Consider the following 72,089-nt stretch of genomic DNA (forward strand, 5'->3'; position numbering starts at 1 on the left):
AAAGTGTGGCTAACTATTTTCTTCGGGTAGACGAGATTGTTAATTGCATGAAAACTTGGGTGAAGAAATGAAAGAGGCTATTGTGGTTGAAAAAGTTTTAAGATCATTGTCCCCCAAGTTTGAATCTAAAGTGTCTGCAATAGAAGAAAAGGAAAATCTACGAACTCTTACTATGTCTCAGCTACACGGAATTCTAACTGCTTATGAAATGAGAAAGGGAGGTCCATTAGACAGGAGAGAAGCTGCTTTCAAGGCTTCAGGCAAAGGAGACTACTATGAAGCAAGTCACGTGCCAGAAGAAGAAGAAGAATCAAATTTTGTCAGAAATCTTCAATGGGGTACTGGAAGGTTCAGAGGTAAGTTACCTTTTAAATGTTTTGTTTGTGGAAGAGTAGGTCATTATGCTGCGAAATGTCCGCATAAGGATAAGATTGAGAAAGGAAAGGAACCTGCTAGATGGAACAAGAAACAGAATGCAAATAAGAAAAGCTACCACACTCATGAAGATAGTGATGGTCTATCAAATAGTGATGAAGATGAACGAGGTAATGACTATAAACTTTTAATGGCATTTGAAGATGATGATTACATGGATGCTATAGATGTGGATAGCTTTTATGAAGAAATTTCTAGACTCAAGACATGTATAGAAGAAAAGAATATGATCATTGATACCCTACAATCTCAAATTGATGAAAAAGAAAAATATCTTGAAAAGTTAGAAGGTGAAATTGTTGGTCTTAGAAAAGAGATTGAGAAAACAAAGGCTATTAATATTAAGTTTGTCAAAGGATCTGAAACTCTAGATGAGATCATCAATGTACAGCGTTCTCCTCTGAACAAGACAGGTCTGGGCTATAATGGAGAAACTTCTCAACCATCCACCTCAAAGAGTTATCTTGATGCAGCAAGAAGGAATGAGCAAAAGCACAATGAAGATCACCAGGTAAAGCAGGGACGAATTACATCAAACAAAGACTATCAGGTAAACCAGGGGCAATCCGTCCTAAGGATGAACAAAAGCTACAACCAGCCACAGGTAAAATCCTCTCAATTTGCTTCAAGAATGGATGACAATAGAAATTACAATCATTTGGCCGGAAGATTTAATAACCGCAGAAGTTTCTTCAATGGACAATGCTTCTCTTGCCATAACTTTGGTCACAAAGCAGCTCAATGTGTTGCATATAAAACAATCATGACTAGAGAAGCTCAAAAACAAAGAAGTATGACCAGGATTACAAAAAGGACCTATAACAACTTCTCGGCTCTTGAAAATGAAGTTGAATGTTCTATTTGCAATAACTTTGGTCATGAAGATTCTGAATGCAGGAGCAGGTTTCAGCAGACAAAGGAACAAGCCTCAAGCACCAAAACATGGAGAATAAAGGAACCACAAACAGAAAGATGTGGGATAGCATTTTATGCAGAGGGACAGGAAAATCTATGGTACATTGACAGTGGATGTTCGAAGCATATGACAGGTGATAAAGAAAAACTTGAATCATATTCTGCTTTAGAAAAGGGAAAGAAAGTTTCTTTTGGAAATGATACTCCTGCAGCTATAAAAGGAAAAGGCATTGCTCAGTTAAAAGAAAAGGTCAAAGCTGGAAATGTTTTGTATGTTGATGGATTGAAGCATAATCTTCTGAGTGTCAGCCAGATGTGTGATCAAGGAACCGAGGTGATATTTAGATCAAATGGATGTCTTGTTCGTGATCTTGATACAGGTAAAATGGTGATCAAAGGTGAAAGAACTCCAAATAATCTATACATATTTGAAGAAGGACAACAACAATGCTATCTAAGAAAGGATGATGAACATTGGTTATGGCACCGGAGGTTGGGGCATCTAAGCTTTTCACAAATAAGGAAAGCATGCAAATATCAGGCAGTTCGCGGTCTTCCAGATATCAAAATTCCAAACAACACCATATGCAAATCATGTCAGTTTGGAAAGCAAACCAGAACTAACTTTCCAAAGAAGGAAGGATCAGCTAGCATGCCTCTTGAGCTTGTACATACAGATGTATGTGGACCATTCAGGAAAAGGACACCTCGAGGAGAAGAATACTTGATATTATTCATTGACGATTTCTCTAGGTTTGTCTGGTTAGGACTTATGAAGCACAAAGATGAAGCATTCAAAAAATTCAAATCCTTTAAAGCCTTGGTTGAAAATAAATCAGGATACAAAATTAAGTGCCTCAGATCCGACAAAGGTGGGGAGTTTACCTCAAATGAATTTTTTGATTTCTGTGAAGAACATGGGATAAGAAGAGAATTCTCTACAGCTAGAACTCCTCCGCAAAATGGAGTGGTGGAAAGAATGAACAGAACATTCCAACAAATGGCTCGTGCTATGCTTGATGAGTCTGGAACTCCCGCAACTTTCTGGGGTGAAGCTGCATATGCTGCGGTTGTTATTCTCAACAAAACAAATGTCCGGGTGAACAGCACTCAAACCCCTCATGAGCTCTGGTATGGTGAGACTCCTTCGGTAAAGCACTTCAAAATATTTGGGAGCAAATGCTATATTAAGAATACTGATGAGCAACTTGGCAAACTTGAACCTAGAGCAGATGAAGGCATTCTTCTTGGTTATTCTCCACACAGCAAAGCATACAAGTGCTACAATAAAAGACTTGGAAGAATTGTTGACAGCATTGATGTAGTGGTTGATGAGAAGGGATACATTCCTAGGCAAGTAAATCATGAAGATATCGAAGAAGATGAAGACTACCCTCAAAGACAGAATGATGAAGAAGAAGAACCTCAAGAAGAACCAGAGGAGCAGATAAGGATAGAAGAGAAGACTCCATCTAGATATGTTCAGAAGAATCATCCAGAATCTCAGATTTTGGGCAGAAAGAAGCAGGTGTACAAACAAGAAGAACAATTGTAGAAGCTTCAAGCTATTTGGCATTACTCTCTTCCACTGAACCACAAAATGTGAAAGAGGCATGCAAAGATGAATGTTGGGTCAAAGCAATGGATGAAGAACTTGAGCAGATCGAAAAGAACAACACTTGGGAGTTGGTTCCTAGACCAAAGGATAAGAATGTTATAGGGACAAAATGGGTCTTCAAAAATAAATTGAATGAAAATGGAGAAGTAATTAGAAACAAGGCCAGACTTGTTTCTAAAGGGTATGCACAGCAAGAAGGAATAGATTTTGAAGAAACTTTTGCTCCTGTTGCAAGACTTGAGGCCATCCGAATGTTCCTTGCTCTCTCAAGCTTTCAAAACTTCAAAGTATTTCAGATGGACTTGAAATCAGCCTTTCTGAATGGAGACTTGGAAGAAGAAGTATACATTGAGCAGCCAGATGGTTTCATTCTTGGAAACGATCCAAATCTCTTGTATGCGGATTGAAAAAGGCTCTCTATGGTCTCAAACAAGCTCCAAGGGCTTGGTACTATCGTTTGGACAAATATCTTCATCAACAAGGTTTTTCAAAAGGATCAGCAGATAGCAATCTTTATATAAAAGTTGAAAATGACAAATTGCTAATACTTGTTGTGTATGTAGATGACATTATCTTTGGCAGCAATGAAGAAGCTATGAGTCAAAGCTTTGCCTTGGTAATGCAGAAAGAATTCGAAATGTCCTTGCTGGGAGAACTGACATATTTTCTTGGGTTGCAAATCCAACAAAAATAAGGAGGGATCTTTTTGTCTCAAACCAAGTATCTCAAGCAGATTTTGAAGAAATATGGCATGGAAGATGCAAAAACAGTATGTACACCCATGGTCACAGGATGTAACCTCATTGCAAATGATGAATCAGCAGCAGTGCATCAACCAACCTACAGATCTATGATTGGAAGTCTACTTTATTTGACAGGTACCCGACCAGAGATAATGCATGCAGTAGGAATAGTTGGAAGATTTCAGGCAAATCCAAAGGAAACTCATCTTCAGGCAGTAAAGAGAATCTTCAAATATCTTCAAGGAACTCAAAACTATGGCTTATGGTATCCTAGAGATACAGATCTCACACTTCATGCTTATACAGATGCAGATTGGGCCGGAAGCGTGGATGACAGGAAGAGCACAAGTGGTGGTGCATTCTTTATGGGTTCCAGATTAGTATCTTGGTTCAGCAAGAAACAGAGTTCGATTGCCTTGTCTACAGCTGAAGCGGAATATGTTGTTGCTGCATCTTGCTGCACTCAACTCCTTTGGATGATGAAGACCTTGCAGGATTTTCAAATCACTTGTATACCACCCATCTCCATCTTATGTGATAATAAAAGTGCAATCAGCATTTCAAAGAACCCGATCATGCATTCAAAGACCAAGCACATACCGATCAAGTATCATTTTCTCTGGGAACAAGTACTTGAACAAAAGGTCAAGTTGGAATATGTTCCTTCTAAGGAACAAGTTGCTGATATACTCACCAAACCATTGCCCAGGGAGACCTTTGAACACCTCAGGCAAAAGCTGGGGGTTGTTGATGCATCATCCTATTGTTGAATCTCTTCTGATGGTTGGTTGTATGCAAGGCCCATCTGGGGCATATGCGTACATGTGCTGGGTTGCGAATTGGTCGAAGATCGAATGGCACAGGTTCAGGGGGAGCATATAATGCATTGTTGGCATTATGGAGGACGTACAGAAGGAGATCATGGATGCTGGTCTGAATATTGCTGCAATATGTCTCTATCTCTTTCATGGTCATTTATGGTGTTTGGTGGATTATGGTTCTTCTTTGCAGATCTGGTTTATAGTCAGGTGGAGCATGTTCTTAGGGGGAGCATAACCCTTTTCCCTTGATGTCAAAGGGGGAGAATGACGTTGAGGATCTTGAGGTTGCCATCAAGTCCAAAGGGGGAGATTGTTGGCATTATGATTCTGGTATGGCTCTATGTTACAGATGTTGTACTTGATGGCAACACCCTCAAGTGGCAATGCTATGATCAGGCTCTCAAAATGTTGGAAATTAAGAGGTACGCAGGTGAATGGTTCAAAAGGTGTGTACCCGCAGGTACGCCGGCCAGGAAGTGCGTTCATACCCGCAGGTTACCCGTTCATGAGGTGGGTACCCCCAGTTCACTCACTTCAAGGCAGAGAAGCGCGCTCATGTGGGGTTTCTTATGTTTGGCCCGTGGTATTTAGCCCGCCATTCTTGATTCTATGGTTTTGGCCCGTGGTATAGGATCTAATTTTGCCCCGGTTTGGATCCCTTGTATTGATTATTGATGGTTTTGTCCCATGGTGTGAATAAGGGCTTGACTATAAATAGGGAAGGAGATCACTTGGCTAATGTATCTTTTGCAAATTGAATATCTTAAGATCTGAAATATTAGGTTATCGGTTTAAAAGCTTGATCTATATAAAAGTAAAGTTGAAAGTGAATCTATGAAGTGTGATCTCTCGGGCGCATGATCAGATCTGGGCATCTGACTATCTGTGGCACACTGGGGGACTGCCAATTCGGCCCTAATAAGAGGTACGCAGGTGACTAACAGTGCAAGTGCATGGGTACGCACAGCAGAAGAAGGCGCAGTGCGTGGGTACGCAGAGCAGAAGAAGGCGCAGTGCGTGGGTACGTAGCGCGACAGAGGTTCAGGTGCGGAGGCACAGTGAAAGTACGCGGCGCTACAGAAGCCACAGGTGCATAGATACGCGGCACGATAGCATCTGAGAGTGCGTGGCCACGGTAGCAGTACGCGGCATGATAGAAGCAGTGGGTGCGTGGGCACGGTGAAGGTACGCGGCGCGTTTAAAGGAACAGTGCGTGGATATGCAGTGCAGCTCAAGGCTCTTTGCGGGGATACGCAGAGGTGCAGAAGGTGAAGTGCGTAGCAACGCATGCCAGATAAAGAAAAATTGCGTATATGTCTTAAGGCATTTATTTGACTGACTTTTCTCTGTTGATAAGGTGTTCTGGGTTTAGTTTACTGTTACTATTGATCTGGTTACTGCAGTTGACTGGGTGATTTACTTGTACTTGATGATCATTTGATGTTCATGGATCCAATTTGAAAATTTATGAAAAGTGGTCCTTGAAAAGAAGTAGGGGGTGTAGCTCCCTTCCAGGAAAGACTGGAAAACGAGAGAGAGTTGTGGCTCTCTGCAGGTTGCAGCCTGCGTACTGGTAAAGGACTGCAGCAGTACAAAATCATTGTAAAAGGAGTTTCTAATTGAAAGAAGATAGAGACATATTGCAGCAGGTGGTTTTCACCCACATTGGGTTTCCACCTTACATCTGGTGTTCTTTGGTGTGACTATCTATTTTTCTTGTTCATGCTCATTGTTTTATGGTACTGACATACAAGAATAATTCAAAGTATAAATAAGGAAGATTTATTAAAAAGAACTAGATAATACTGATTCACCCCCCCTCTCAGTATTATTTCCAACATTTAATTTTAGGAGAAATCATACAGTTTCAGAAAATGTAATTCGTCATTTTTATATGAGTGCTTATGTTATGGACTCCCTATGCCATAGTATGGATTTTTACTCCATAGGATGGAAATGGACTTTAGAGGATCCAACTCCTATTCATATATACCATAATATCCTCTAGGACTCTAAGTCCCAGCCTCATTTCCATAAAATCTACCAGGGTGTCATGCTATTGATTCATCAAATTATCTTTAACAAGAGAGCTCCTAGGATTTCCCCAGAAGCAAAGACAAATCTTCTCAGAGTTGGGAATTGGTTTGGTGAGGAGTGGTTTACCTACATTCAGGTCTTTGGTAGTCTTGCTAATCCACATGTTTTTCCCCTATATGTTCCTGATAAACTATTGGCTCATGAAATAGCCTACCAAACTGTATACATTAGATAATTTCAAACATGAAGCTATTGAGGTGAACTTATTTTAGAGTTAAAGTTTCCTACTATCCCTAACAGGTAGTACGATCCTCATGGAATTTCTAAAAAGGTTACTGCTCAATCAAGTGTAAAGAAATTATCTCACGAACCTGATCAGTTTGATGTTGTCTTTGAAAAATCTACTACCTATTCAATAGTTGTGAAATAGATTTCAGGGTGAATATATCCACAAAAAATCAATCAAATTGTCGAATACAAGGAAATGAGATTATTTCGTTTACCCTTAGATTCATTAGCACTTCCATAGGAAAACACGGCTCAATAGAAGGTCATAGATATTTCTTCTACACAGGTTATTGATATTCCTAACCCAAAAGATACAAGGGCTTCTTCTTCCACTTAGATTGAAGGATAGTTTCCAAGTTCTAAACTTGAATAAATATGGGAACAATGTAGTCATCCTTTGAAAGGAAATAAACCTGAGGTTTCAAAGACTCCCTCATAAGAAGAAGTCTTAGACATTTCTAAAATGTTTGTGAAGGATTCGATTACAATGGGGACCATATATCAACCTTTAGAGGTTGAAGATATTGAAAATATACCACCATTTCTGACCTCTGAGTTTGTGTTGAGGGTTGAAGAGATTCCTCCTCTTGACATATTCTACAGTCTCCAGCATAAGGCCATGGTGAAAAGACAAAGAAAGAAAAGAAATATTGACCAATCTCGGGCCTTAGTACCCGAAAATTCTTCTTTTGAACTATGGAAAGGTTCGCAGTCCACTCCTACAGAGGAACTTATAAGCATTACTCAGTTCATAGGAGCTTATGCTTCTATGACTATGGACAAATTCATAGAGATATAACAAGTTTTGAGAGAAAAATATGATAGGATTATGCAGTTGGAACAAGGCCTTGAGAATGAGAAGCAAAATATTTCTAATCAAGGGAAAGAGCAGCTTGTTGAACTCCAAAATAATTTCAATGCCCTTAAATTTCAACATGATTCTGATTTAAAGGTATGAGATGCTCAGATTCAAGAATTATAGTAGAGGATTGAACAATTGAAAGTCAATCTAGAATTGGCAGAGTTTAAATAGGAAGCAGGAGAATTAAATACTCTCCTTTCTCAACGACAAGTCATTTTCTGTCAGAAATTAGCTATCATTCACGATTTGTGTCAAACATCCAATACATTAGTAGACCAATTGTCTGATCTAAGGACATATTTTGATGATATTGAGGAGAAAACTATAGGCTACATAACATGGCAAGATAGTGTTTAAGGGATATCAACCAATCTCCCAAGAATAGAGGAATCGCATAAGGATATAGTCTTCAAAGAATGGGAAATTCTTCTAAAACATATAGAAACAATGATATTCAATGCAAGGGAAATCTCCAATGACCTCGTTGAAGCTATCAATGATAATTTGTTTCAGGCAAATCTTATTATAGTCTGCCCCAATGGAACTCTACCCAATATCAAATTCTTGACCAAGACGCGGCAGGAATTGTCCAAGAAAAAGGTTGTGAAGATTGAAAAGCTATCTTAGATTGACTTAAAATTCCATTGGCATTTCTTATGGAAAGCCTCACAGCCAATGGCTAATTCTTATATGCTTATCTAACACAACCACTCATATGCTGCTATCGCTCATGGATGCAATATTTACCAGTCAGATGTGGATTCAACCATGGTATCCACCTGAATTGAAGCCCATGACAAATATTTGTGAACTACAACAGCATATGGGAGGGAAGTATTCTTCAAAATCTTAGTCGGATTGTTATAAAAAAGTCTAAAACTGTCTTATGGTTTTATTTTAAGAGTTGTTTGCTAAAATTGTTTCAGACTTTTATTCTTCTTTGTTATATTTGCATTTTATTTTAAAACTATAAATCCCCTTCATTGGAATGGAGAAGGGGCTCTGAATTTTGGCGAGAAAGCTTTTTTTGACACTATTGTAACTTAAGTTATCTTAATAGAAAGTTAAACCATTGTTATTTTCTTATGAATAGAGTTACAATATATCGGGTACTATTATCTGTCTATTTTTCCTTTGCTTATGAGTTGAATGGTAATTTGATTAAGTTTCTCATATGTGTGTTGCAAGAATTCATACATATTTTCACTATTGATATGTGTGGTTGGAATTATATAGTATATGCATAAATGATGAAATCTTATATGTGTAATGAATTCATCAACTAATTTAATTAAATTAGTTATCATTATTTTCTTTAACCTCATATTGGCTTGATAATCTATATTTTCATGTTGTATGAGAGATCCTTTTAAAACACATATATACATAAGATTTATCGAGATAGATAGATATATAAATAGGTAGATAGTTAGCTTAAATACTCTTTATCGTCATCTTTATCACATCATAATTCTCACATCTATAACTTCATCCATTTTCTTATTTTATAATAAGGGAAACTGGTCCCATAATTTCCATTCGAAGCCACCATCCCAAATGGACAAGGATCCGCTCCAAAGTCCTGACCGGGTGGTTTTCCTTGATGTTGAGGTAGACATTTCGAGCCTGCAATAGATCCATGACTAACACCATTCATAAATCAATCCATATAACTAGCATGGAACCAAAAAACTAACATAGATAGAACAACTATCAAAACCGCATGTTAACAAGTACATTTACACATATGAAAAATCCAACCAATCCAAGGACTTCCATGTACCATTCTACCATAGATTGGGCTAAACCAAATATTTCTTTCAACCTATCACCATCATGCCATATTCCAAGCATGAATGTGGGACTCACAACAAAACCAACCAGGACTTCCTTAGACTTTATCGTATATCCCGCCAAGGGATTCCTAGGCCCAAATGATTAACATCCACTTTAGGATTTATAAAAATCCCTCCATATACCGTTCAAGGGATCAATAGGCCCTAAGAAAGCATGGATGCCTTTGGATCTCTCCATCTAAACCATGAGGAATTTTTCCGTCTCCACATCTAGGCTTTACTGTGTATCTCGCCATTACCGGTCAAGTGATTTCTAGGCCCAACGAGGTCTCCACCCTCTACACTTTTTCATGTATCCCGCTATTACTAGTCAAGGGATTCCTAGGCCCAACAAGGGTGTTCACAACCAATATTTACCATATATCCTACCAAGGAATTCCTAGACCGTATGATTCTTCCGGAGACCACGCCACTTAGTTTTGAAACCATATGACAATCTAGCTCAACCAAGTAAGAGAATCCCCTCACAACATTTTTATTCGGAGATGGAAAGCCAAGGTTGAAAACCATTGTCACACCTGGAAAAACCCATGCCAATGACAACAAGAGAACCAAAAACACACATGCATGTACCGTGCATGCCAAAACTAGTAAGGAAAACATACATTCAACTCGATACTCGCAAGTATCCCCATTGTAGCACTTGATACCTGCTCTTCCTAACTTGATCTTTTCTTCCCTTTAATTTCTTGTCCTTTCTTTACCTTCTTTCCTCCAATGCTAAAGTGCTCCAAGAATCCTGTAAGTGTCCAAGAGTATGAGAGAGAGAGAGAGAGGGAAAAGAGAGGGAGTTCCAAAACTAAATTGACAAAAGGTTGTGAAGTAATCCTCGAAAGCATTTTTATTAGTGAGGCCTCTAGTTTTTTCATTTTCCATTAGTTTTCATTCATTTTCCTCCTCATATGAAACCTGTGACCTTTCACCTTCCTTTTAACCTATTTTCCATTATTTTCATAAATAAAATGTCAATTAATGTGACTTTTCCTTTCCAAAGCCTTTGCCATCGCCTTTTCCAATTTCCTTAGCCATAATAAACCAAATGAACACCCACACTAGGATGTTTTTCCCAAAATTCAGCTTGGAATAAGTGTCCCATGACCTTAGTTATTATTTTTCCTTTATTAACTTTATTACATGGATTTTTTACCAAGGTTGTTACAGAACCCTCCCCCTTGGGGGAACACCGTCCTCAGTGTTCAATTACACCTACAACCAACAATATCAATAAAAGTCAAAACATAAAGCCCATGGAGCTTTATAACTTATCTCGATGTATTATTTACAATGATCAACCTATTAAATAGAAACCCAACATAACAAGCATGACAACATGACAACCATAATGACTTGACACCCATACCGCTTATTGGAGCTTTATAACACACCTCATTGTGGTATTTATGTCCATATACATATATACATATACCAAAACACCACACCAAAAGATATACCAAAAGGAATCCACTCAACCAATGAATAAAGAAGGATACATATCCCACATCTGATCAACGATCTCCAATGTAGCTTGATTGTTCCTAAAGTTCTTCCACTGCACTTTATCCTACTTGATTTCTTAGTTACAGAGCATGAAAATATTTCTATGCAAAATACACTGAGGTTCTAGCTAGAGTTCTCCTTCTGGACCCCCCTACAATACATACAATCCAATAACATGATCAACATCTTTAACATATTTCTTAAGTAATGACGCATGGAAAACATCATGGAATTTCATTGTCGAAGGTAGTGCAAATCGATAGGTCACTGGTCCAATCCTCTCAAGGATCTCGAAAGGCCCACAAAACCTAGGTGCCAACTTTGCACATAATCCAATCCTCAAGGAGCTCTTATTGGGCTTAATGCTCAAGTACACATGTGCCCCAACCTGAAACTCCTTAAACAACTAGTGTTGATCTACATAACTCTTTTTCATGTCATGTGATGCCTTCAGATTCTTCTTGATAACCTACATTTCATGTTCCATTTCTGGAAACATATCTGGTCTTATCAACACTGTATTCATTGGATCACTCTCGCTGATTGGGGTATAACAACTCTGCCCATACAGTGCCTCAAACATACTCATCCTTAATGATTCTTGATAACCATTGTTTTAAGAAAACTAAACCAATGGAAGGTACCCCTCCCATCTCCTCTAATGGTGCATGACATACATCCTCATCATATCCTCCATCGTCCTGTTGAACCTTAATATATGTTCATCTATCTGCAAATGATAAGTTGTGTTGAAGGCCAACTCTATACCCAAACCTGTGAATAACTCTTTCCAAAACTTGAAATTGAACTTAGAATCCTCGTATGACACAATCTTCCTTGGAACACCATGAAATATCACCACATCTCTGATGTACACTTGTGCTACATCATTAGCTGAACATTTAAACATTACTGGAGTAAAGTATGCTACCTTGATTAACCTGTCCACCACAACCATGATGGAATCATGTTGTCTAGATGTCCACGGGAAAATTATAATGAAATCCATGGAAATGACCTCCCATTTCCACTCTAGAATCAAAATTGGTTGTATTAATCCACCTGTATGTTTACACTCTGCTTTCACCTATTGAAAGTCCAAGCATATAGCCACAAACTCTACCACATCCTTCTTCAAATTTGTCCAATAGTAGAACTTATTCACTGTCATGAATGTCTTTTGGTATCCTGGGTGACTTGAATATGTCTTTGCATGAAATTATCTCAAGATAATCTTCTTGATCTCACTTTTGTCTGGCACATATATCTTGTCCCTAAATTTGACCAAACCATCCGCTGTGAGACAATAATCCAGATCCTGATCACCTATACCCTGTTGTAACTTGTGCATAAGATCCCTATACCTATCATCCTGTTGTCCTTCCTGTAAGCTCTGATCCTCTAGATATGTCCCATAAGAACTCATAGTTTCTATATGATTCACATTCACTCCTCCCTTAAGATCATCTGCAACCATGTTTTCATTTCCCTTAATGTATTTGATATCGAAATGAAACTCGTTGATCGTATCTAACCATCTAGCTTGCTTGGAATTCAAATTTGGTTGGTCAAATATATACCTCAATCCATTGTGATTGCTCATCAATAAAAACCTCCTGCCAAGAAGTTAGTGTCTCCACATCTCCAATGCACAAATGATCGCTGCCAACTCAAGATCATGTGTTGGATAATTTTTCTCATGCTCATTCATTTTTTGTGACTCATAGCATGCTACTTGTCCTTCCTGCATTAAGACTCCACTAATTTCTCTCTTGCACACATATATACACACCACAAACTCTTTGTCTGGATATGGAATCTTTAAAATTGGATCATTTGTCAACACCTGCATCAATTTCTCAAAACTAGCTGCACATTCCTTTGTTCATTCAAATTTCTTACATTTCCTATACAATGGCATAATAGGATATGGAATCTGAGAGAAGTTACTAATGAACCTCCTATAATAACCTGCTAGCCCCATAAATGATCTTACCTCATCCACATTTCTAGGAGCTGCCCATTCCTTGATAGCTCTTATATTTTCTGGGTCTACTGTTATGCCCTCCTTGGAAACCTCAAGCCCCAAGTAATGTACCTATGTCTAGAATAAATTTCATTTACTAAGCTTATCATGCAACTGATGTTGTATCATCAATCTCAATATTGTTGCTAAGTGTTCGATGTGTTCATCTTCATTCTTAGAATATATCAATATATCATTAATGAATACAATGAAAAACTTGTCTAGATAAGGACACAACATGCTATTCATCTAGCACATAAAATTAGTTGGATCATTATTCAAACCTAATGGAACTACAACAAACTCATAATTCCCATACCTGGTCCAGAAAGCAGTCTTGTGTATGTCCTCTTCTTTGTTGTGTACTTGATGATACTTGGATCTCAAATCAATCTTTGAGAACACTTTCACCGCCTTCAACTGATCAAACCAATCATCAATCCTCAACAATGGATACTTGTTCTTGATGATCACTTTGTTAACCTGCCTGTAATAAATGCATAACCCGAGAGTGCGATCCTTCTTCTTCACAAACAACACTGGTGCACCCCAAGGTGATACAATTGGCTTGATGTATCCCTTGTCAAGCATTTCCTTCAATTGTAACTTCAACTCTACTAACACTGGAGTGATCATCTCGTAAGGCGCCTTTGATGTTAGTGCTTCCCCTAGTACCATCTCAATAGAAAAGTCCACTTCTATGTGTGGCAGCAACTCTGAAATATCTATTGGGAATACATCCTGAAACTACTACAAGATCGAGTACCTTTTCATAACTTTTTCATCCTCAACATCCTTACATTTATCATTAGAAATATGCACTACAAATAACACACACCCTTTTCTGCGACTACACTTGGCCTGCATATTTTTCACCATTCTAACTAATGTTGCCTTCTTCTTACCCTGCAAGATTCTATGTTCTCCATTGTCATCCAAACACTCAATATCCTTGTCATAACAATCCACCTTGGTCTCGTTGATATATAGCCAATCCACAACCAAAAGCATACTATATGATCCCAATCGAAGTACATTAAAAATTTTTGATGTAGGCATACCATTCAACTCGAATGCACAAGCTCTTACCCAATGATGAACTCTCTTCTTTGTAACTGTAACCAACTGCACTAACCACAATTTTGCATGCGCTTCTTTATTCAAACCACACTTATCCACCAGGATCTGATTAACATAACTATAATTAGATTCAGGGTCAATCAATTAGAAACAACTTGATCACAAATCTTATTTTCCATCTCGATAATAGATGTTTGGTGATCCACCTGCCTATTATCCAATGTTGCATATATTCGTGGAATGTTTTTCCCAACATCCCAAGATGTTTGCTCTTCCTATGCATTGTAATATGAGGCCTACCACCACAATTATACTGGGAATCCCTCTTGAGATGCTCCTTGCCACATATCCAACACTACAACTTCCCCTTACCATCACCTTTATTCTTCTTCCCTCTGGGTTGTGACCCATTAAACTTCTTATAAGGTGCAACATTTTCTTTCTTTCCTGCATTTTGGGGTCTAGTTCTTTTCAGCTGCCATTTACCTTTAGCTTTGTATTTCCCTTTCCAACATTGTTGATATTTTGTCTTATGCTTTGATTGCTCATAATAGTGCTTCCATTTCCCAATGAATTTTTCAAGTGAATTGGGCTCATCATACTCAATCCGATCTTCGTCCACAAATAAGTGCCCGAATAATTTCAGCGACATTGGAAACCCATGGCAAGCTTTCACAAATCGATCCGTCAAATTTGCAAATTCTTGTGATGGAAATCGCCGATTCAAGGCATAGAAATAGAAGAGCTCTTTGGAGTGTGATTGAATCACCCCCTTCAGATTATAAATTGAGGACTCTAACACTCCGGAGCTTATGAGGACATGTTTGTCCCTGGAGGTAGCCAAAATAAAGTTATCGGGGTTAAGGATAGCTATCAAGATAATTGGAAAAAGTGCTTCCATTTGAGAGACATCATCTATATCATCTACAACTATAAGAGTGTGACAAGATGAGAGATAATTTGAAGTATCCCTACTCCTTCATCACGACTCACAATTTTTCTTTTAATACCTGTTAAGTCTCCTAAAAGCTTACTTGGAAAATAATTCACAGCTTTTCTATTTATGGTTTTCTTACATAAAATAGAGAAGAGGATTGATTGTAATATAATCTCCTAAGATTGAAGAATTATTTGGCTAGAGTAGTTTTACCAACTCCACCCACACCCAATGCCCACAACCTTGGCCTCCATGCACTCAGTGTCCTGCTTCTGTAGGAACATGGTTTCAAATTCTTCCATTTTTTTGTTCAATCCAGTTGCGTATTTTTCCACATTCAACAGTGGCTTTGGAACACTTTTTAGAATGCTTTCCACTACCTTATCCAGTAGCTCACCTTCGTCGTCCTCATCCCTAAATAGTGTAAACTAAGCAAGTGAGAATATCATACAACGTATATCAATCTAACAAATGAAAACTAAAATGGATTTTAAAGGACAATAGGAGATGCAACTTACAGAATCATGAAACTTCTTATATTAGCAACAAAGTAAAGTTCACCTCTCCATTTTCGAAAATTGTCTGAGTTGTAGCGTGGCTTCTCTTCACTAGTTTTGAGGTCATGTGTAGTTTTATGTTCAAGATTTCACAAGGCACGAGAATACTCTCCTCTTTTGACCATATGACAAAGCATAAAAGGTTCAACTTTGTATAATATTGGAAGAATTATTTTTCCCGACTTTACAAACTCTACCATGAGGACAAGTTCATCCAAGCACCAAGTAGATTCAGCATAGGTTGGTGAAAAAATTTCAATGTGGACAGACGTACAATGGATAGCCTATTCTATTTGAGAAGAGATATTTTGTCTTGCCTCGAACTCCTCTTTGTCCAAAAATACTCTCAAGCTTCTATCAATAAGACATCAATATAAATAGCTGGAAAAGGTCTTTTTAACATCGGGGTCCCTATGATTAATAAATACATCCCAAGGAGGAGAGTAAGAAGTGGAGGCAGAAGATGAATAGGCCATGGAGGAGGAAGAAATAGAATCCTGAGGGCATATAGTTAGGCTCGCCATTGATACTGAAATCTGGAAAGGTGTGGACTGATAAGCTCAATAACAAGATGAAGCTTCAAGGACAAATTAAACTGTGTTTGGATTTTAATTCTCATTTTAATTCAAGGAAAAATTAAACTAGAATTTATTGTTTCCATTTCTCAACAAAAATGGTGTAATGGTGTCTGGATGGAAGCAGGGCCTTTCCTCCATGGCATCCAGGTATGATGATTTCAAACTAGTTTCAACCTCCTTTTGAAGCATGAGCAACATTGTTCTAATTTGCAGAGAAACACCGATGTATTTTTTCATGTTCTATTTGTTCAACTCCAAATCTTCCTTGGTGGCAATTTGTCTCAGCTACTCGAAGTACTCTTCAATCTCTTGCCAGATCTGGTTCCTGGGTTTGTATTTGGTGAGCGAGCCAACTGATGGGATCTTATGTGCTTTCACCCAAACATCAAAAATACTATATAACCATACATACAAGGCCTGAATGTTATGAATAAATGAGGCGAGATGCTTGTTGTTATGAACCAACATATGAACTCTCGCTTTCTCCAGCTCTTCCCGTGCCTTCATTTTCTTTCCCAAGTCAAGTGGTACCCCTTTGTATCGCATTTTCCATTCTTTCACATAGGGAATGACAGGTTGTACATTCCTGAGAGTTTTAACAAAATATTTGCTCCGCTTTATAGGCCATGCAAATGGAAAACTACTTTATGTACAGTCACAAACTCCTCATGGAGGTTCTGCATGGTTTCTCCAAATGTTGATACTTCAGCAAGTGTCACTGTTGTCATATCCTCCTAGTAGACTTGTGCAAAAACTGAGTTTTGTGCTGCTACACAGAGTTGTTCTACCTTTTCCCTAGCAACCTATAAGTTATGTGCCAATTTCTCATTCTTGGCTATCAAATATTGAATATTTGATCTTGTTTCACCTAAAAATTCCAAGTTGGCTTCAGAAATGGAATTTGGGTTCTTCGTGGTGTCCGCCACTATCACCCTTTCTCTAATGAATGCCGGTGATACATGATCACTCGAAAAATTATTTCGCTGCACTTGTACAATCTTCTTTTGGAACTCATCAAATGATAGATTGTACATGTCTATTATCGAATCATCAGTAAGAGGAACAACATCCCCTTCTTCGCTCGGAGCTAGCTCTGCTGATGAAGGATGTGGAGAATGAGTGGTGAGCTGCGATGTGCTTAGCATTAGGTCGAAATCTTCATTCTGCAGCTCTTGTTCTAACTCCACGTCTTTAAATTCAAACAAGTTCTCAATATGTTGAGAAAACTCCCGATCCTACATCTATTCACCCTCCTCATCTACTATTGGCTGGTTCTTTCCTTGCTCTTCAGCTTGCTTCTGCGTTATTTATACTACTATTTCGCATTGCCTTTTTTCTTCTTCCCACTTCTACTTCTCTTCCTCCATTATGCTCCGATGTGCTTCTCTCTTCCTTTGTTCTACTCTTTACAACCTTGTTTTTCCTCTTTGCCTCACTTGCTAAAGCCGATTTCATAACAACATGATCCACTTTCATCTTGCGACTTCTTTCCTTCCTTGGACTATAAGATGATAACATCTGCACATGGGAAGGTTGGATACCTGCATGCAATCCTGTGTAATCTCGACTGTTGAATACTAATGTAAAATTTCCAGCCCTCTAGATATTCTTTGAAGCTCCTTGCTAAAAATATTCCTTAATCTTATGCCATGTTAGATCTAAATTATTTTTTACAAATAGTTGAGTGTCCGCATGAACTGGCAAGTCCACTGGCGTTTTCTCAACTATTGAGTCCTGGAACTGCACAATACATAGTTAGGCCAGCCTGTACTATACACTGCGTAGTTCCATAGGCCAAGCTCTCAGCTTGAGCCTTAGGATTACACAGTGGCGAGCTGGGCAAGGAAAAATATGGCCAAGGAAAGTTTATATCTACCTACTGGAAGTGTGAAAAATGAGCAGAACTCAGTGATGATTTGAGCTTGAGTGAAAAACTGACTAAGTATGAATGAATCAATGTAGATCAAGTGTAGAAATATAACAAACAAAAGGAAAATCAAGTATGTGAGGAAGTCACTGCAACAGTGACCATCGGTGCAAAAACAAGAAAATTGATGTGACATTTGTGAAAGGAAAACAAAAACTTAGAACAAAACTTCTACAAGCTAAAATAAGTTGAAACTACAACAACCATGAAGCAAGATAAGTAAAACAACACTCACACAAGTGAAATGACAAAAAAGTGATAGAAAAAACAACAAAAGATGATAAAAGCGAAACTCACCCGAAAAGCGACGATGACTGCATTGAAGGTTCCTTGATCTCCTCGGGAACTATAGAGCTCTAAGATAGAATGTCCAAATGAGCTCTAGAGGCATCAATTAAATAGATTTGAGTGAATTGGGATTTATGATGAGTATGCCTAAAATTAAGGAAAAAGTGACACTTGGCAGAAGTTTCTAAAGTAGTGAGTGTTCCTCCTTCGGGGCACTAATAATGGATCCCTATTTTATAGGGACGTTTTTTTTTTTTTTAGCTTTATTTTCTTTTTTCTTTTTCGAGGAAACTTTCCATGCATGCTGCTGGGAAATATTACACAATTATGGGGAACTGGGTAATTTTCCGGCTCAGTGCACTGTGCAGTTTATGAGCTTAGTGAGGGATTGTGCAAATTCTAGGCTCATTGTTGAGTTTCCTTCCATGACTGCACAATTTCTAAGTTCAAAGTTGATTTCTAGTCTGAACTGCGCAATTCCAATCATCAAGGTTGACTGCCCTCAAGGATTGCACAGTTTCTGGAGGGAAGCCCAGAACTGTTGTGTGACCAAGTTAGGAGGTTAGCTTGTGACTTAGAAAGATCGAGTAAGTGTAACAATGAGAAAACACAAGAAAAAATGAAAAAGATAAGTCTCATTCAAATCACGAGTACTTGAAAATAGTATAAGATAAGCTCTTGTGGATAGGGAGGAAGGCTCCAAAATCAAAGCATAGGAAAAATTTTGGGGGGAGGTTATAACCGCTACAACAAGTTCGTGATCTTGTATTGGTCAATGATGGCCTTCACAAGCCTTGAGGTAAATTTCACCCCTTGATATGTAACAATTTCTCTAAGGACACCAAAACACATAAATATTTCCTCAAATAAAAAATATACAACTTAATTTTTAGTAGCGTAAGAAAGTGTTTTAGCTTCTACCCACTTAGCTACGTAATCAATATAAACTAGAATATACCTTATCTTTTGTGATGCTAGAGTAACTGGTCCCACAAAGTCGAGGGCCCATTTTAAAATGGCTCAATACATACCTAGGGGTGTAAAGGAATTTCATCATCTTGCACTAGATGACCCATCCGTTGATAATTGTCGCATCTACGAACATATTCCTTGGAATTCCGAAAGAGGGTAGGCCAATAGTAGCTCAAATGAAAGACCTTATAAGAAGCCCTTTTGTCAGTGGAGTGGCCTCAACATGGTTCATTATGGGCATCCTTCAATATGTCAAACACATATTCTTATCACATGCATCTTTGGATAACCAAATTAGGGCTAGTGCGGAATAGTTCTCCCTGAACCCAAGAATAAAAGGCACTAGACATGATGATTTTCTACTTTTGTCTAAAGATGTGATGGTGTTTTTCCTGTGATCACATAATTAGTTATGTCTAGAACACATAGAGTTAACACATAGAGTTAGTAGAAACAACAAATATATGCTCATTAAGAAAGGTAACATCTACAAGGACTATTTGACTTGCATCATTCACTCAAGAAAGAAAATTGGCTACAAGGTTAGTTTTACCAAGCCTATCTAACACAATATTAAATTCTTGTAACAACAACAACCACCTACTTATTCATCCATTATTTATTGGTTTTTTCATCAAGTACATAATAGCATAATTTTCTATATCCACTAATATAGTGTTTAAACTTTTTAATGACATATATTACAACTAAAAACTCCTTTATTATTATGTGATTAACTGAACGAGCGTAATATTTTTACTAGAAAAATCAATGGCGTAGAAATATTGTCCTTCCTATTGTCCCAAAGTTGTGCCAACTTCCATCTCCAAGGAATCCATAGAAATGTGAAATGGAAGTGACCAATCATGTCCCCTCAAAATAGGTGTCTGAGTAAGTTTTTCTTAAGCTCCTCAAAAACATTTTGGAAATCATTATTCTATGAAAAGTAAGTATCTTTAGAAAGAAACTAAAATAAAGGAACAACTATCCCAAAAAAATACTCAATAAATCTCCTATAATAGCTAACATGGCCTAAGAAACTTCTCACCTCCTTTTGTGATTTTTCTACTGGAAAATGCACAATAACCTCGACCTTAGCAAGATCAACTTGTATACCTACACTAAAAATAAGATGCCCAAGAATTATTCTTGCATTAAACATCATAGGGCATTTAATATTACTTAAAGAAATATTAACCTCATGACATATTGTTAATAATTATTCGAAATTCTCTAAGGCTTCATGAAAAGAGTTACCATAAATAGAAAATCATCCATGCATATCTCAACACTCCCAAGATTAGATAAATAACTATAATCACTCACTGAAAAGTAGCAAGGTAATTACAAAAACCAAAGGGAATCACCCTATAAGTGTATGTTCCCAAGGGGTGTGTAAAGGTAGTTTTGTCTTGATCTTTAGGTGCAATCTGTATTTGGTTGTATTTGTTGAAGCCATCAAGAAAGGAAAAGCACTTTTTACTGGCCAAGGTGTCCAACACCAAATCTATAAATGGGAGGTTAAAGTAGTCCTTGAGGGTGGATTTTTTAAGTTCTTTATAGTTTATTCAAATACACCACCTACCATCCTTTTTCAGGACTACTACAAGAGGAAAGACCAATCGGCTATTGAATATGGGGTAGATGAATTTGGCATCAAGGAGATTCTGAATTTCATCAATAATATTCTTGAGCACAAGGTTCATTCACCTTTGGGGTTGTCGGACAGGTCAGGATCCCCCCTGAATATATACACGACGAGTACATGTTTTAGGAGGAATGCCTTTCATATCCTAATAACTCTAGGTGAAGGCACTAGTGCTGTTTTGCAACATTTTGATCAGTTGATCTTGTTGATACTATTTGAGTTAAGATTTTATGTATAAGGATTTTCCTGGACTAATATCAGCAAAGACAAAATTAGATTTAGGGGTATCTATGGTTGTGCCTAAATTCTCCAAAATGATGAAGTGTTAAAGCTACAATTCTCTTGAAAATCAAAACTAAAAATATGATCAAATAAACCACAATTATACAAGGAATCAAGATTAATAAGAAAATCATGGGTTTAACTATCTTCAGTACATTCTATAAATTGAAGGATTTGATTGATGATAGAAATGGACTGAGTATATTCATCACTATTACATTCTTCAAGCCATCTATTATTCTGATATTATTGAGAGGATCTAGTAGGGGGATATAAGGTTACCTTCTTTTTTTCCTCCCCATGTGAAATAAGCATGTCATTCGAGTGACAACCAATATAAGCATTTGTTATGGAAAACCATGGTTGTCCTAGAATCAAGGGATTCCCTCCTATGGGATTCTTAGGTTGTAAAAAGATGAAACATGTAGGGTATTCCAAAGAGTCTAGTGAAACAATCACGTCATCCAACACACCCTCTGGTCTAATTTTAGATATGTTTTCAAGCTCTAAAACAATGGGCATAGGGCGGAAGTGAAACAACCATAGTTGATCCATGGTCTGTCTGGTTATAACATTGGTCATGGCTCCATTATCAATTAGAACATTAGGGACAAGAATACCCTTAATATGGACAAAAAAACTAGATTACCAGTGTTTGTATATTTTTTTACTAAGGCTTATCCTGACATCAAGTCAGTTGTCTTAGCAATGAATTGAATAGTTTGTGGTTTTACTCTCTTCCTCCATGGTTTCTTTATACAAAGTTTCGTAATATTTTGGGGGTAAATAAGAATTTCCTTTATGGCCTACAAGAAGGGAAATTTAATACATATATTCCTAAGCTCAGAAACCAAGTCATATTTAGGGCACGGGTTAGATTACTCCAAATTTACTCAAGATAGGAAGGTGAACTAGAAGATAGTAAGGGCTTTGAATTTTGGGAAGTAGATTTTATTGTAGCATCACTGTGTGTGTGGTGAGGAGTTTTTTACTTAATTTTCTTCTCAATTATGACAAGGGGATTTTTTGTTTTTTCAAAACCCTTCCTAATATTAGCTGGATGTCTCACGCCTAAACTGGTGTGATATGACACGTAAGAAATGGTGCTAGCTCAACATTAAAAATATGTTGAGTTACTTATTATTAGGGTTGGGTACTAGTTGGGAAGGAAACTATGTAGGTCTCAGATGTTGAGAAGGTGGTAATTGAGGTGGTGAGGGTTGCATTTGTTGAGGCAAAGCAATAGGTTGGGGTGGCTGAGTTTATGGATACAATGGGTATGGCATGGGGCATTATCACTATGGTGGCATATGGTAGGTAGACATTGGCATATTTCCATAATGAGGCCCTCACCGACCTTATTTCCAAAGGTGACTTTTGCCATGTTGTTAAGGATATCCCTGCCAAGGCATAGATTAATTACAATACTAAAAATAATTCAGTTGACCAGGAAAATTAGAAGAATGTGGTGCAAGATCAGATTGTATACCTCGCGGGGGCTTCACTCAATGAACCTCTAACATATCGCGTGTGTTCATGGCATACTAAACAATACCCCTAATTTGACTACATATTGGAAATACCTCTAAAAATCACATTATTTAACCCCCTACCAATATGAACCCAATACACCTCCCCAACTTAAAAAACCCCTACTTTCAGTAGATATTGTATGTATCCATTTTTTCATTAACATTTTTTATACCCCTTTATATTTTTACATTAACTTTGAGCTCCATTTTTTATACATGCCAATATAAAAACCCTTTACCCACTATATATCCCCCAATATATTAAGTCAAATTTTCCTCAATATATATTCCCTAATATGAACCCACGTGGTATGGTATTGCTCCCCTAGTGAAGCCCCCATGGTATACCTGAGCTTCCAAGCTGCCAAGGCTTCTTTTCTCCTATTTCATGCAGTTTCTTTGGCGCTTGACTTACTCCTTGGTTGATTTCTTTCAAGCTAGGTAATGATGGGAAATCATGTGATTCTCTACATAAATGACATATAAATTAGTGACATCTACAAGACACTATCATAAGCATCATTTTCTGTCTACATCTACGACATAAAATAGAAAGTGCTTCTCTCTCTTCCTCTTGATTCTTTTCAAATTGCAAAAAATCTACTTGTAAATTCAAATTTTCAAAAAAGTCACTTTTAAAGCTTTGTAGTAAATGTCCTAGTTCAGTTTTAGTAACACCACCAGCCATAGGTCTATAATTCTTAGGGCTAATATCCATAAATCCTTTCCCAAACCTTGCTTGACTATGAGAGTACCTCCTGCACAAATCACAAATCTCCATGTCTTAATACATTTAACACATTAATAGATTCATCCAAAATACCTCTTAAAAAGATAGTTCTAATAGTCTCAGGATCTATCTTATGTCGCTTGGATTGTTGAATATTGTACAAAAACATTTCGATATAATCCTCAAGACACTCATCTTATCTTTGTGTCATTTTAAATTTTTCTTCCCTAAATTCATGGGCTTTGCAATGCTCTTAGTATTTTTACAGGAATACTCTTTGCATCTCCTCCCATGTTTGGATAGTATTCCCTTCCAACCCCATGAACCAAAATAAAATTTCATCCCTAAGGGTGGTAGGGAATGATTTAAGCTTCTAGGCATCATATGAATAATCATAACTCTTTCATAAAATATCAAAGTAAAAAATAAATGCAACAGGGTCCTCATGAGTCATGCCATAAAAGTGTGTTAGAATAGATGGGTGAATGTTCTTCATTTGCACTATGGGAGCAGGATCCACACTAAGGAACCCAAAAGTGATTTGCTCCTCTGCATTATTTTCTCCCTAAACTTCACCATTTCCTCCATCAATCACTTATTCCTCGTCTTCTATTATATTATTTCCAAATATACTATATTCAATCCCTGGAAGTGGTAATTGAGTTTGATTAATTCCTATAGTGGGATCTCACCTCCCTGCCAGCGTCGATACAATAGAGGAGTCAATAGTGGGAGTTATCTTTTTGTCTCTTGTAGGTACTCTAGAGTTGCTTTCTTTAGAATCCAATTGCAAGCTTATAGCCTCATTTGTCTGATTCTACTTGGACATTTTACTTGCAATTGATCCAACATTAGAAAAGGGCTTTCAAGGATATCATATTCACCTTTACCCCTAGTTTTCGATTTCAGATCTTTTCCCCTAGTCATACATATTTAAAATAAAAAATTTAATCACAGCAAAACCAAGGTAAAGAAGCAAACTAGACCATTGGTCCTTGACAATTCTAACTCAGTTAGCTTCAACGGAATTGCATTTGCTGATAAAAATAACACTAGGCCATAAAAAGAAATCTCAGTTGTAGGAAAAGTAAAAGAAGTGAACCAAACTATTGGCTCCTGACAATTATAACTCAATTGGCTTCAACAAAACTTTGTTTGCTTGAATCAAACCACACTGTGTGAACCAACATGACAAGGGCGACACACTGAAGGTGGTAGTGCAGGGTCTTGCCTCCTCTTCTCCTCTGAGTCTTAAATATTGTGGAATTCAGTCAAGAAACCTTTGATCACCAAGGTTTTATCCCTCAATTGCCTCCCCCATAATGATGCAAAAATGTTGGGTGGAATAATTGATAAAAAAACCTACTCAACAATTACTTATCAATCTAGGGTTGTAGACTTAGAGTCACCACATAGTTTATACATGGATTGAAACCACACAGACCTGTTATGCTAAAGATTTATCTAATTGCCTAAGAAAGTTTCACCTTAAACAAAATAAAAGCTTGCATCACCTTGGTTTCTGTCAAAGAGTCATATCCAGGACAACAATGATCAAAATACCTTCAGCAGTTTTCACTCAAATCAATCAAGAAATCCTAACTAAGGGGCCACTAATTTCCTAGTGCTAAACCCTCCTGGGCCGATTGAATTTTTGTACCCTCATGTCTTTAGGTGGAAAAAGGACTCAAGAACTCACAGTGGATTCTAAGATTACACTACAGGAAAGGAACCTAGGTTTTAATAAGCAAATCCTAATCAACTACGCAGTGTTGTTGTCAGAAAATTTTAAAAGGAAAGGGTGACTAATCCTAAGTTTCCCTTGGGGTCATACCACTACTAAGCACTCATTGATGATTTAGATACAAAATGAACAATGTTAAATGTATATAGCTTGTAACACACCCTACTTTAGATCATCAAAAGACAAGTCAAATCCATAGGTTATCATTCATATAATAGTACACATAGATTTATTTTCTCACAAGAAAGAAACATAATATAATATAAATGATGTTTGAAGTTCAAATTCAAAGCTTCGCTCAACATTGATAAGTATGATACAAATTCTTGCTATTAAATATGAAATTATAACAAATATAAACAATTATATTATGTGAAGACTACACACAACACTTTAACCATTCTCGTGTATCAACACATATAAAGATTTGATTCACATAAACTTCTTAGAGTTATATGCGGTCTTTGCATACACAATCCATGCATCCATCGAGATCTATATAAAAATAGAGGAGTTCGAACTATGCTACATAACAATTATAAATAGTTCAGAGTGCACATATCTCCTTGAAACAAAACCTTATATTGTTAATGAATCTTTGCAAACCATAAATGGTGATCTTGAATGAGATGTATCATGCCACCTACTTTATTATTGCATGCCAAAGGAAACATAGTCTCGCATTCACCAAAGACACCTCACAACAATAATTCCTAGCCCTATATTTACAATAAATCATACAAGGCATGTGTTCTTAGACAAAAAAATTATACATTTGATTGTGGTAGACTAAAGAACAAGACTAGCATGTAAACACTCCAAATTTGATCTAAGCAAGAGGTTAAACACGCCTAGATCTTAATCTGCACACACTCAGTTATAACATTCAATGATTGAAATCAAAAAAATAATCTAACTAGGAATAACACGTAGATATTAACACATAGATACAAAACTTCTAACGTAGTTCTATTTTTTTTAAAGTAAAAAATTCTTACTTTCTATAAACATTTAAATATTGTCTAAAGCATTAATAAACTTAGAAATTTCATGAAACATTTTAAAATAAATTTTTTCCAAATTAAAATTATTTTTCATAATTTAGATAGAAATAAATACCTTTATTGTTTCTTATTTATATAATTTTTATTTTAATAAACCATTTATAATTATTTATGGGATTTTTCAGTTTTTATTAAGGTTTACAATTATTTATTATAAACTTAGTTTAAAATTATTTATTATAAACTTGTCAAAAATATTTTAATGATTTTAAATTTTTATTTTATAATTATTAATAAAATATTATTAGAAATTTAAAATTAATATTAATATAAGATAAATCATAATTTATGTCTAAAAAAAACATATATATATAATTCAGTACTCTCCTCGCAAAATATTATGATGAGTAATTTAAATATTTAAAATGAAATTTAACTAACATTTGCACCTTATGTTGCAAAGGAAACGGTGTAACGCATAGAGTGGGGAAGAATAGCATAAAGTGGAGAAGAATAGAGACATGTATAGAGTGGGGAAGAATAGCATAGAGTAGGGAAGAATAGGGACATGTGAATGGACATTGTTGAAAGCAAGGGTGGATGATAATGAGTTACAATTGCAATAGTTAGTTACGTGTATTCTGAAAATGAATATTTTGTAAATAATAATAGTTTGTGGAAGAATTTATGAAAAGTATGCCATCAACTACACAATTGATATCTACAGAAATAGAAGGCTAGAAAACAAGAATTTTAATTTATAAGATCCAATTTACATGGTTGGTCAACATGTAGAAACCCCTTGTGTCATCTCTCTGTCCAAGTGGGGAATAATAATATGACAATGGAATCACTATTGTGAATACGCAGAGACATAATACTATGTCATGCTTATAGATTGTTGTTGGCTGAATGACTTGCAATTGGCTTTCAAGCTACTGGTTCACCATAAGTTGGATCTACAAAATATTAGTTGGATCTAAAGAACAAATAAAGCTAGGATAAAAGGTCCAAATTTATGAAATTATTAGTTTCTTCCTTCCCCACCTTTCCATTGTTGTTATTATTATTATAATACTAATAAAATATTATTATTATTACCAGATAGCTCCCTGGATGTCGACAAACAATTAATATTTATTTTATTAGAACAAATCAAGGTACGGATAGAAAGCTAGAATTTTTGAAATTATTAGTTTCTTCCTACCCCTCTTTTTCACTCTTAGCATTATGACACTTCCTTTCACATCCTACAGTGGATTGAACTTGCAATAAAATTCGAGGTGAACCTTATACCTCTGCCTCTTCTGTTCACTTTTGTACAAAAGGAGGTATATACATCTTCAGTGCATATTTCTAGCCATTATCAACACCTAATACATGCTTTTGTATACAGGGAATTAAATTTTCATCATGTTTGAACTCAACTATTTGCCTTCCAAGGCTGGCTAAAATGGTTGTTGGGCTGAGGGCCTCCACTGCAAATATTTTTATTGACAATGGCCCTTACAGAGAGTTTATTTTCAAGCATTTTCAAGTGGCTTCTGTGGATGAAGAAAGTGCAGCAGTAGTTCTAATAAGTTGATCAGTCTATAAAAGAAATTCCCATCTGAAGCCATGAGTAGGCTATGAGTGAGACTTTTTTCCTCTTCATAAGAGTTCATTAGATAATGTGTTCTACAAACCCCTCTCACATACTCAACTACATGACTGCCCTATTCAAGAAGCCAGCTATTCCAATAAGCATGTGAATGAAAATCACCTATACAATTTACCAATTACAACAACAACCAACCAACAAAAAAAAATTTACTCAGCAGACTAAGGCAACAAACTGGTCAAGTAATAATCCTCAAAAGGGCCAATATACTGGGACTCTCCATTCAACTAGGTATTACCACCTATATTTTATCTTGATTTAAGTATATTTCCAGTAACAATTCACCAAACTGTAGTCAGCCTATGTGATGAAACAATATCACCAAAAGTTCAAACTACGCATGTTACCAATAAAACTGTTGGCTAAACCTATAAACAATCTTAATCATCCACTTCTACCTGCCTTCTTAGTATTAGGCTTTTACCAACATGTGTGTGATTAAGTTGTTTCTCATCTTTTATCAGCTACCAGGTTTGACAGAAAAGAAGTGCAAATTTCCTGCCTCCACTATCTAACAGATCTGCTAATTTCTAAATCATTCAAAACTTGAACAGGGCCAATATATTGAAATAACACCATGAGAGCCTCAGAATTTATGCCTCCATTTATAAGCTATCTTAACTAAGCCATTTCTTTTGGTAATCCAAATAACAAAAAAACCATTCCATTTCTTGCCTTTAAAACAGATATTTTCATCCAACAACTTCTAGTGGCATGCAGAGGAAGATTCATTGAATTTTACCATTCACGCCAGTCTTGGTATGCAGAGGCAGATTCATTGAAATCAGATATTTCTTTTAGCAAAATATAGCAGTGTGATGAATATGTTGGCAACGATTAAATGACCCCTGGTCCACTGCAACGAGGAGAACATGATTCAATAACTATTCGAAGGCTCTGCATGTACAAATGTAGTACACTATTTTCTTCTGCCCAAGCTACATTTATGGTTGTGATCATCACAGTCTTGTTAGGCATTGAAGTTTTTTCTCGACCACTCCCTAAATCAAAGGCAGTTACAGACGAATTCAACTCTGAACTCTGCAAGATATTGGCTCTTAATTGAACTGTAATAACCATGGAAATTTATTTATAAAAAGTATGCCATCAACCAGACAGTGAATCTGACCTATTCATGCCTCTTTGTTCTCTGAGTTATTGAAGAGAAAAAGTTTTGTTAATGTCGATTGTTTTATCTAAGAAGATGCCTGCTTATTCCTTGTGCTTGTAATAAGGCCAAGAAGCCTATGTCACATAAAGCACTGCTATATACTATCATGCTCTGTGAATTTGGCCGACCAGTATAGGTCATTGGGGCTGTGATTTCTTGATCTCCAGGCTATAAAAGAAGAAAGGTGGTGGACTTCTCATTCCACATATTTGTAAGGAAGTGCCTCAGAATCCTGTAGATATCATAGAGTACAAATTCCAGTAGCTGTGAGGGAATCCAATTGCTCAAGACATGCATAGGATGAACAATGTCCAAAGTATTTTCAAAGAATGGCAGCCTCTGTGTTATAGTGATATACATGAGAATAACCCCTCTGGAGGCAATGAAACTGTTGAAGGGCCCGTTCAAGTTCATGGAAGTCGTAATAATTGTTACATTCCGCTCCGTCATTCTCACGTCGAAAGTTCCTGTTCCTCCTCCGATGTCCAACCCAATTCAAATTGTCTTCTTCTTCAGATTCAAGACCTCGTCGACAGAGTAATCCATGGAGCCACCGCCATTAGGGTGGGACAGACTATAGGAAAAACGCAATCCTGGTGGACTGCTTAATATCCAATACGCATCATCACCCAGCCTCGCCCCTTTGAGACTCTTGCCTTCAGATAGAACACACTACAGCAAGAATGTAACCCTGGGGGACTGCCTAGGATTCAGTATCCACCATCATCCAGCCTCACACCTTCGAGATTTAGTAGACACGCCTGAACTTCTCAAAATACATTATACCCCGTCTCCCAGCCTCGTGCCTTTGAGATTTCCTGCCATTTGGGTAGGGTCCATTACAGTAAGAATGTAATATGGGTGGACTGCATAGTATCCAATATGCATCGTTACCCCAATCTCATCCCCTTTGAGATTCATGCCATGAGGATAGGGCATACTACAGTAAGAATGGAATCCTCGTGGACAATTTATTTTTAGAAAGTAGACACACCCACTACTCAAAATGAATATGCACCATTTCCCATCATCATTCCTTTGAGACTTCCTGCCGTTAGGGATTAGGATAGGGCACACTACATTATGAACTAAATACTGATGGAATGCTTAGTATTTGACATGCACCATCGCACAGTCTCATCCCTTTGAAACTCCTACCATTAGTTTAGGGCAGACTACAACAAGAAAGGAATTCAAGAGGACTGCCTAGTATCTAATATGCACCATCACACATCCTCTGCCCTTTGAGACTCCTGCCATTTGGGTAGGTCACAGTGGACACAACAGTGAAAAATGAAATCCTGGTGGACTGCTTAATATTAGAAAGCGGACACACCTGCACTTCTCAAAATCCAACATGCATGATCGTTGGCCTCATCCCTTTGAGGGTTACTGCCATTAGGGTAGGGCACACTACAATCCCACCTTTACATCTTTCTCTTTGATTTTCCTTAAAGGTTACTTCCATGCCCTGGAACAAAAATACCTGAAACGCTTGTAAATAGATTAGCATTTCCCAAAATAAACAATGCCACCTTCATTTTTGTTACACATTTTATCTGACATATATATTAGCATCTCATTTTCTGTCTAACTATTCTTTAGTGTGGATATTGTCTATAAATATCATTTACTACATTCTTTCATCTTGTTTTGATAACGACTAATTTAAAATTGTCAAAGGCTAGATTCCATGTTTTTAGTTGTCACCCAAGTGCAATAGTTCCATTTTAAGATCTTAATCAGATGTTTTTCTCATATACAACTTAGCAGGTTTAATATTCATCAAGGTTCTTTCTTTTCTTTGTGACCTTTCTGATATAAAAATCTAAGGTTCCAACTTCCAGATGTCTTGAAACATTCCTTTGCCTCATGCTATCCCAGAGAAGGATGTTGAGCTAGATTCCATGTTTCTAGTTGTCACTCAAGTGTCTGTACATTAGTTCCAGCTTAAGATCTTAAACAGTTGTCTTTTCACATGCAACTTAGCAGGCTTGATCTTCATCAAGGTTTCTTCTTCTTTGCGGCCTTTTAAATGTCATTTGCCTCAGCTATCTTAGAGAGGGATACCAACTATTTTGAGTTAGATTACCAGATAAAACGAGGACCATCTTAGGTTATTACAAATGTGAATAACAATCTGAGAACATTTTCACCATCGTCTCCAAAGGAACTTGAACAATATGATAAAAGATTCATCTTTTACTTCTATAATATACATAATGTTAAATATATGAAAAACTCTTTCTGCTTTCAAGCAAGTTGTTTTTTTCTCCTTTCATATTATCAGCCATTTCCATGGCTCATGTTTTTAATATGTTTAGCCTACCGCCTTATACTTGGAAGTTGGTACCAAATGTATAGTGTTGAATAACTAATTGTTTAGCTCCATGTTGTCCACTTTAGAATTAATGCATGCATTTTACTTGCTTAGTTTATATCTGACCATTTATCATTTGTTATAAACTATAATGCAATCATGTGACCAAGATGCTTACTTTTTGGAGGGGAATAATCAATAGATATTGTGCAAAGACCCTTTCAAAAGATGATAGATTCCCCAACTATGAATATATAATTGTTATCCATTCATATTTACTTGTTATGTTTATTTTATTTGTAGCTCACTCCCATGTTTAGTAAGAGGAAACTTGTAGGAAAAATGGTTTCCAATAGAGGCTACTTCTTTCTTCTTTCTGTAACTATCTCCATCCTTGCTGAAGAAGCCATTACTCCATTTGAATAGATTCATAGAATGGGTGGCTATAACTTCTTCCTTAACGTCCAATTTAAGCTCAAATTACTAAACAAATGTTGTCAACAGGCTTTCTAGTCCATTCCACATTATATGATCTGTTTGTAGGTGTAAAACTATGTCCGTTGCAAGATAATTGTTAATCAGCTAAGAACCACTTTGTAGGAGATGTATTTGTTTAAGACCTGAAATTATTATTATCATATACCCTATGGCATATTTATTAAGAAAAAGATGAAGTAAAGAGACGTCATTGCAACAGTATTCCTTCCTTCAGAAACATCAACATGAAAACATGCAACTCCATTCTGTCTAAGCCTTGGAGAAGTACATCACTAACAATATATTTTGATCTGTTCTTGAAGCTCAGTCCAGAATTTCCTACGAGTTAACTATATTCTCTGACAAGTATCTTCCCATCCTAAAGCCAGTTTGTTATTTACTTACAGTAGCATCTTGCATTTTAGACTTGGCCCATAATTCATAGGTATTAGGGACACTGAGTTGCATCATAGGCCTCTAGTTAGAAACAACTCCCATGTCTTCTGCTTTAAGAATGAACTTGGAATCCCTTTAAAATAAACTTTCTTGATTTAATTTGTTATTTAAAATAATCTGTGAACTTCTATTATCATACTGTTCTCTTGTTTTACAGAAAACACTATGATGTGGGGGCTGCATAGATGATGTTTGGGAACAAACCCCTTGACAAAGATGGAGATGGAAAAAGACTAGGAAGAATAATATTTGATAGTGGTAGCTCCTACACATACTTCACAAATCAAGCTTATAGTGCTTTCCTTTCAGCTGTAAGTATCACAAATTACCCTTCCCTTGTACTATAAGGAATTTGTCTGTTTCTAATAATGCAATGCTGACAGGTTAAAGAAAACCTAGCTAGGAATCAGTTGGAACAAGATTCATCAGACTCATTCCTACCACTCTGTTGGCGAGGGAAAAATAGGTTCAGGTAAATGGTTTTGATTAAGTTTTGAAAATCAAGTGTGAGTTCAATTTCAACAATTCAATCTCCGGCCTATTTAGAGTACACATTATAAAAACTATGGCCAGAAAGTCAACCTTTCCATCTTAGCATTATTTAGAGTACAAATTATAAAAACTATGGCCATTGGAAAGATATTAGTATCCTGAATGCTTCCTGAGTTTTGTGAAATGTATCAGCTCTGTTGCAAAGGCGGCACCATACTTTCAGTTGTTAACACTCAAATTTAGAAGTGCCAGAGCAAAACAGATGGAAATTTTCCCAGAAGGTTATTTGGTCATCAGTGTAAGCATGCATAAGCTTTGACATACTCTATAAGAACTGTATTTTACCACTAGATGAGATTGTAACATGAGATAGCATTCAAGGATCAACATTATGAGTCTGCCAAAGAAGATATTATTGAAGAAGCTATTTATTCATTAAGCTTAATGATTGCTATGATAAAAAAAGATTACTGCTGAATGAGTTTCAATGCACAGGAAAAAGGTAACGTCTGCTCGGGAATCTTGAATGGTACTGCAATCGGTAATGTGGACACGAATATTCTTGGAGGTAATGAAACAGCATATTGTTTTGCTGCTTTTTGTTTGTGTGTTTGTCAGTCTGATTTTTCTACAAGCATGTCATGAATGACCTTGGGTGGGCTTGTATCTAGAGCAGTTAAGGCATGTTCTTAATCTACATGTTGGTGATTGTATTAAGATAAAGTAACAAAAGTGTGTTGCATTTTGCAGATATCTCTTTGCAAGAGCACCTTGTTGTTTATGACAATGAGAAAAACCAGATTGGATGGGCTCACTCAGACTGCCAAAATCCTCCCAAGTTCTGAACCTTCTTCTTTTACCTTTGATTCTTATTCTATAGGATTTAGTGCAGTTTTTATTATTTTTCTTATGAATTTGTACATGTAAGAGATATGGCAAGATGAGAGCTAGTAACTGACTCTTCCCAAGTACACCATTGATTGCATTTTTTTATTTGTCAAATAAGGGAGTAGTTGCATCTACATTTTCTATGAACTTTCATTTAGGGAATCTTTCATAATTTATCCTTAGTACTACATCACCACTTCCTCTTTTTGGTGCCCTGCTATTCCCTCTGATCAAAACACTGCCAGTAATGCCCATGTTTTGGAGTTGAATACAGAGAAACTTATTCCCTTTCTTGTCTTTACTTCCTAAATAAACTAAAATGGAAGAGATTGGTGAGGTTGCTTAGATGATATCATTGTACTCATATTTGATGATGTTTAATATAATCTTTGGTTCACACGAACAGTCATGACACCACGAATCATTTAGATATTAGAGATATCCATTATATTTCCTAACTTGAATCTTTTCTTTCCTTGTCAGATTGACAGATTGTAAACCTCATCAACCACAAAACAAGTAATCAGAAATGTAAAACCTAAAACTTTTGAGTTGCAATCAAAATATATTTTCTAATGTATGTGAACAGAAGGTAAAGAAACTATCTTTGTACAATTAATTACTTGTTAAAGCGCTGAAAAGTACACTTAAGAAAGGCAAATTGCATTGAACAGCCCATTAATAGTAAATAGTCTTCTCCAGTAAAAGGATATAGAAACAAAAAACAGAATTGAATCACACAAAAAGAAGACTCGAATCACATTTAACAGCCTATGAAGAGCAAATAATCTCCTACACAAGAAATATATAGCATTAAAAACCTGGAAGGCTACCCAAGCAACCTAAAAGCTGAAAAGAACAGACAACTCTTAAAATTTGCTTCAAGGGCAGCACTCTTCACTACCAAGTTTCGGCAAACAAATATCTAATTGAAATAAGTATAAGTTCGATTTGAGGATTGGGCCTTTCTTTTCAAAATGCATCCTAAACTTGACCTAAAAATGTTTAGAAAACTTATCCAAGAAAAACTAAAAAAGTTTAAGAAAGATACCGGGAAATGTTTCAAGATTTAGACACTCCACTACGGGAAATATGGTTCCCCTGCATGATTCCTGATGGCAAGGATAGAAACTAGACATTAATTAAAGATTTATTTTGTCATTTAGACTCTAGAGTAACCACTTAATCTTCATTTTCTCTTCTAATCAAGTAATAGATCTACGAATCTAACTCTTGAAGTTGGTTGTTTCTGACAGATCTTCCACACAGAGGCGGGTGTTGCAGTCCTCTGAATCTCTTGCTGAACAATTTGTGGTGTTAGAAGATCCCTCAGTGTCTCACAGAAATACATTAGAAGAAGCAATATCATGTGATCAAGAACTTGGGAAAGCAGCTTGCTCTTCCTCTTCATATTCTCTTCTAGCGTTTGGTATATATCAAGGAAACAGTTGTATGATTCCAGCATGATAAATAGTTGACTACATTTAAGCAGAGTTTCATAAAGAACAGGAGAGAGCCGCGATTCCAGCATGATAAATAGTTGACTACATTTAAGCAGAGTTTCATAAAAAAGAGGAGAGATCCGCGGAGAAACAAATTTGTTTTTGCATTTGATCGCCAGTTTGAAATAAAAGTATTGTCTAAAAGTGATTTGCCACCTTTTGATAAAAGACCACAATCAAGATAAAGCACTTGTGGGTTCCAAATTGGCTAAAATAACACCTGTGTTGAATGGCCATTTAAGGCTTGGTCTGGTAGTGTTTCATTTGTACCATACTTCATTACCTGCACAACAATACAAATATTATTCTGAATATGCTTTAAGCAATGCTTTCACCAAGTGATTTGTTAGAACTATTAGATGGTTTGTCAAACTATTTCTCAGAATTCTTTTTAAAATGCATCAAATATTTCATCAGTGAACAATAAAAAGCACATCATGAAATCCACATCATCAGGCCAAAGTTTGAATGTGAAAGCTTATGCACGAGACAACAAATCCTCTTTGGCACCAGCTCCAAGTGAATATAACTGTTTTTTTTTATTTAATGAACCTCTGTATCTAATTTCGCATGGTACTTGTGCCCAAATAACCTTTAATCTAGAAGTAAGAGATCGCTTTATGGCCATCTTAGTCGCTATTTCTGTCACAAATTTGTATAGGATAGATCCGGAGCAAATATTTCATTTGAAAGCTTTACAGCCCTTCAAAATCCATTTCATAGATCATACAAAAGTAAAACAAAGTTATACAACCATAGGTACGATCATCTATTTGATTAATCACAACCAACAACAACTCCATAAGCCATTGGAAAGTCAACTACAATCAGAGAGAAGATTGTATTTATATGTGGAGCAGAGCTTATCCATGCACAAAAATCTTTAATTTTATCATAGGAAGGAATCTATTTTGAACCAATAGCGTGTATACTTTTTTGGGGCTTCATAATATTTGGTGTTCCAATCCTAAAAACTTCATAATTGAAAGTGGCATTATATTATTTGTAGACAACTATGGACCATGCAATTATGTAAGATAAAAATCATGATTTTTGAGAGAGATAAAAAGGAGTATCTTTCTTCTTACTCTAGGTGGAGGTACTTGGGTCTTTGTTAACTACTGATAAAAGTTGTTTCTATTCTTGAGCTTGATGGATTTGTATTCTCCTAGGCTTTCAACAAGTTCTCCTTTTGTTGAGGTATTTTAATCACTTTAACAAAAGAATGAGTAATTTGTAGCTCTATCAATTCATTCATTATGTTATAAGTCATCTTCATCATTGCATTAGCTTGTTCCTTGTATGCTATTCATTAGCTTGATGAAGGGTTGAATGAGGAGTATTATTGAATGCTTTTCCTTTACCTACTTGATTTCTAGGCTTGAACCTACTTAGTTGAGCTCTTGTTTGAATGAAATTCTCTTGATCTTTTTCATAATTTTCATGTTCATCATAGTTTTACAGAGTAAAAGTTTGTATGCTCTCTTCACATTGCATGCATTCTAGGACATTTGATTCTTGAATTCTTTCATTGGTTGAAGGATCTGAGTACTCATGAAGTTCTTCAAACGTGCCATTTTCTTTCAAAATGACTACATTTGGATGCACAAAATGCTCTTGGTCCATGTCCTTTGGGCTTCTAATTTTAATCAATTTGTTCTCTAGAATTCAACATCACCGTTTTTCCTATTTGTCATGAGATAAGCTTATCATTTCTCTTGATAAGCTTATCTCGATGAATTCTAGTTAATTTGCAGTTTCGCCATTGCAGTCAAATCCTACTAAACATGGCCATTGAATTTCAGCCCTTGACCATTACAGACGAACCATCCACATTTTTTCAAAAATCAATGAAAACCATGGCACGGTAGAAAATCCAGAAATTCAAATTGCAAATCTGTTTTATATATTAATATGAATATGAAAATATTGGAGCCCTAAATCAAACCCAGATACATGAACCATACACTGAAAGTGGCAAATATCTTAAAAACAGGCAAGGGCATCATATATATTCCCATAATTGAAAATTAAAATACATTACAGAGAGAAATGTTTATTTGTTTTAAGTTAAGGGGCCTTAAGCCCATGAAACTTAAAACTGCATCTACAAGTAGCCTGCGCACTGCCTCTTAAGTGGCTTCTCCAAGACAACAGAGATATACATTTCTTTGAGCTCGGGCCCTCTATCCAACTTAGGGGCAACAGACCATTTCAGCTTCTTATACCCTAGCTGCTCAATCATGGGCACATAGATCTTCAGCTGATCCTTTGTGCAGAAAAAATGATCTAGCCAGAACAGGCCTCCAGGCCTCAGAATCCTGTAGATATCATAGAGTACAAATTCCAGCAGCTGTGAGGGAATCCAATTGCTCAAGACATGCATAGAATGAACAATGTCCAAAGTATTTTCAAAGAATGGCAGCCTCTGTGTTATAGTGATATACATGGGAATAACCCCTCTGGAGGCAATGAAACTGTTGAAGGGCCCGTTCAAGTTCATGGAAGTCGTACCTGTATGATACAGAAGAAAAGATACTGGTATAGAAATATCAAAAGCACCTGCACTTCAACTCCGCCTCAAGTAGGACACAAAAAATAAGCAAAACCTGATGCTTACTTCAATCTCTAGGGTACCAGGTTCATTGTCGGGACAACTGGTCTTCAAAGAGGTTATATTTGACCAATGAATCTCCATCTTGCTCTTCATACCACCCTCCAAGACTTCCCAAACAAGTCTACGCTTTGCATCATAGCATTTTACCACCAAGTCTCCTTCATATCTTGAAATACGCTGGCATCATCAGCATCTTTATGTCAATGCAATCTTGCTAAATGTGCATTACTTACTACCATATCATGAGTTTCCATCAGTGGATATCAAAAGGCTTGTTCACGTGAACAAAAAATATTTAATATGTTCTGACAAGATTGAAGAATTTAATATACAAACTTAGCTGTATGAATTTCTTATGCATATTACCTCCCAAGAACCAATTCTCAAAACCAAGGCTGGGAAGTTTGAGGCCTTGTACTTGTCAGCAATAGCCGGTCCTGGTGCACACTTTGATTCATTCTTTCTCCCCACCTCCAGGCTGGAATTATTTATAGCTAAGGGAGCTGCTGAGTCCCCTTCAGAAAGATTCATTTGAATAAGTTCTATGAATGAAGGTGTTTTCTTCAGCGTTAAACCCAATGGACTAGCCTCCTCGAATGGATGCAACAAAAATCCTGGAGAGAATGTCGTGCTTGTTACAGGGCTCCCCTGCTAATCCACCAAAACATGAAATAGAAGCATCATTGCCAAAGAGAATAGAAGGTAGATACAAAAACAAACTAAGGAAATCCACACCATGCAATGCCTCAGCGAAGTTTTGTAGAAGCACACAACTTTCTTAAATTCCTCAACAATGTCAAAAGACATATTTTCAATTCTTGATACCCTACAAAAAAAATCAAGATTCTCAAGACATTCAAAATTTATTAATGACCAACCAGGTAAAAACAAAAATCTATTTGAGGTTGTAAACAAATTCAGAGTGCCACTAATACAGCAAACATCGTATTATTGACGATTTAAACAAATTTTGGGCAAAAACGTATTTTGAGCAAATGATGTTTTATTTAATTTTGCCTAACAGAATTTCAGGGCTCAAACATAGCTTCATACTTGTAAGTCACCAACATTCTTGAAGTACTCTGGGAGGTTTCAACCAATTGCTTATCCATTTACACTTTCATTCATAACAGTCTTGGTGACCCAGGGTACTCTTCAAATCACTTTTCTCAAAACATTTCAACATAGCCGTTGGAAAAAGGGAGGTGAATTGAATAGTTAAAAACTTAAAGACTCTTTTACTCCACCTCTACAGGTCCTAAGGAGAGATGTTTATTTGGTTTTGCACTAGCAAAGCTCAAGGCTCAATCATAACTTTATGCTTATGTTTCACTCACGTTATAGATGAGGCTTAGCAATTCTGCGTAAATTTTCAAACATCATAGCCGTTGGAAAAAGGGAGGTAAATTGAATGGTTAAAAACTTAAAAATCTTTAACTCCATCTCTGCATGTCCTAAGGAGAGATGTTTATTTGGTTTTGCTTTCTAGATGTGGCTTAGCAGCTCTGCACCAGCTTCTTAGAAATTTTCAAACATTTCATTTCACTCGTTGCAATCATGGTGAACCAGGTCCCTCTCCAAATCACTCTCCCCAACTCCATCTGTATTCTCACAGGCTGATGATATGGATACCTTTAGGCTCCTTTCGGCCTAGAGACCAACCCTGATCCATTTATTTCAAAAATAAAGACTCACCCAAAGCAAACTACACTCCATAAAAATGAAAAGAACAATGAATATGTCCTGTAACAACCATAGGATTAAAGTCTATTTGTTGGTTTTATAACTCATACTACAACATATAATCAAACTCAACATAATCAATGATGGGTATGTTCATGCAGGCCAGATTCGTAATAAAAAAAAAGCTAAAACTCAAATAAAGGACTTGAAAAATAAAAATATAAAAAATGAGCATTATTCACTGGGAAAATTACCAGATGATACTTGGTGCGCTTGTGTCTCAGATGGTGTTCTTCACCAGCAGTTTCATCCGCATCTATTTTTGTAGTGCCATCGTGATATTTAGTCATAAGATCGCTAGCCATGATTGCTAAAAACTCTCTCCTAAAACCCGGCTCCATTTCCACCACGGTTAAATCCAGGCCCAAAAACAAGGTTCAGTTCTTATTATTGTTATCATAAAAGCTGCCCTAAATTGCTCCCTGCACCATGATGCCGCTTCACCCGAACTAAAATATATATATAATCAAGCTGAATATAAATAAAAGACAAGCTCCCAAGCTCGATTTTCCCTATTCTGCCATTATGTTAATTAGCACATTCAATCAAAATCATCAAATTGGCAGCAACCTGCAAATCCACTTATTCTTCTCTCAATAACCTCCTTTCTGCAGATTTCAAAGCTCGATTATAACTGAAACCCAAAGCTCGATTATGACTGAAACCCAAAGCTCGATTATGGCTGAGACCCAATTCACCTAGTACAAAGCAGATAAGAGAAATTTGATCGAAGCCTCGAAAAAACGGAGGGAATGCCAATGGCTGAGTGGGTTTCTAATCAATTTGTCTGCGTTCGAATCGAAGGAAATTTTTTGACAACAAAATGGAAAGGCCCACCGATAGTTCCTGAATGGGTGATCGAAACATGCAATCTCGATGATGCCCAGTGGCAATCTCGATGATACCCAGTGGCAAATCTGCTCAACCCACCTATACATACTTTTGATTTTTCCCTTCTTCGCCCCCTTATATTTTCATGTTTGCTTACCCGATGGCCTCGTCATATCATGGGACCGCCTGGCAGCATGCTGTGAGGGAATCCAATTGCTCAAGACATGCATAGAATGAACAATGTCCAAAGTATTTTCAAAGAATGGCAGCCTCTGTGTTATAGTGATATACATGGGAATAACCCCTCTAGAGGCAATGAAACTGTTGAAGGGCCCGTTCAAGTTCATGGAAGTCGTAATAATTGTTACATTCCGCTCCCTCATTCTCACGGCGAAAGTTCCTGTTCCTCCTCCGATGTCCAACCCAATTCGAATTGTCTTCTTCTTCAAATTCAAGACCTCGTCGACAGAGTAATCCATGGAGCCACCGCCATTAGGGTGGGACAGACTACAGGAAGAACGCAATCCTGGTGGACTGCTTAATATCCAATACGCATCATCACCCAGCCTCGCCCCTTTGAGACTCTTGCCTTCAGATAGAACACACTACAGCAAGAATGTAACCCTGGGGGACTGCCTAGGATTCAGTATCCACCATCAACCAGCCTCATACCTTCGAGATTTAGTAGACACGCCTGAACTTCTCAAAATACATTATACCCCATCTCCCAGCCTCGTGCCTTTGAGATTTCCTGCCATTTGGGTAGGGTCCATTACAGTAAGAATGTAATATGGGTGGACTGCATGGTATCCAATATGCATCGTTACCCCAATCTCATCCCCTTTGAGATTCCTGCCATGAGGATAGGGCATACTGCAGTAAGAATGGAATCCTCGTGGACAATTTATTTTTAGAAAGTAGACACACCCACTACTCAAAATGAATATGCACCATTTCCCATCCTCATTCCTTTGAGACTTCCTGCTGTTAGGGATCAGGACAGGGCACACTACATTATGAACTGAACACTGATGGAATGCTTAGTGTCTGACATGCACCATCGCACAGTCTCATCCCTTTGAAACTCCTACCATTAGTTTAGGGCAGACTACAACAAGAAAGGAATTCAAGAGGACTGCCTAGTATCTAATATGCACCATCACACATCCTCTGCCCTTTGAGACTCCTGCCATTTGGGTAGGTCACAGTGGACACAACAGTGAAAAATGAAATCCTGGTGGACTGCTTAATATTAGAAAGCGGACACACCTGCACTTCTCAAAATCCAACATGCATGATTGCTGGCCTCATCCCTTTGAGGGTTACTGCCATTAGGGTAGGGCACACTACAGTAAGAATGGCCGGATGACTAATGCCGTTATGATCTTAATTAAACAAATAACTTGCTGAATTTAATTAACCAGAAATTAAATTTCAGGCCATATCATCAATCACACAATAGCTGGAAATTAAATAGTGGAAGCATAAAACAGTTTCACACATACAGAGGTAATTTCTCCTTCAAAATCAGATTTTCTTTCTTTCAAAAACACTTACGAAGAAACCTTCACAGTGTGCTAAAATCCAGCAGCTCTATGGTCAACAAATCACCCTAAACTGAGTAGCACAGTGGGCGCGAGAAGATACGGCATGTTGTATGTCTGGACTGTGTTGCTTTATGGATTGCACAGCCCTATCTTCATGAACATATGGAACTGTTTTGTAAACTACATGGAACTTCCTAGATCCGTTTGAATGTACATATCTGCTCTGCATGGTCTCGTCAACAGAGTAATCCATGGAGCCACCGCCATTTACCTACCTGGTTTTCTCCCGGCCTTGAAGATTGAAGCAGTCTTTGCAGTCATCGAAGCCCTTCTGGTATTTTCTCTGAATGAGGCACGAGTAATTCTTGCAAGAATATGCAGTCCAGACGACACTGGAATCAGGGGTTTTTCCCATGCTCGGCGCACAGATGTCAAGTGGAAAGTGGAACGTTTTTAAAGGTTTTTTAATGTTTTAAAACATTTTTTATTAAATCAGATGGCTGATTTTTGTTCAATCGTCTAACAAAAGATCTAACGACTACGATTAGGACAGAAAGGCATTTGGGAGAGTTCATTTCAGAGGGAAACGCCTTACGACGTAAAAATTTAATTTTAAATTATTCTTTATTTTGAAAATAACTCTTCATTGTCATCACGTCATCACGTCATATGCTTAAACTAAACCTTCTTTGCATTTCATATTCTTACTTTTATATGAGTTAAGTAAACAACTCTTAAACCAAACCTTCTTTGCATTTCATACCAAACCTTCTTTGCATTTCATATTTAGGCCGATAGGCCTTCCTTTGAAACAGACTTTCGTCGTCCTTTTGTCCATGTGATTGACATGTGTCTTCCATATTCAGCGAGCATCTGTAGAGAGAGAGCTTCCATTTGACATATGTGCGCACCGCCGGACTTCGAGAAGAGTCAGTTTGAATTAGGTATAGAATTTATTGCTGGATAATGCGCTATGCTCCAGCTGTGATGCAAAACGTTTCATTTCCGAGAACCGCAAAATCAGATTGGATGGTTTTGAAGGCAGGGAAAGAATGGCTGCTAAATCCGAAGAATTTGACGCTGTTGATATGGGGGATTGCCGTGGCAGTTTCAGGAGCTATTCTATTTTTTCTTATGGTTGGCCTTCTGAATAGGGCCCTACCTACAAAGAAACAGAGGGATGTCTGGTACGAGGTCAACAATCAAATTATAAATGCTCTCTTTACCCTGTTGTGCCTTTACGAACACCCAAAGCTTTTTTATCATCTTTCACTTCTCATTAGATGGAAACCAGAGGACATTGTCAAGCTTAGAAAGGTCTACTGCAAAAATGAAAGTTAAAAACTTCATGAAAGCGCGCACATTATGGTAGTAGTGCTACTTCTGCAACTGACAATTTTTGGACAGTATGCGGTCTCTTGTCTCAATTGGGTTTATAAGAGATTAGAGCGTCCAGCTATTGCTGTGGATTTGAGCGAAGGCGTTTCAATAGTTGCTGCTGTTGCAGCTGCTCTATATCTAATCCTCAGTCCTCTCAGAAAGGATTACGAAGCTGAAACTGATTTGGAGGCTCAAGCAGATCTGACTCGGATAGGTGATAACCCTGTAAATGGTGAATCTACAGGTATGCTACTTGAAAAGAAATTCTCTTTTCTTCTAAGAGATAGTAAAAGAATGGAACCTAAACCGGAATGGCAGGGAGGTCTATTTGACTGCAGCAGTGATCATCCTGTTGTAGTTTTTTCAACATCTTGTGGGTTCTCTGTTTTTGGGTGGAACATGGAAAGACTAGGATTCAGGAACATGTATATACACAGTGACCTTCATTTTGTTTTGCATGGCCCCTTTTTGCATCTTCACCCTTTCTGCCATGAATATTCATAATGAGGATATTCAGTAAGCTCTTGCTATCACTGGGCTAATTCTTTGCGCTTTTGGGCTTCTTTATGGTGGGTATTGGAGGATCCAAATGCGGAAGAGGTTTGGCCTACCTGGGAATCGCTGGTGTTGTGGTCAGCCTAATGTGACAGATTTAGTGCAGTGGCTTTTCTGCAGTGTCTGTTCTCTGTGTCAGGAGGTTCGCACCGGAAATTTCTATGAGGTCTATGAAGAGCTTTGTCCTAGACAATATTTTGGCCAAGATTCACCAAACCAGAGAGATGCTTCAGCCAGATCAGTTCTGAGGCCGCGACTTTGTATCCAGAAAATCCACTATATATTCAACTTTTAGCTTGCAGAGTTACTATGATTCAAAAGAATTGCTTTATGTAGAGTATTCCAAGCCAGAAGAAACCCAGGGTGCTTTGTCATTGAACAATATGGACATTGGTGGGCAACGTTTAAATGTTGAGATGACAAAAGTTACAGTGTGCAGGTTTGCTGAGTGTTTGATCTTCACTTTTTGTGTTTATTGTATCCTTTATTATACCCATTCATCTCAAAACCAGTGGCTGTTGGCTTGGTATCACTTATAACTATATACTCCAAACTGCCTTGTACATTTCCAGTACATACCCTATTCAAAAGAGCTTGATGAGGCTGCCATGATGTCTGAGTGACAAGCTCTATTTGCATGCCTTTTACTCTCCAAAAAAATGCCTGGCATATGGTGATTAACTGAAAGGATTTAGTTCAACTTCTTTGTTAGGTGTTTGCATGCAAAGTAAGTTGAAGTCTTCATCAACAGATCTAACTCAAACAGATGCTCAAATGAACTCCAGCCTTTATGCCTTCTATATATTTAAAAATTATAAAACTTTATTGTGTTCAGTAGCACAGATCAAGCTTACCTTCTATGGTTGGTGTTTGCAACTTTGCATGCATTCATGTTCAATGTGACGTCTTAATAGAAAAAATTCTCTTGTGCAGTTGTCCGGTTCAACTCCTTCTGCTTGCATGCATGTGTGTATTGTGACCTTAAACATGCTTAAGCTAAGACAGTGAGAAAATACACTCCAGTGGTTAGATTGGGACTATATTTTTCTTTTCTTGCACATGCTTAAGCTACATATTTTCCTTTTCTTGCACAAGAGCATAGTATTTGCTTGCTTTATGCCTTATCTTCTTAAGTTTTTTATGAACTTTGAAAATGCAAATTGCAATCGAATCATTGACAGCGGTTCTTTTGAACAGGTTGTCTGTCTGAGGCTCCACAATAACTTTTCTCCTAGTACAATACATTTATAGTGGATGTTGAAGACAACCAATTGCTATATCTACATACTATAAATAATACTTTTACATGGTAACTTCATTTTGTATGCCTTTTCTTTCTTTTTTGAGCCTTCGTTGCTTGACTTTTCTTGTTTTGAAATTAGAGTTTTTTTGTTGGAAGAACAACGATTATAAATAGGTGCACTGATGACTATAAATATACAATGAAACCAGCGATTCATATGATCAAAACATTTTGAAATGGTCTATTTGTCATTCCCAATATAGCAATTAACAAGAAAAACGTGCTGCCTGGTTAACGTGTTAGGATAAATGATCAATGGTTAATTGAAGCATGTCTGGGTAAGTCAAGACATTTGCTTATTAATACTTAATGCTGATTTTGGTATTCAAGATCGTTTATTGATCACAGTCACATTTTGAGACGCTGAAATCTCTTAAAGCACAAATACATCTTTTAGCATTTTCGTTGGCAGCTGAACGAACTACTTGTAGGCTGCAATGTCAGTCATATATTCTACCCTCCCAAGAGTTCATCTATCTTGACCATCTTTACCAGTGAAGAGCCAAGCTGCAAGCTTCTGGTTTTGGCCGAGTTGGTTTAAGTAGGCAAACTACAAAGTTTCCACACAATTGAGTACATTTGTTGCTGCATATTTAGTATTTAGATTTCATGTCCCCCCCTTGGAGCAGGTGGCTACCCACGAACTCACTTCTTTCCAAAACAAAACAGTTGTATCGCTATGTAAGTGCAAAAGTTTTTTCTGATTGGTGCTATCCCAGAAGAAGAAATTTAGAAATGTTGATGCATATGCTTTAGTCGGATAACCCAGTGTGCTTGCTTGCATACTCATAAATATTTTGTTTATGGTGACAATTTAGAACTGTTGATGCATATGCTTTAGTCAGATAACCCAGTGTGCTTGCTTGCATACTCATAAATATTTTGTTTAAGGTGAAGTCACCATAAGCAAGTTGATGCATCAACTTGTGGCATCTTATTAGCTAATGAATTATTTATGTCAAGGCTATAAGGGTGCTAGAAAATCATCCTTATTTGTCTATGTATGAGTGTCTCTGCCATCCTTTTTTTTATTGAACCTTGTGCAAGGTATGAACTGATGTTAGTGACTAAACTAGTTTGTGGTTGCAAAAATTCTACATTAGTCTTTAGAAAAATATAAGTTATAGGCTATGTTTGGGATTTAAGTCTCAACAGTCTTGCCTATTTAAGGGTGCTCCTGACTAAGCAGTAAACCCCTTTTTGTTAAATAGAAGGGTCTATGCTGATGCTTCATCTTTGCAGAAACCTTGTTTGTATGGGTATACTAGTCTGGAAATGATTACAATGAGGGGTTACCTTTACTCAACGAAGGTTCAGATGTTTCACTTGTACCTTCCTCCTCAGGAGGCATGCATTTATGGATGGATATACATGAGTACTTTGCCAACTTGAAATGCTGGAGACTAAGCGTAAACAGATTTGAGATTCTTTCTTGCAATTTTCCGGCACTAACATTTCTTTACTTCATCATTTTTCTTCTTTAATTTGGTGTTCTTGCAGTAGTTAGTTGCAGTGGCTAATTTGTTCCTCTTATTATTTTTCTTGTATGCCAATTAAACAATTGTTTTATCCAATTGGCCGGAAGTGTATGTGACTCACACCTGGTCATTCAAGTGTTTTTTCCATGCAAACTGAACAGTTGTTCTGTTTATTTGAGAAGGAATAGAATAGCTTTTAAATATCCTGAGCACAAGCATTGAATTGCTTTTGGAAAATATGGTAGTGCCACCGGGAAATATAATTATAATTAGTGTACCAAAGCATTGAAAAACAATCTCGGATGGAAATATAAAATTTTAATTTGCCAATACATATGGTATATGACATACATATCTACAGATATTATCTTCAGACCAATTTTCCAATTTTTATACCATTTTTTCAATTTAAAAAATCTATCAACCTCTCTTTGCACTTTTTAGGGCAATTGCTAGTCTTACTTTTATATGTGTTAAGTAAACATGAAATAAACATGAAATAGTGAATCTTTCGGTGGCATATATTGCAACCAAAAAGTCATTGAAATTATATAAACATTACATCCATAGGCCTGCCTTCAATCGTTGGCGCAGTTGTTCCAGCTCACCCTCACCCCACCTTAGTTTCGGACAGCGACGAGCCGAAAGATACTCCAGCAACATTAAATGTTTTGCGCCGGACAACTCTAGCATCTCATCGCATTGATTAACGGCTAGCCTCCTCAGCTTCTTCAACTGCCCCAACCCTGGAATGCTCCGCAGCTTTTCGCAGTAAGAAACATTTAATATCTCCAAAGATATCAACATCTCAAGATTTGGCAATTCCTCTAGTCTGTGACACCGAAGGATCTGCAGATGTTGAAGTTTTGAAAGACCACAAAGCCCTCCTATTTGTGTCAATTCCTTACAATCCTTCAATTGCAGGCTCTGAAGGTTTGGGCAAACACAGCCAGAAAAGAATACCTCTGATATTTTCGTATCATACAGATATATCTTCTTGAGCGCAAACAAGCATTTGTCATCGTCATGGAAGGACTCCAACTTATTCAACTCTCGTTCTTCTTCAATCCTTTTAAATGGTAGTTCCAGCAACGGACAACTCCGCACCTCTAAATATAGAAGATTGTTCATCTTCATAAGTTCCTGTGGTAAGTGTTTTATCCCACATTCGACGAGGTGCAAGCTTTCTAAATTGCATAGGTTCCCAATCCAGTTGGGCAATTCTTCTAACCTATGTCCGCCCATGTGTAATTCTTTCAAGGACAGTTGATGCTCAACCTGGGTGGGCAATTCTGTCACATTAAAACAGCCTGAGATATCTAAGTATTCCAAGGTCGTAAGATTTCCAAGCGTGGTGCCGGAGAAGGCCAATTTATAGCATCTGTTCAAATCTAGACTTTTGAGTTGATTTAAACTCCCAAAAGATTCTGGAAGCGTCCTCAAGCTGGTAGCACCAGCTAATTTAATGTGCTGGAGGCTTGTTAGCCTTCCAAAAGAATCAGGCAGCGATGTTATTTGCGTGCAGCACTCTAAGTCTAAGTATTTCAAGCAGGGCAGTTCACAAAATTCTTCTGGCAAACTATTGAGCATGTCTGCATACGCTGATATGGTAATCTTTTCAAGGCGCTTCAATTGTCCTATGGACTTGGGAAACTTTGAAAATGAGAAGTCAGCCCAGATACGTAGCTCTCGCAACTGAAGAGGAGGCTGCAATGTTTGGCATCTATCAGAAAGAGGTACATGGATTTTGGCGTACAAAATGAAATGAAATTACAAAAGAAAAATACGCATACCCCAGATTCCTTCTTCCACAGTGTTTCCAAGCTGCGCCCTTCCACTTCTAAAACTCTTAGGTTCTCCATTGGTATACCAGCGGAGCCATCTGAGATTTGGTGACCGCGCTTTCTTCAATATGCGTTTCAAATAACGATCTTCAGTTGCAACAAATTCCAAATCCGAAATGCCACAAGAAGGAGAATAATTGAAGAGATGTTTTCCCCCAAACACCTTATACAGCCATCTTGGACGCCATGGGATTGACATTTTTGGTCGCCCCCATTTATGAAGATAACAACCAAGCATGGTAATCCCGCGAACTTGGATCATTGTCTGCTCGCATATGAAATGAAAAGTATACATATGACAGATTAAATCTTTCTTTCGAATAAATAAGCATATTTATTGTGAACATAAATATTGAAATTTAACCTGAATACAAAGGTTTCAATGATTGAAGTACTTACATGTGAGGATTGCTCCAGCAAATCATCAATGTCTTCGATGGATTGCTGCCAAAGACGACGGGTCCCTAATCCCTGCGCAATATTTCTTGCCAGGTCACGAATGTGATCATGCATTCTTATACTATTTTTTGCGTCTACTTCCAACAAACACTTGTCCTGTAGATTTTGGAACCCCTGCAAACCCCATATTCTTATAGCAGCATCTCTTTTTTCTCCTATGAAAAATGATGCAATATCTAAAAATATTTGCTTGTCATCTGAACTGAGCGAGTCGTAACTTATTTTCAGGCTTTTCTGTATCTCAGTGTTAGCAGTGTATCTCTTGTCAAGTTCAAGCAGTGTATCTTCCCAGTAACGTTCACATCGCCCACAAACAAGTGCCCCTAATACTTTCAGCAACAACGGCAACCCATCGCAGGCTTCAACAAATCGATCTGTCAGATCTGCAAATTCTTGTGATGGAAATCGCGGATTCAAGGCATAGCAACAGAAGAGCTCTTTGGAGTGTAATTGACTCAACCCCTTCATATTATAAATTGAGGACTCTAACACTCCTGAGCTTACGAGGACATGTTTGTCCCTGGTGGTAGCCAAAATCAAGCTATCAGGGTCAAGGAAAGCCCTAAATGACAAAAGCGCGTCCATTTGAGAGGCATCATCTACATCATCTACAACTATCAGAGCGTGACAGGATGAGAGATATTTTCGAAGTATCCCTACTCCTTCATCACTACTCCCAATTTCTCGTTTCATACCTGCTAAGTCTTCTAAAAGCTTACTTTGCAAATAATTTACAGATTTTCTCTTTATGGTTTCTCTTACATTAAATAGAAAAGAAGATTTACTATAATGTGATCTCCTAAGATTGAAGAATTCCTTGGCCAGAGTGGTTTTACCAACTCCACCCACACCCAAAATGCCCACAACCTTGGCCTCCACGCGCTCAGTCTCCTGCTTCTGTAGGACCGTGGTTTCAAATTCTTCCAATTTCTGGTTCAATCCAGTTGGGTATTTTGCCACATCCAACGGTGGCTTTGGAACACTTTTTAGAACGCTTTCCACTACCTTATCCAGTTGCTCACCTTCGTCGTCGTCGTCCCTGAATAGTGTAAATGAAGCAAATGAAAATAAAATACAGCGTATATCAATCTAACAAATGAAAACTAACGCGGATTTTAAAGGACAGTAGGAGATACAACTTACAGAATCACAAAACCGCTTATATCAGCAACAAAAGAAAGTGCATCTCTCCATTTCCGAAAACTGTCTGAGTTGTAGCGTGGCTTCTTTTCACCAGTTTCAGGGTCATGTGCAGTTTTCCCTTCAAGCTTTCGCAAGGCATCAGCGTACGCTCCGTCTTTGACCGTATGACGGAGCACAGAAGGTTCAACTCTGTAGAATACTGGAAGAATGATTTTCCCCGACTGTACAGACTCTACCATGAGGACAAGCTCGTCCAAGCACCAAGTAGATTCAGCATACGTTTCCGAAAAAATTGCAACGTGGACAGCCGCACCAAGGATTGCCTGTTGTATTTGAGAAGGGATATTTTGTCCCGCCTCCAACTCCTCTTTGTCCAAAAAGACTCTCAATCCCCTGCAAACGAGAGATCGATAGAGATAGCTGGCGAAAGTCCTTTTAACATCGGGGCCTCTGTGATTAATAAAAACATCCCAAGGAGGAGGAGAGTAAGAAGTGGAGGCAGAAGATGATGAGGCCATGGAGGAGGAAGCAGCAGAAGCCTGAGGGGAGATAGTTAGGCTCGCCATTGATACTGAAATTTGGAAAGGTGTGGACTGATAAACTGAATAACAACGAGATGAAACTTCAAGAAAGGCAAGTTCTATGTATGAATTCGTGTGAGCACGCATATGCCTTTTACCGGGCGTTGAGGAATGATGTGATGTGGGTGCTTTGGATTCCAAAGACGCGTGATTCCAAATGCCATCAACTGCTTTTACTTTGTGGTCCACATTGCATGGAATCCTTCCTACCACACATCACATCACATCAAGACTTTATTTTAATGGCCGACCAACACGTGAAGAGGTACCAGTTTCTCAAATATCATCCCTACACGGATCAATGGATTTTTCTTTAATGGCCCACCAACACGTGAAGAATTACCGCTTTCTCAAATATCATCCACTACATTTACTTTGTGGTCCCACCAACACGTGAGGGGAGGAGACTCTGCCGCAGGCATGGATTTTGATAAGCATTTGCCACTGCGGGTCGTATTTAGTATATTAAAAAACTAACAATAATAAACTAACATTTACTTTATGAATTATTTGTACCTAACAATAATAAATATATGTGCTACCAATTATTCGTATAGGTGTAAAGGTTAATTGAAGATTTGGGAAGATTTTTTGATTTTGATAATCATGTGTTAGGTAGGTGGTATTTTCTTTTTTTGTAAGCTACGGTGTTGTTCTTTTTTCTATTACTTCAAATTAAAATAAACAGCAGGAGAAGGTTGCCTTTAACTCACTTTCTTGGGGAAACCGAGTATTTAAGCCACCTAAAGTTCTTAATAGCCGACCAAAAATAAAAGATCCATAGTCTGATTATCCAGGCTAAATACACTAAACAGAGTTTCAGGTTTCTAATCCTACTTGCATGCATATAACGATTTTCCACTTCTAATATTTGAAACAAACTGAAATTATCTATACTATGCAGTTTCATCAAAATTAATACATATCTATATTTAATCAACTTCTGCCTCTGGTCGCTGGGTAGTCTCCTTGTTTGCATTCTGATTTCCTTCCCTTATCATTTGTTGAATCTCCTCAAGCTTCTTTTCTTGCATCTCCAATGTAATCTGAATAATTCTCAGCTCCCTCCTTAGGTTGGGGACTCCTTGCGCCAGTTCTGCCATCTCTGTTGCAGCTTGCTCCAGAGCTTTAGCCAGCAATCTTTTCATCACCCAGTATATATGTAAGGACTGTTTAAATAAAGACATTCTACCCCTAGTGTTGCCAGGGTCGTGGAGTAGGAACTCCCAATCCTCCATCTCGGAGTCGGACTGAGCTTGAAGGGCGTCTTCCTCCATATTCTGGATAATTCTTCTAATTCTTGGGTTCGTGTTCTGGTTATATGCCTTCTCTGCTTGCTGAATTTTCTTATCCAACGACCGGCTTGTCTTTTTGCCCGGTCTCCCTCTCTGCCCTTGTCGTCCTCCCCTTTCTCCTCGGTATCTGCTCGTTCCTCTGCCTCTCTTGCTGCTCGGTTCCATCCCGCTTCCCGCACCTCTTCTTCCCCTTTGTCTGCCGCTCTGCCTTACCTTTCCTCCCCGCTGTCCTAGCTGCTCGTCACCGGTTTGCTGGGTCTCCTAGCCTTCTACATTTTTGCTTCGCTCCTTACCCCACCTGCACTGATCTTGCCGGTCCTCTTCCTCCTCAGAATCATCGTAAATTTCATATATCTCCTCAACTGTCTCTTCCTTCGCTACCGCCTTGCCTTTTCTGTCCCTGTCTCTGCGCTCCTCAGCTTCCAGTTCTTCTACTGCCCTTGCTCTCTTCCTGGTTTCCATGGCGACCTCAGTGAGTTTTCGGCGCAACTTCGCTCTGTACCAGTTCTCCACCACCTTTCCTCTCCTCACTCTCTGAGTTCCTAAACAATTTTCTCGTTGTCGAATCCTTTGCTGCCGCCCGTTTATAATCTTCCTTACTCTAATCCGCTTACCTGTCAACTTGGCCTTCCGCTGCCACCTGTTTCTTTGCCCTCTGCCTTTCCTATCAATTATCCGTCTTCCCTCATTTCCATTTATGGATTCTGACATACCTCTTTTTCCTCCTCTCCGATCACTTGCGTTTATTATCTTGCTGAGTGGTGGTTGCTTCATTCCTGTCATCGCACACTTCTGCTGTACTGCAGCATGCCTGTCCATTATATCATTTCCCCGCCTTGTCTGACATTCATTAAATTTCTGGGCTTGCCGATCCATCTCACCTGCCCGTCGCACGAATGCTATGATTCTCGTTTGCTGCTTGCTCATTATTTTCATTCGTTGCTTGTTCATGGTCATAATTAATAATACCGGCCAATTCCTCCCACTCTCTGTTGGGCCGCAACATTCTCCACTGATTGTCAATCTTGCCGTTTCGACCCTTGCAACCCCAATTCGCAAGGAAATCTGCCGCTCGGTTTCCATTCCTTTTCACATGATTAAAGATTTTATAGTCAATTCTTTTTAGAAGATCTGCTATTTCTTGAACGATCCCTGCCGTTCGCCAGCTATTGGTGACCTGCTCCCAGTTCTTCCCGTTATTAAGTTTCTTTAGGATTTCAATTGCTATCTGAGAGTCTCCTTCTATTTCCAGGTTTCTATAGCCATTTCGAATCGCAATTCTCAAACCTTGGTGAATCGCCCATAATTCGGCCTCATTATTTGTCATCTCGCCGCCCCACTCTGCATAGATCCATCTGGTGTTTCCCTAACTGTCTCGGAAGATTCCTCCGAATCCGGCATTACCTGGGTTCCCCTTCGATGCCCCGTCAAAGTTTAACTTCGTAAAATTGTCTTTGGGGTATGCAAACTTGTCATAGCTTTGAGGTCTCGTACTAAGTCTATCAATTTTTTTGTTATGCACCATTTCATATTTCAAATTTAGGTTCTTTAGAATTTGCTCCTCTCCCTGATCTGCTTTCCAGTCATCCGCATCCCACTTCTCTACCAGAATTGATTCTCTAGTTAAGTTCACTACTCTGTTCCATATTGTTACCGTGTTTTTAGATTTGTCTTGGAATACTCTGCGGTTCCTTTCTTTCCATACCATCCAAATCACAAAACCGGCAATGAGATCCCAGGCCTTTCGGACTACTTTACATTGAAATTTTTCTTTCTGCCAGTGGAAAATCACTTCATTTGTTTCTCTCAGAGACCTCTCAGGTTTCTGGAATAGTTTCCCGGTTTCCATCCATAGGTTCCTGGCATATACACACTTGATTAACAGATGATCTTGAGTTTCCGCTTCCTTATTGCACAAATAACATTTTGAAGGCCCACTGAAACCTTTCTTTTGAAGTTTATCCCACGTCAGGATCTTTTCCTTAGCTACTAGCCATGCGAATAAGGTAATTTTCGGCCACCAGTTTTTACCCCAGATGACCTTCCATTCTTGGTTTTCTTCATTGGTTCCCTGTTGGTCTGCCAGATAGTATGCCTCCTTGACTGTAAAGGATCCTTTCATTGACTTCCCCCATCTGAGGATATCCCTACCCGTTCGCGCTTTTACTTTCCTGGACTCTACCTCTTCCATGAACGCTTCCTGTTGTTCTTGATCTATCTCGATGCCCCATTCCTCTGGTGTTGTCCATTTCCGCCATATTACATCCAATTCGTCTTCTTTCCAATAATCTTTGACATATACATGGTTGTCTCCTATTTTTTCCTGTATGTTCTGTATTTTTTGTATTCTGCTCATTTTCCCCCTTTGTTGCCATTTCTCGTCCCAGAATTTGGCCTCCCCTCCTCCTCGAATTTCCCAAAAAACATTCTTTTCTACTATATCTCGATTTTGACGGGCTAGATCCCAGATTGCCGAGCCCTTCGGAGTTTCCTGCATCCGGTAAATATCCTCCGTAGTATCTGGCATATTGTACTTGTGCCTCCATAGTTGCTTCCATAGGTCATTGCCCCCTCTCAGCCATCGCCACCAAAATTTTGCACCGAGCACCTTGTTGAGTTTATCCGGATCGCGCAGACCCAAGCCTCCCTCCTCCTTTCGTTTCGTCAGATGTTTCCATGATACTAAGGCCCACTTCTTCTGTTGGCACGAACCTCCCCAAATGAACTTCCTCAGGATTTCTCTGATCTTGGTGCAAACCGCTTGAGGCACTGCCATAATCGATAGCGGATATATGGGGATTGCATGCAACACTGATTTCACTAAAACAATCCTTCCAGCAATATTTAAGGTTCTGAAGGCCCAGTTAGCCACTCTGTTTTTTAATTTCTCTAGGACTCCTTGCCAGTTTTTCTGTCTTTTAGAGTTGAAATCCAGTACGTTTCCCAAGTATTTCGTTGGGAGTTCCCCTTGCTTAAAACCTAGCATCCTGGTCAAGTGGCTTTTAACTGACTCTATGGTATTGAATATAAAGGTGCAAGATTTTTCCTTATTGATTTCCATCCCAGATGCTTCCGCAAATAAGTCCAAAACCTTCTTCAGATTTCTCACTTCTTTTACGGTTGGCTCCCCAAATAACATGATATCATCAACGAATTGCTGATGGGTTATCGGCAATTCATTACCCCATAGTCTTAGCCCTTTGATTTTATTTGCTGCTCTTTCTTTTTTAAGATACCTACCCAGACCCTCTGCTGCTAGAATAAATAGGAAAGGAGATAGGGGATCGCCTTGTCTTATTCCTCTAGATGCCTTAAAGGTTTTCGAGGGAGTTCCATTGACTAATATTGAAAAGTTTGGAGTTGATATAAGACTGTGAACCCACTTTATCCACCTATTACCAAAACCGAAACTTCCCAAAATTTCTTCCAAGTATTGCCAGTTGATTCTATCATAAGCTTTCGACAAGTCTAATTTAATCATCATTCCTTTTTGCTTCTTTGCCTTCAGTGAATGAATTACTTCTTGAGTAACCACTAGACCATCTAGAATTTGTCTACCTTCTACGAAACCGGTTTGTTCAGGGGATATCAGACTGTCTAACAGGGGTTTCAGTCTTTTGGCCATCAGAGATGCAATTATTTTGTAGATAACATTACATAGGGCAATGGGTCTAAATCCCTTAGCATCCTCTGAATTATCGTTTTTAGGAATCAAAGTGAAAAAAGTGGAGTTAAGTGCTGGCCATACCTTTTGGTTTATACGAGATTCTTCTATCAATTCCAGAATCTCCCTTCCCATAAAGTGCCAGCCCGCTTGATAGAAATCGACCGTAAAGCCGTCCGGTCCTGGCGCTGTACCCTTCTTCATGCTCATCACCACTTCCTCCACCTCTTCCAAACTAGCTGCTCTCATTAGGGCTCTATTCTGGTCTTCAGTTACAACCCTGGGAATGGCCGTGCAAACTTCCTTTATAGCTTCAGACCTGTCCATGTGAGGTTCAGTCAATATTCCTTTGTGATATTCCATCAACACTTTTTCAATCCCTTCCTAATCAACAATCCTCTCTCCACTCTCGTTCTTGATAGAAAATATTTTGTTCCTTTGCCTGTGTTGTATCATTGCTTGATGAAAAAATCTAGTGTTCCTTTCCCCCTCCCTGAGCCATTTTATTCTAGATTTCTGTCTCCATAAGACTTCTTCCTGCTTTCTCCTCTCCTCCAGTTTTCCTAGAATTATCCCTTCTTTTCTGCTACTTTCCTCTGTTCTCCCTTCATTTATTATCCTTTGTTGCAAAGCTTCCATTTCTTCTTCCAGCTTCTGTTTTTCCTCCATGATATTTCCAAATTCTTCCTTGTTCCATTTCTTTATCCTTCCTTTTAGCTCCTTAAGTTTAAGTTGGAAGGTATGCATTTTTCCTTTTCCCTGTACTGTGCTTTGCGTCCACCATTCTTCCATTTTTTTGATAAATTCCGGGTCTCTAAGCCAAAAGGCTTCAAATCTGAAGGGCTTCTTGCCAAGATTATTCTTAATATCCACTTCCAGTCTAATCGGCCAGTGATCAGAGCCAAGAGATGGCATGATCTTTGCTTCTATGAATACATCTCTGTTCATAATTGTTTCTGATACTAAGAACCGATCTAATCTGGATGCTATCTGATTCCTTCCCCCTCTCCTATTGTTCCATGTGTAGACTCCGTTGATAGTTGGTAAATCAACCAGCCTCAGACCATCTATCATATCATTGAACATTTCCATATATTGGTTTGTTTTCCTTATACCTCCCTTTTTCTCTTTTAGGGACCGGATTAAATTGAAATCTCCTCCTACAATCCATGCTGTCTCCGGATGTAATCTTCGAGTTGCTTGCAAATTTTTAATGAAATTTTCTCTGTCTCCCGGAGTATGAGGACCATACACCCCTGAGATGATGACCCTTTCCTTCATCCCCGCTATTCTTCCTGTGCCTGTAAGGATTCTGGTCATGCTGGTCCAACTCTCAAAGATTATCTCGTTTGGGTTCCACAATATTGCAATGCCTCCCGCTGAACCGATTGCATCTTGTCCCATGACTTCGTATTGGAGTTTACTATTTTTGATTATTCCTTCCATCTGCTGCATGGTGATCTTTGTCTCTTGTAGGATCATAATACTTGGCCTGTCTTTTTTAAGTTTCTCTTTCATATATCTCTGCTTACCCTTACTATTCAGACCCCTAATATTCCAACTGATAATAATCATTTTAAACTCTTGGAGGAGTGGAAAAATACCTCTGATAGAGGTATCACTTTACCTGAATTTATCAATACTTCACCAACTGTTTGGATCGTTTCATTCATTGTTTTCCTCCCTCTTTTCCTGCTGCTTTTGCCAGCCCCGCCTATTCCAATCTGACCTTTTTCCTGTTCTCCTGATGTGGTATCCTGTTTATCCATATTCTCCCCATTCCTTTCTTTATATTTTTGAAAAGCCTCCTTATATAATTGTTTTTGGTTGTCTGGTATGAATCTTTCGTCCAAGTTTTTCCATTCCTGAATTAATTGTCTCATAATTCTTTCTTCCTCTGCCTCGTTTTCCTTCTGACTTTCCGTCTCCATTTGGGTTTGGTTAGTTAGTATTTCTATCTTTTCAGTTGTTTCCCCTTCATTCATTACTCTTGCTCCTGTGTCTTTTTCTCTGGTTTCCTTGATTATTTCCATGGGTTCATTTTCTGGATCTTCTTCCTCTACCACTTTGTCCTCACCCTCTTCACTATTTTCCTGGAGGATTTTGAACTTGTTCTGACTTTCAATGCTCAGTGATTTCGTTTGTGTCTGCGCTCTTAGTCCTTCTTTACCTGCTTTCTTCTTTCTGGTAACCTGTTGGAAACCCTTGTCTGTCTCCTCGGTTCTCTCTGCTTCCCTTTGCTGTTCTTCTTTTTTCCTTGTGTATTCTTCCTCCTTGTTTAAAGGGCATTGTCTATATAGGTGACCATACTCATGACATCTTCTGCATCTGAAGGGGATATGCTCATAATCTAATGGCTGTTGCCAAACTTCATCGTGGTATTCCAGTTCTATGTATTCCGGCAGAGGTTCAGCTATATTCATGTATACACACAATCTTGCGTAAGATGTATACTTGCCTTTTTTCGTTGCTTCCGCTACCTTGACAAAGGCACCGATCGTGTTACCTATCCCCTCCATAATCTCAGGATCCCAAAATTCCACTGGTAATCCAAACAATCTGACCCAGATCGGGGCTTCCAGCATCTTTTCATTATCAGGGTTATATCTTTCTTCCCAGTACTTCATGAACAGTCCTGCGTTGTTCATGAAATATGGCCCTTCCTCAAAAACCCTTTCTTTATCCCCCAGATTCGCAAATATGGCTGTAAAAAACCCTTTTGCTCCTAGTTTCAACTCAATGTGCCCTTTTGGCCTCCACCTTTGGTAAATCCACCTGTATAGTTCTTTTTCAGTAGGCCAATACCCTACGAACTTGCAGATCAGTGCATGATCTTTCATATAGCTGTTGTACTCCTCCAGCTTGTTGTTGGGTATTACGTATCTGGGTTTTTTCTGTGCCCTAGGTAAGCACTTTCCTCCGGTCTTCATTTGCCACAACTTGCCCATCACTGGTGCTTCTTTATTATTCTCCCTGGCCTCATTCTGGATGCTGCTGCCGCTTGCCTCTCCTGCAACTATGTTTTTATAGGAGGGGATCTCTCCCCTCCCTTGCCGATTTTCCATTTTTGCCCTCAGCACGAACTGATTGAAAAACTTCCGCTCCTGTGCGAGGGTTTCTTGCTATCCCTTTCGCTCCACCCCGACTTCCCCTGCTCTTTTCCCCTGCGCTCGCTTCTTCCAGCCCTCCCTGCTATTCCACCTGCAAACCCTAGCCCGCCGATCGCCTAGTCTCCATTCACTCGTCAATGTTGTTGTAATCGTATTTAACAAGTATATTAAAAAATTAGTAATAATAAATTAACATTTATTTAATAAATTATTTGTACTAACGATTATTTTATAGGTGTAAAGTTTAATAAAATATTTGGGAAGATTTCCTGGGCACAAATGTATATAAGGGTTGTCAAATTCTTCAATAAAATCAGTAATTAAAATATAAATTATTACTTATGAAAAATCATATACATCGTTGTGATTATTCTTTAGATTAAAATAAAATTAATTACAATAAACATTATTATATTAATTTTCAACCACTTAAATTATAATTAATTTATAAATATCATTTTTTATATAGAAAAATTAAAATCATCCATTAAATTATTATAATGAAAATTTAATAGTTTTATATTTTTACAATTAAAAAAAAAATTAAAATAACCAAATATATATTTTTTAATTTATTAAAATTATATAATTAATTATCAATTTTACTCAACTTAATTACACAAAAAAATGTCAAATAACTTTATAATTGTATTGCAGAAAAGTCTCATTTCCCCCTAGATATTTCTTTTACATAAATATGGTTTTTGACTTTGACTTTTCCCTTTTAATAATTCATGTGGGTTATTGTCACGTGTTTATTTGATCTTATAAGTCTTAATATGTTTTCACAAAGTTTGTATCTCAAGAGATTTGATCTCTCTCGTCACTTGGTGGATCCGAAATTAAGATGGATCTAGGCTAGTTAAAAATTAATTTAAATTCTTGAATAAATAAATTATAAGTAAATTGATAAAGTAATTATTTTGAACAATTAGATGGATGCAAATGTGTTAATAAATCGGCTATTTAATACTTGAGATAGATATATAAATGAAAATTCATAAATTACTTTATAATACATTTTAAATTATTTAAATTTTCATAAATAAATGTAAATCAATAAATTATTCTTCAATAAATAATATAACACATTATTTTATAGCTAAAAAATATAACCATATTATAAAAATATGCACTTATAAGTGGAAATAAGTGGTTACCTCTAAAATTTTATTAAGAATCCATGAAATATTATTTTATGTATGAATTCCCGTGAGCACGCATATGCTGTTTACTTGGTAGGGTGCCTATCACACAGTTTGGTCAAAGCAGCCATAAAAATTACTTGGTAGGCAGGGGTGCCCATCACACAGCCTGGTCAAAGCAGCCATAAAACATCACACAGTCTGGTCAAAGCAGCCATAAAAATTACTGGGTAGGTAGGGGTGCCCATGGCAAGAGCTAACCATCCTGCCATAGGGCATTAAATGCCTCTACGGTGGCTGGGTCACCTGCATACTCCATATCTCAATTTGACGTAAAGGACAGTTGTATGAATGGCATGCCCATACCTCCATAGCGCATGATCAAATAAAATTTTATAATGGTCATCATGTATTTTCCAGCGGCCCGATTTTCCGACTCCGTGGCTCTGGCTCCAAATGTCACAGTCCCACCATAATTAATGCAAACAGTCCCGCCCAGCATTTCAAACTACGAGTCCCGCCAAAAATTTTCGAAAATTTTGAAATTAAATGTCCGCCCTTTGCTGTTGGTTCAGGGTAGTGGCTAAGCTACGGTTCATCAAACGCAAGAAGCAGAGCAGTGATGAAGGTCGCAAGATCTATAACCCGAATCTGTCTATTCCCTCCACCAGCAGAAGCGTATTGACAGAGCAAGCCTTGGCTCCCTAACGCTTCCAGCCCCGAGTTACGACCGAAGATTTCTCAGCGAGACATGGAAATTATAACGAGGATCTGGCTGTGGAATTCTGGGAAAAGGGACGGGTAAGGAGTGGGGCGTTTGGAATGGTGTCGTTCCGTGGAACTATAGGCTGCAGTGGAGGTGGAATTTTTAGGGATTACGTATCATTAAGTTCTGAGAAGTTGGACACATGCCATCTCACTGGGCATGAACTCTTATTTAAATCATGTTCTAGAAAGTCGCCGATTCTAACCCTTATTAACTCTTGCAGCAAAGATAAAAATCAGTAGACTCCTTAACATTAAAGAATGGTGGATTTTTGTGGTCGATTAATATCCATGATCGGCAGCTTGTAAATCCATGTCAAGCGTGTTGTTTGAATTGGAAATAGGATTTGCAGCCATCAAAGTTGCCATGTAAAATTGTACAGCTGTAATGTATTCGTTTTGGATGTTTCTTAGCATTTTTTAAGGTTTTTTTGCCATATTTTTCAAGGGATATAAATTCTAGAGAATACTATAAAATGGGCAAAGCCATAATCTTTGTACAAGTTTATTGCAAAAACCAGAAGCAAGTAAGCCCAGTGATGTGTTTACATCAAAGGAGAACATCCCTCTATTTGCATTCTTCATGAAGTTTACAGCAGAGGAAAACCTTTCTTTATTTGTAATCTTCATCTAGTAATAAATGCGACACAAAGACAAGACGCCGCAGTTTTGTGTTTTTTCAGCATAGCATGTCACAAGGAAGAATTTTAATTCCAAGATTGAAATAGGAATGATTGTTTCATGGAGTTGATGTTTACAAATAAAGTGGAATCATTCCTTGCACTAAAAGAGAAAGTGACCTGCCACCGCTTTCTTCTTCAATTTGGCGATCTGTTGAGCACGAAAATGAAGGCATTGAGCTATTGGAACACACTGTGATATCATCAAAGAATAAATAAGGTTCTTCCAATTACCATCTTAACTTGGGTTCTTCCAATTACCATTGTGTTCACATTTTCTTTGAAATTTACCTGTAAATTACATTTGCAGTTTCTATCTTAATATAGTTTTCCCTTTTAACGCGCACGGAAATGCATTGATATAAATTGTTAGGGTCTTGCCTTCGGAACCGACTCAATGTCTGCCTTCGAATTTTTCTGTTATTTCGTCTTTTCAAATATATGGGTGCCAATCTTTGGAGAAAATTCTTTGGTATACCTGGTTCGGGAACGACCAGGCCAGCTATGTAAGTTGGAAAATTGAGAACAAAGGTTTTTTAAAACGTTCTCTCCAATTCTCCAAGACGATAGAGAGTTTAATCATAAATAGAATTGTGAAATTGCGGTGAAATCTTATGATTTGTTTTCACTAGATGCTCTTAGATTGTTAATTTCATAGCGCAATTTCAAGGGCAGATAAATGAGATAAAGTATTTATAATTAGAAGTTTTTATGAATTTGTAATTTTTTAAAAAATTATATAAGTTAAATTATTAAATTTATTTTTATAATATGATAAAATTTAATTAATATCTATATTTAAAAATATAAAATAAATTTATAATAAAAACATATTATCTCTATTTATTTATATAGTAAATTAATATTGTATTAAGGGGCTTTTTTAATAGGATTACATAATGTAATGGAAAATATTATGAAAAAATAGAAAAATATCGTTATATTTTTTCCATTTAAAAAGTTATTTTAGTTTTGTTTACATATATATATATATATATAAAATTAACTTTTAATTTAAAATATGTAAAGTAAGTTTATTGGATATATAGTGGAGCATTTCATGGTGTTAAAATAATGGGTTCTAAATTTTGTGAGAAAAATATAATCAAATCTAATCATGTTAAAGGTTGGTGTGCCCTAAGTTGGGTGTGATTTTGATGGTTTAGATGTAATTGGTGTAGGAATTTACAGGGTAAGTTCCTCAGACAGAACACCAAAGGACACCGCTCACAAACAGATCACAGATTAATACACCAGTATTGTTGACGTGATTAAAACCCTCAAAGAGGGAAATAGTCCACGGCCTGAGCCAAGGCGGCCACTTCAGGCAATTTATTAATAAAAGAATGAAAATTTACATAAGCTTCTCTCATGAACGGTTAACCTACAAATGACCTTCCATGCTCTTTAAATAGAGATCATGGACCAATCGGGTGTTAAGCCACTGATCAAGTGTTGGTAATACGGAGGATAGAATGAACGGTCGGATAACTTCATGTTTAGAACATATGGTGACCTTCAGATTGTAAGTTACAAAAGTACATAGTAAAGAAACACACTTTACTTAACTCTACGCTAGACCAAGTTATACTTCACTATTTCGTATGTGTCGGAATATCCTAACAATTGAGTCACTAGTGAAAAGTTAAGCAAGCAATCATCTCAAGACTCACACAACTTAACAAGCAAAAAATAATTAAAATATGTAAATTAAAATGATTTCAAAATTGTATAATTAAAAGGACAAATAAATAAACTTGAGTGAAAAAAAGTGTCAAAACAGTCGAGTTGCCTATGTTATGATTTGTGCTTTTATACTATTTTTATAGGTACATAATATTTTATGGTTATTTTTTTAGTTTAATAAATTTAGAAGTAATCCAAAATAAAATTATAAAATTTTTAGTTGCTTTATTTAAAATTAGAAAACAATAATTGTAATATTTAGAGTAAGTCACCGCCATTTGTTTGGGTGTTGCAATGCTTATTGTTTTCGGGATGTAAGAATTTGAGAAGGCCTTCAGTCATTCGGATCAATTGCTGGGCTAGGTACAGGGTGTTCGTCTCACTCCCTACAGACTCCCACTTTTCCTTTGCAGTGGGTTGGTTGATACAGCCCCCCAAGTTTCTTCCCGGACTATTCTCATGGCAACAATTCCTCCACCCATCAAGAATCCTTCCCTGATTCTGACCCAATTCCCCCTCACAATGCATAGCTAAGTGAAGAGCGACTTCACGCCAACCCTTTTCTTCCTCAGAGGCTTCAAAAGTATTAAATTTATCCATTATACTAATCATTACAGAGATAAGGATTGAAGGGGTCTCAGAGTTAACATACCTGGAATCGCTAATCTCCTTGGAAGTTCCTTCTGTTTGCGCTGTGCCCTGCTCCTCTTCCTCCCAGCATGGTTTACCCTTCCTTCTACTTCATATAATACACTACATCTGTCCCTCTCCTTCTTCCACTACCGTCGCCACTACTGCTAATCCTTTTCATTCCACCTCCCCCACTCCAGTTTTTTGAGAAGTGCGCTAACATGCAGTTCATTGCTCTGGCTGGAAGGATAGTGTCGTACGTATGGATTAGCCCCCCTATCCTGCCATGATCATAATTCCGCCTGCCGCCCTCACCTACTTTTCTCCACATCCCGATCGGGGGCCATCTGTCTCTAATGTGTTTGAGTCGTGTCTTCATGATTATCATTGTTTAAAATCATTCTCAGCGGCTCTAATTCTAAGTCCTCTGAATGTAGAGTCCATATGTTATCCAGTTTCCTTCCTTGTTCCTGGCATCCCCAGTTTGCAAGAAAATCCGCTGCTCTGTTACCCTCTCTTCTGACATGCTTAATGATCATATATTCGAATCTTTTTAGGATTGTTTCCAACTCTTGGATTAGGCTGGTCGTTCTCCAACTCTGCGTAACTTTGTCCCATGAGGTCCCATTATTAAGTTTTTTTATTACGTGTATGACCATTTGGGAGTCCCCTTCCACTTCCAGGTTATTGTATCCATTTCTGATTGCTATCTTCAGTCCTTGACGTACTGCCATCAATTCAGCTTCATTGTTGCTCATGATGCCACCATTGTCTGAGTAAATCCATTTTGTTCTGCCTTGATCATCCCGAAAGAGGCCCCCTATCCCTGTCGGGCCTGGATTTCCTTTGGATGCTCCATCGAAATTTAACTTTATGAATCCAGCCGAGGGGCGAGAGAAGTGCATGGTACTGTTATATCCCATATTGGGTTTTTTCCACATCTGTGGAGCCACCATCCCTTGATGCAGGTTTAGCTTCCTTAAAATCTGATCTTCTTCCGGCGTCGTTTCCCAGTCTTCTACGTTCCAGGTATCCGCGAGGATGGTCTCACGAATATGACTCAAGGTTTTTCCCCAGATTTGGTCTTTTGTCATCTCTTTATTTTGAAAGGTTCTTCTATTTCTTTCTTTCCAGATCATCCACATATTCATCCCTACTGCTAGACTCCAGGCTCGTCTTACCACCGGACTATTGAATTGGCCACCTCCCCATATTTTAATTGTGCTTTTAATGCTCTGTTGATCCCTGTGAGTCCTTCCGAAGAGTTTCCTAACCTCTTCCCATTGTTGCTGAGCTCCTTTACATGAGTTCAGGAGGTGTTCCTGCGTTTCCTGTTCTTGTTTGCAGAGATTACATCTGGGGGGGCCATGTATGCCTCGCTTTTGGAGTTGGTCCTAGGTCAGGATACGACCTTTGCTTACCAGCCATAGGAAGTGGGCCACTTTTGGCCACCAATTACTAGTCCATATTTGTTTCCAATTGACTGTCGTATCCTCTGGTTCTCTAGGAGTTAAGAGATGATATGCCTCTTTAATTGTGAAATTTACTTTTATTGTGTGACCCCATCTCAGTATATCAGGTCCTAATATTATAGGTATTCTCCTTGTCTGCATTTCCTTTTGATATAACTCTCTTTGTTCTCCATCCACTTGATCCATCCATTCTTCAGGACTCTTCCAGATTCTCCATACTTCATCTTGACTCCCCTCCTTCCAAAAGTCCCTTACAAGATTCATGCCATCCTCAGCTGCCTTTTGACATATATCCCTTAAAGCTTGAAGTCTGTTCAGTCTTTCTCTTTGTTGCCAGGCTTCCTCCCAAAACTTGGCAGAGCTGCCATCCCTAATTTCCCAAAAAGCATGTTTAGTTATTATTTCTTTGTTTTGACTGGCTAGATTCCAAATTGTCGACCCTTTTGGGGTATCACTTATTCTTAAGATCTCCTCTGGTTTTGTTGGCATATTATATATTTTTTGTCCATATTCTTTTCCATAGGTCGTTTCCTCCATTCATCCAGCGCCACCAAAGTTTAGCACCCATAACTTGATTCAGCATGTAAGGATCTCTAAGGCCTAACCCTCCCTCAGTCTTGCTTTTCACCAAGTCCTTCCAGGAAACTAGAGACCATTTTCTTTGATCCTTCAGTCCTCCCCAAATAAATTTTTTAAAAATCTCTACCAACTTTGCACACGCTCCTTTAGGGGCCGCCATTGCCGATAGTTGGTACATAGGGATCGATTGAAGGACTGCCTTAACTAAAACAGCTCTGCCAGCAAAATTCAAAGTTCTAAAAGACCAGTTGGCTAGTTTTCTAGCAATTTTCTCAATGGTTTGTTGCCAATTCGACAACCTTAGAGGATTCAAGGCTAACTGCGTTCCTAGATATCTTGTTGGGAGTTCTCCTGCTCGAAATCCAAGTATTCTTGTTAAAAAATAAATTGATATTTCCAGTAGTGTTGAAAAAATAAGTGCAGGACTTGTCCTTGTTAATTTGCGTGCCTGAAGCTGTCATAAAAAGTTCAAGAATTTCTTTAATTTTGCGAGCTTCTCTGAGGGACACAGTACAAAACAACATAATGTCATCTACGAATTGCTGGTGAGTAATAGGAAGGTTGTTGCCCCATATTTGGATTCCTTTAAGCTTTCTTTCTCTTACTTCTTTTATGATGTATCTTCCTAAGCCTTCTACAGCTATGATGAACAGGAAAGGGGACAATGGATCGCCCTGTCGGAGTCCTCTGGTCGCTTTAAATGGCTGGGAGGGGGTTCCATTCACAAGGATGGAGAAATTGGCTGAGGAAATCATAGTAGAGATCCATTCAATCAATCTATCGCAAAAACCAAAGGCCCTTAAAACTTCTTTCAGATAATTCCAATTCAGCCAGTCATATGCTTTGGAGAGGTCAAGTTTAATCATCATACCTGCTTCCTTTTTTACTTTCAGAGAATGCACCACTTCTTGGGAGACCACCAGTCCATCCAGGATTTGCCGGCCCTCAACAAAACCTGTTTGTTCCGGGGAGATAATACTAGATAAAATAGGCTCGAGTCTTTTAGCCATTAAAGTAGCTATTATCTTATATATAACATTACAAAGGGCAATGGGTCTAAAGCCCTAGGTAACTTCAGACTTAGTTTCTTTAGGAAGCAGAGAAAAGAGGGTTGAGTTTAAGCCTGCACTTACCTTCTGGTTTCTTCTTGATTCTTCCACCACGTCCAAGATGTCTTGGCCTAAGAAATCCCATCCTGTTTGATAGAATTCCGTTGTGAATCTGTCAGGGCCCGGGGCTTTATTCTTTTTCATCCCTTTTACTACCTCTCGTACCTCCTCCAAGGTGGCAACCCTCATCAGGGCTAGGTTTTGGTCTCTAGTAATCCTACTTGGGATCTCTTTGCATATTCTTTCAATAGCTTCTCCTCGGTCTACATTGGGTTCCGTGAGGAGTTCTTTGAAATGATTCACCAAGACTTGTTCTATTTCCTCATGCTGTGTAACTTGTGTCCCTGCTTCATCTTTTATAGAAAAGATTCTATTTCTCTGTCTTCTCTGGATCATTGCTTGGTGGAAGAACTTTGTATTCCTCTCCCCTTCTCTTAACCAATTTACTCTGGATTTTTGCCTCCACAAGATCTCTTCTTGTTTCCGTATTTCTTCCATTTGTCCTATCAGGATCCCTTCCTCTCTGGCTAGGTCATCACTTCTACCTGCAATAATGATTTCTTGTTGGATTCACTTCATCTTCTGTTCTAGAAGTTGTTGATCTTTGAGTATGTGTCCGAATTCCTCTTTATTCCATTTCTTGATGTTTTCTTTCAGTTCTTTTAATTTCAGTTGAAATGTCTGAATTCTGTTTCTTCCTTTCTGTCGACTTTGCTTCCACCAATCTTCTACTTTCTTCATGAAATTTTTGTCCCTTAGCGAGAAGGCTTCGAACCTAAAGGGCTTTCTCTTGGGACTGGCCTTAATGTCAAGTTCTACTTTGATCGGCCAGTGGTCCGATCCCATACCTGGAAGAATCGTTGCTTCAATGAAAATATCCCAATTTATAATCTGTTCTGACATTAGGAATCTATCTAATCTAGAAGCGATCTGGTTTCTACCTCCCCTTCTGTTGTTCCATGTGTAGATCATGTTTGTTGTCTATATATCTACCAGCCTTTGTTATGTTATCCAATCTCTAAAGGCTTCCATGTCTGCCTCTGTTCTTCTGAGCCTGCCCTTTTTTTCATTAATTGATTTAATCAAATTGAAATCTCCTCCTACTATCCAAGGAGAGGTTGGATGCAAGGACCGCATAACTGCCATATTCTGAAGGAAGATCCTACGATCACTCTATATATGGGGTCCATATATATTGGATAAGAGGATCCATTCTTGAGAACCTATAATTCTGAATCTTCCTGAGAGGATGCGAGGTATACTGATCCAGTATTCAAATTGCACTTCCTCTGGGTTCCAGAGGATGGCTATTCCTCCTGCGCTACCTGCCGCATCTTGACCAATGATCTCATAATGCGGCTTGAAATTTCTCATCACTTCTTTAAGTTTGCTTTCTCGTAATTTTGTTTCTTGGATTAGCATTATATTTGGTTTATCTCTTTCGAGTCTCTCTTTCAGATATCTTTGTTTTCCCTTGCTGTTCAGCCCTCTAATATTCTAGGTTGTGATGATCATTTCAATAATTTGAGGGGTTGTTGAAAAACATCCGAAAATGGCACTACTCTTCCTGAATTCACCAACATGTCTCCCACCATTTGGATGGTCTCACTCATATATCTCCTTCCTCTTTTCCTTCCTCCCTTCCCTATAGCTCTTAATTCTGTGTTTTGATTTCCTTTTGTTCCAAGTTGCTATGGATGCTTTGTTATCATTGTCCCTCGTTTTTCTTTGTATCTTTGGAACATATCTTTATAGAGTTGTTTCTGGTCATCTAGTATGAACCTTTCATCCAGGTGCTTCCATTCCTGTATAAGTTTCCTCATGACCTGTTCCTCTTCTCCTTCTTGTTCCTGTTGAGGGTCTATTTCCATTTGTATCTGTTCTTGAAGCCGATCTCCCTTCTCCCCCTCTTTTTCCAATTCCATATTATTTGGCTCCTTATTTTCCTTCTGGTTCTCCCCTATTTCATCTTCCCCCTCCTCACCTTCCGCCTCCATTTCTAATTCCCGTAGAACCTCAAATTAGTTCTGGCTTTTCTGAGTGCTTTCTGGGTGAGAGGGGTTTAGTTTGGTTTTTCCTTTTTGGGGTCTTCTTCTTCTCAGTACTTCTGTAAACCCTCCCCTGTTTCCTTCGTGAGTCCTCCTCTCCTGATCTGTACTTCCCTTTCCACCCCCCTGATCTGTTGGTGTATCAATTTCATTCATCGGGCAGTATTTGAACAGATGGCCATACTCATGGCACCGTCTACATCTGAAAGGAATGTGTTCGTAATCGACAGGCTGTTGCCAGACCTCGTCATGATATTCTATTTCAATATGATCCGACAGCGGTTCTGTGATGTTCATGTAGACACAAATTCTGGCATATGATGTATATCTGCCTCTCTTGGTAGTCTCTGCTACCTTCACAAAGGTCCCGATTGAGTTCCCAATTCCTTCTAGAATCTCTGGATCCCAGAACTCTATCGGGAGCCCAAATAATCTGACCCACACTGGTGCTGCTAGAATTTTTTCTTTGTCTGGATTATAGCATTCTTCCCATTGCCTCATGAAGAGCCCTGCGTTATTGAAGAAGTATGGACCCTCTTCAAAGATCCTCTCCTTATCCTCCAGGTTTGCAAATATTACTGTGAAGAAACCTTTTACCCCTAATTTCAGATCTATATGCCCTTTGGGCTTCCACCTCTGTTGTATCCATTTCGTCAGATCTTTCTTAGACGGCCATGTTCCTACAAACTTGCAGATGAGTGCATGGTCTTTCATATATCCTCTGTACTCCTTCAATTTGTTATTTGGAATGACAAACCTGGGTTTTTTTGTTTCCCGCAGTAGACATTTGTTCCCCATCCTAACTTGCCATACCACTCCCATAACCGGCGCGTCCTTGCTGCGATTCCCAGATCCACCGTTTGCTCCGTTTCGGCTTGATTCTCCTGCTGTAATATCCTTGTAGGAGGGGATCTCTCCCCCCCCGCCGCTCGCCTCTGTCATTTTCCTCCCAGACTAGTCTGTTCTCAGAGCCTTCTTCCCTTAGTTAATCTGTCGTCGTATTGGTCTGTGTTTCTGCAGGTGGGTATGGGATCCCCTACACCCTGACCAGGAGCAGGTCCGCTAGGGGTCGTCTGATCCCAAACCCTAACCCTAGTCTCCCATCGCCTTTCCTCCCTCCATTCTCCACCAACTCCCCTCCGAAACACCTCTCTCTCTTAGAGAGGAAAACCCTTTCGTAAATTTCTCTTATTGAAGCTTCTATTGATCAATACCAAACCTTAGACCCTTGACAAGAATATCCTCCAAGCACAAGTCAAGTCTTTGTCCTTCCTTTTCCAGCACTTCGTCCTCCTTCTTCTAGCACTTCATTCTTCTTTCTCCAACACTTCGTTCTTCTACTGACAACTAATAGTAGTCTTGGTTATTAGCTGTCGGTAGAAGAACGAAGTGTTGGAGAAAGAAGAACGAAGTGCTAGAAGAAGGAGGATGAAGTGCCGAAAAAAGAAGGACAAAGACTTGACTTGTGCTTGGAGGATATTCTTGTCAAGGGTCTAGGGTTTAGTATTGATCAATAGACGCTTCAATAAGAGAAATTTACGGAAGGGTTTTCCTCTCTAAGAGAGAGAGGTTTTTTCATAACAGAGAGCCAATATCTTGTGTTCTTATTTCTTGTGTTTTAGTAGCAGTTTGATGAAGTAAACACACATACACTAATAATAAGAAGAAGATCAAGCTAAGAAGAAGAATTGGAAAAAAAGAAGAAGGTGTTTCACAAATTGTTATCAAGTCTAGAAGAATCCTATTATCACTAATTGCCCTATGTTCTTCAACAAAGACCTAATTGAAGGTGAAGGGTTGTAGGTTCAAGTGAACCAAACTGAGGTCATATAAATATGCAAGAGAGCATATGATGGAGGACACAACTCGAAATTCACAAGTCATGAAGAGAGGTGAAGAAGGAGTGCAAAGAAAAATTCGAAGTTGAGGATGAAGAAGGAAGCTCGGGTGAGTATGCATTAGGAATATAGACCCTTGAGTGAGCTAAGGAAGACAAACCAAAATGGGGTGTGGTTGAGTAGAGGGCACCTAAGTAGGGTGGTAATTCAAGTGAAGGGATTTCTGGCTTATGTTTTTTAGTTTTGACATTGCATTTGTATGAGGACAGAGCCATTGTCTCGAGCATTGAAAACTTGTGATTTTTATATAAAGAGAATGTTAGAAGACCTTTCCCCTATATGATTTGTGTGCATATATATGATTTATGTGCTTGGTTTAATGTTGCAATTTAAATCATGCTATGTGGTAGATGTAACAATATGATTAATGTTTTGTATTGGTGATTTTGCAATATAATAATATAGAAGTTAACAAGAGTAATATATTGTCAGGCATATTCTAGGTGGACTAACATTATGTTACATTAGGCAGTTGTGAAACATGTTAGTGTTGCACACTCAAGGGAACACAATGCACTAAGCATAATATGTAACCGTGTGGAGCCCATGGGGTTGTGACACTAATAAAGTTAAAAATATAGAGAAATCCAAATACCATGGATTTGTTGAACTATAATATGCTACAATCTCCCATAGGTAACCTTTCCTCCTCTACCTATTATATCACTCTTCTTGCATTACTCAATATGTGAAACATAAATGATACCAAAGAAGTGAACCCACTCTCCTTTTTTCAATCATGAATATAATGTAGAGTTATGGTTAGGTTTAGGATTTATGATTCTCCCGAGAAACCTTTTAAAATAGGCACAATTCCAATATGTGGTTTGACATGGTGTTGAGATGGATAGACCAATAAATTTATTTGCGGAATTACTTTCATATACATTTAATTAATACCCCTAATTATATCATAATATAATACTTCATGTTACATTAAAAGTTACATAATATATAATCAAAACAATATCAAAGTCATCACTTTGACCCTAATTGCCAACATTAATATGCACTACTATGTGACATATTATGTCAAGAAAACAAAAGAAGGTTACCTTAAGAATCACATGCCTAAGAAAATTAAACAACAACATCAAATAATCTTCTTAAATGTGTTGTAAATATATTATTATGTTTGTTGTTTTGTTAATTCTTTTAACCATCTTGTGTTTCCCACTTTTATT

At 37.9% G+C, this 72,089-nt stretch overlaps 3 protein-coding genes and 1 pseudogene across 3 annotated transcripts; 1 reads left to right on the forward strand and 3 right to left on the reverse strand.

Annotated features, from left to right (window-relative positions):
• Positions 1-32,650: 32,650 nt before the first annotated feature.
• On the forward strand, positions 32,651-35,579 carry LOC149235952 (aspartic proteinase Asp1-like). Its single transcript, XM_089461484.1, has 6 exons — positions 32,651-32,772; positions 32,845-32,933; positions 33,146-33,251; positions 33,449-33,521; positions 33,704-33,791; positions 35,098-35,579. Exons 3-6 carry the CDS (start codon positions 33,216-33,218, stop codon positions 35,306-35,308), a joined length of 408 nt encoding a protein of 135 aa, XP_089317610.1. The 5' UTR covers positions 32,651-32,772; positions 32,845-32,933; positions 33,146-33,215; the 3' UTR covers positions 35,309-35,579.
• Positions 35,580-37,450: 1,871 nt separating this feature from the next.
• LOC149235953 (putative methyltransferase At1g29790 pseudogene) lies at positions 37,451-42,496 on the reverse strand (annotated as a pseudogene).
• A 4,859-nt stretch (positions 42,497-47,355) lies between these two features.
• LOC149235954 (disease resistance protein L6-like) lies at positions 47,356-50,866 on the reverse strand. Its single transcript, XM_089368725.1, has 4 exons — positions 50,244-50,866; positions 49,041-50,139; positions 48,591-48,906; positions 47,356-48,434 (listed from the first exon to the last, which is right to left on the reverse strand). Exons 1-4 carry the CDS (start codon positions 50,807-50,809, stop codon positions 47,356-47,358), a joined length of 3,060 nt encoding a protein of 1,019 aa, XP_089224851.1. The 5' UTR covers positions 50,810-50,866.
• A 2,130-nt stretch (positions 50,867-52,996) lies between these two features.
• On the reverse strand, positions 52,997-53,446 carry LOC149235955 (uncharacterized). Its single transcript, XM_089368726.1, has one exon. The coding sequence runs from the start codon at positions 53,444-53,446 to the stop codon at positions 52,997-52,999; it is 450 nt and encodes a 149-aa protein (XP_089224852.1).
• Positions 53,447-72,089: the final 18,643 nt, after the last annotated feature.

This window comes from Pinus tabuliformis, chromosome 8, assembly GCF_031772625.1.
Source record: "Pinus tabuliformis cultivar Carrire ecotype Pingquan chromosome 8, CPIR1, whole genome shotgun sequence".
NCBI lineage: Eukaryota > Viridiplantae > Streptophyta > Pinopsida > Pinales > Pinaceae > Pinus > Pinus tabuliformis.

What these genes read in the sequence shown, in the direction of transcription:
- LOC149235954 (XM_089368725.1), bottom strand. Translation starts at nt 50,809, where the DNA reads ATGGCGAGCCTAACTATCTCCCCTCAGGCTTCTGCTGCTTCCTCCTCC. An exon ending in ATAAGCGGTTTTGTGATTCT is followed by an intron (nt 50,140 to 50,243) that starts GTAAGTTGTATC and finishes TACACTATTCAG; the next exon opens with GGACGACGACGACGAAGGTG. An exon ending in TGTGGAAGAAGGAATCTGGG is followed by an intron (nt 48,435 to 48,590) that starts GTATGCGTATTT and finishes CCAAGTCCATAG; the next exon opens with GACAATTGAAGCGCCTTGAA.
- LOC149235955 (XM_089368726.1), bottom strand. Translation starts at nt 53,446, where the DNA reads ATGACAAATAATGAGGCCGAATTATGGGCGATTCACCAAGGTTTGAGA.
- LOC149235952 (XM_089461484.1), top strand. Translation starts at nt 33,216, where the DNA reads ATGGAAATTTTCCCAGAAGGTTATTTGGTCATCAGT. An exon ending in AAGGTTATTTGGTCATCAGT is followed by an intron (nt 33,252 to 33,448) that starts GTAAGCATGCAT and finishes TTCAATGCACAG; the next exon opens with GAAAAAGGTAACGTCTGCTC. An exon ending in GACTGCCAAAATCCTCCCAA is followed by an intron (nt 33,792 to 35,097) that starts GTTCTGAACCTT and finishes TGTTTCTGACAG; the next exon opens with ATCTTCCACACAGAGGCGGG.